Below are 72,089 nucleotides of genomic sequence, written 5' to 3'. Positions count from 1 at the left end.
ACCATTATTGGAAACAAATAATGAATCTTTACACACCATACCTTGATACCTCACAAAAGGTAGTAGCTTAGGTCTCTTGCTTCTAAAACAACTCCACCAACTTCCTCAATCCTACCTAACTAGGGGTTTTTATGGAGCAATTTCAAGTTTGGATGGCTGGATTGCAAGATTGAGGCAAGAATTGAAGACACAAGATGAAGTCTCTCTATCTTTTCTCTCCTTAGATGGTTCAGCCAAGAAGCTTGAAAGAAAGATGATTTTTGGGTCAATTTTGTTATATGGTAAAGGTAAAGTTAAATGGTCAAAGTCCAAGATGGTATCACAAGGTGACACTTGTCACCTTTTTGGTTTATAGCTTTCCCTTTGTCTCTCTAATACTAATCCATCTAGGTGACCTCTAATTATCTCTTAGCACCTAATAAATTACTCCCTGTACACAAAACTTAACCCAATTGGCCGAATTTTATCGAACTTAACGCACTAGTGGGCCCCACATCCGGTATACACTCTTAAAATCTCATGAACTAATTTATACTAGAAAAATACTTTTAAAAACCCTATTTACTCATAAAATTGTTTAAAAAATTTTTCCTAATAAAGAAAATGCATAAAAGGAGTGTAATTAAATAAAATAAAGCCTAGAAAATAAGAAAATTCACGGGTTCTCACAAAATTAATGGCTTAAGATGAAGCTACCAAAATCAAATGCTAAAATTCACAAAAATAAATCAAAATCCTCTCACCAAACCCCAAACAAAAATATTACATAAATCTAAACCATTTTTACAAAAATCCAAATAAAAAACTATAAATCTATCAAAAAATTATTAAACCTCAAATTTAATCCTAAAATTCACAAATAATCTGTCCAAAAATCACATTAAAACATACCAAAGAAAATTAACATTTTGAAGGGAAAAAATTGATTATATTTTCCGAAATTTCGGGCCACAGTAGCATTACTTAGAAAACTAGGGGTTAAAGTGCAATTTTCAGAAAATTTCCATGCAAAGGGTCGAAGAACAGTTTTCTTCTTCATTGGTCTGCAACTTCACATCCGCAAGTTTTCCGCAAACTTTCAGCTACTCATCACACAAGTCTATTGCTCAACAACAAAGGAAAGGAAGAAAACTGCAGCATGCTATTTTGACAAAACAATCCCAACCCTCTAGCTTAATTACCAAGAACATCAATGAAGCTACCCAACTTCGATGAAAGAAACAGGTTCTTAGGACCAGAACATGTCCAGACGGAAAAAAAAAGCAACGAAGGAACGGAATATGAAACAAACATGCATGACCAAAAAAACAAACACATAATCTATTAGCAACACCTCACCCCTTATTTCACAAGATTGTACCAAAGATTCAAGTTAGAGACAGAAAAAGAAAACAAGAATAAGAACAGATGCGGCATTTTTGATAGTATAAGCAAGAATCTAAACACATGTGATGGAAAAGAGTGAATCTAATTAACTGAGAACGTTGGTGAAGCCAAGAAAATGTGAAATGTCAAGAAAATCACGCTGGTTTTTGGAAAATGAGGCCCAGGAAGATTAGTTGCAGGAATTCCAGCAATGGCGAACCCGTGACTTCAAGCTCCAATTTAGTTGCCTTGGAGATGTTTTTAGTCAAATATTTCTGAACAAAAGTTCTTCCCAGATATCCAAATAAGGTGTAGAAAAAGAAATCTCTCCGAAATAAGCACTATCGAGACTAGAAATCAGCCGGTAAGAGGGCTGATTCGTCAGCCTGATTGACGAAAAAAATTTCTGCAGAATCTTCCTTCTTCTTTTGTTCGTTTTTTCTCTTCTTTTCCACTGTGTTTTTCTTTTTAGCCACCTCCCTTCTCTTCCCTCAGACTCTCCCCAGATCCTCTCTTCCTCTCCCTCTCTTCTTTTCTTTCTTCCCTTGCTCTCCGCCGAAACCCTCTTTTCTTGTTTGTTTTTCTTTCTTTCTGTTTAGTTTTTCCTTCTGCTCCAGCCAACCCTCCTTGTCTTTCTTCTGTCCGTAGCTTTTTCCTGTTTTTTTCCTTCCACTCCCCCCGAGCTTGCTTCTTGCTCTCTTTCTTCTGTTTTCCTTGCTCAGCCCTCCCTGTCTTGTTTCTTTTTTTCGTAGTCTTTTTTCTTTTTTCTTCGTCAGCCGATGACTCTCCTCTTCCTTTTCCTCCCTTTTTTCTCTTGTGTTTTTTTCAAATTTTTCCTAAACTTCCACTTGTCCTAGCCACCTAGCCCTTAAATGTTTTGGTGTCAAAAATAAGGACACTTGTCTAACACTTACTTATCCCACTTAACTACTTTGCATGGCTTCCATCTACTTTCTTTTTATATTTATTTTTTATTTTTCAAAACTAATTTATGATAAATAAAGTATTAATTCCTAATTGAGATTGCCTTACAAAAATGTCATTTTATTTGGAAGAAATTGAGTTCGAAAAAGATTAAAAATAGATTTTTTTGTTGAGAATTTTTCTTTTTTAGAAATTTAGTGCAAAAATATTTTTTTTAAAAAAAATTATGAACTTAATTTGCTACAATAAATAGAAAATAAACACTAACTATCATTTTGCACACTTAATCAACTAAAATCAAATCAAATCAAATCAAATAAAGCAAGAATAAATAATAAAGAATAAAGCTAAAATTGAATTAAATAAAAATTAAAATTTTGGTGTCTACAACTTGTCCCTCTTTGTCTGAGTTTCGAAAAACTTTTGAGACAAAAACGTAGACATCAAACACTTACCTGTAGGGGTGGCAATCGGGTCGAATTCGGATTGGCGGGTCGAGTTGAGACTCATGTATAATAGAAAACCCGCTGACCCGAACCTGACCCGCCAACTCGAAACGAGTCAGGATACCCGACACAAATCCGAAAATTTCAGGTTGGCGAGTCGACTCGAAATGGTCCGAAACTTAATTTTAATTTATTAATTTATCACTATAATTTCTAATAAAATTAATTTCTCACAAAACTAATTACATAATCAAGTAATAAAAATTTAAATAAATAATCCCAAACCAAATCTAAAATAAATTAAATACCGTAAAAGTATTTTATCCCAAATCAAATATAAATTAAATTAAATCAGTCTAAAAGTAAAAAAATAATATAATATATTATATTATTTGTCCAAATATAATAATTTCAATTTTACACAAGTTAAATAAATTCATTTAGGATTAAGTAATTAATGCCTTTGAAAAAAAAGAATAACTTAGTTTAGTTAGATAAAATAATTTTATATTTATTAAATTATTTTTAATTCGTAAACGGGTCATATCGGGTCACCCACGGGTTGACTTGAAATCGACCTGTTTTCTTTTTGGGTTCATCGGGTTTGACCCGAACCCTTGAAACCTCAGCCCAAACCCATTAATTTCGTGTTAGGTTCATGTCGTGTTTTCAGATCGTGTCGGAAATTGCTACCCCTACTTACCTGTAGTTATTCTGCCGTGAACTGAAACAAACAAACATAAAAAGGTCAGTGGAAAAAAACTTGAGCCTGTCATAACATTGGTCAGTGGGATAAAGACCCGACCCTGCAGTAAAATTGGTCAATGGATAAAATTCAAACATGCCATAACATCGGTCAGTGGAATGAAAATTCGAGCCTGCCATAAAATTGGTCAGTGGGATAAAATCCAAACCTGCCATGAAATTGGTCAGTGGGATAAAATTTGAGTCTGTCATAATATCGGTTAGTGGGATAAAAACTCGAAACTCCCATAAAATTAATCAGTGGGATAAAACTCGAGTCTGCCATGAAATTGGTCAGTGGGATAAAATTCGAGCCTGCCATAACATCGGCCAGTGGGATAAAAGCCATAAAATCGGTCTATGGGATAAAAATCCGAGCTTGCTGTAAAATCGGTTAGTGGGATAAAATCCGAATCTACCATAATATCGGTCAGTAGGATAAAATCCGAGCCTGCCAAAAAATTATTGCAAAATGCTTTTTGGTAAAACTTCGAAAATTCTGATGGAGGAAGATAACTCTTCTCAAAAAATTTGTCCTAATGTGATGTTTTTTGATATTCGAACCTGCAAAAATAGAAATAATCATAATGACAGATAATACCACCACCATCTGATCAATCCCTCCTTCAAGAAATGTGTAAACATAATTATTTAAACATTCTTCTCCGATATAGCGAAAACTCAACTTTGCTCTGTGAACTGTACCAAGTTTCGTTAACTTTCAATGCTAATGAAGTATGACATTTGGTATTCAAGGACTTTCAATAAATCAGAGAGATTGCCATTTGATAAATCCAAAGAGATAAATGAGAGCATGAAACACAAGAATAATATTTTATTTACACAAAAATGATGAAAATTCAAGTAACATGAAAGCAACAATTTATCTTTATTGATAGAAAATTGATTTTAGAGAAATGAACCTGTACAATCAAAAGTTTATATTTGATGAACCAAAACATTTTGATTCTCGAACAAAATGCCACATTTGACCCTTTGGATATCGTTCTTCCGGAGTTCAATGCTTGGCAACAGAACCACAAAGTGAAAAGAAATTCCAATGAACTGTGTCTCCAACCATTCCATCCCAAGTTCACATTTCCTCATAAAATCCTACCTTAGCGCGTCCTTTCGGGTTTTCACTAAGGTTACCTCCACCTTTTTATTTTTCTTTTCTTTTATCATCATCATTTTCTTCTTTCTCTTTTTTTTTTTGATAATGATCTTTTTTCCTTTTTGAAGGTGTTCTTGTGAATTTTCACCTGATGAGCAGCATCAACCTCAAACTTAATCTATTCAGAAATACATCTAAACATTTTTCTGGCATCAATATATGAACATTATGTGCTAGTTAATTAGAAAATTTCTTGACAGAGTTATTGCAAAGAACAGAAGTTAGGACTTTCGACTTTTGTAATGGAGTCTGGTGGGGTGCTTAGAAAAGTTAAGACTTGAAGTCGGATTTCAAAAGTAGTTTAAATGATCTGGAATCGCATTGTTGCGCTAACCCTATTTTAGAGTTAAATCAAAACTTGCCACAGTTTATTTTCAATTGAGGTTCTCTTTTCTTTCATTTTTCCCTTTTTTTTGGCATTCTGTCATTCCATTCATCTTTTGAAATTTTTAAAATTTGCCCCAATTTATTTTTAATTGAAGTTTTTTTTTGTTCATTTCCTTTTCTTTCGGCCATCCTTCAAAAATTAAATTTGCCATAGTGTGGGATTTTTTCTCTTTTTTTTTTCAAAAATAAATTTGTCCCAATGTGGGGTTTGCAATTCTCAAGAGTTGACAAGCGAAATGATCCATTCTACAAGTTCAAAAGGAACCACTAGGAATAAATGTCTCAATGGGAAAGGAAGAGGGCCTGACTTTTATTATACTCCTTACATTAACTCTGAAAGGAAACTTTCATTAATGCAAAATTTTGCCTATATCTGAAATAATCGACCGAGGAAAACTCTCGTCAATCCATATCTATGAAAATAAGTGTTCCGCCAGGCAATACCATTTTGACAGTAAAAGAACCTTGCCAATTTGGGGGTAAATTCTTCTTTTGGCCTCGTCTTGCACCGACAAAAGTTACCTCAACGTTTTGTCTTCTCGTCTGAATAGTCATGATTTGACCCTTTTATGGTAAGCACGAGCCAATCCTTTTGATAATATTAACCATGACAGACTGCATTAACTGTTTCTTATCAAGTGACCATTGATTTCTATTTTCTTAATCTTGATCCCAATTCGGCTTGAGTTTCTTTTATACCATTCAGCATCTTTGAAACATTTTCGGATGTCTCTTCGCTATTTCTCTTATTTTGAAATTCAAATTCACATTCCTAAGATATCAAGATTGCTACCATCAAATTTCGGAACAGTGATATCCAAAGGGATAGAGGATTTTATTCTTGGCCATCTGAAAAGAATGCGTAAGTAACACAGTATATATAAAACTGTACATTTTATTGAATTTTAAGATAAAGATCAAACTTAATAGCATGTTACTTGTTAAACAAGACATGTCTTCAAAAGCCACTTGATTCAAAACTATTTACAAAAACATAATTAAACAAAAGACATACGCATGAATGATTTTTATGAATTTTAACCAAAGACAACTCCCCAAATTTATCGAAACTCCCTTCAAGAGAGAGAGATCTTATTAGTTCGGGATTTTCAAATTTCCTCATTAGGAATAAATACCTCAAAGGTGTCCTTGTGTTCGAGAAAGAGATTTGTACTTATGCTCGGTCCTTGTTCTCTCATTTTCCTTAACACTATATCTCCTGCTTCGATCATATTCTGAATTTTATGTTTCAATGCCCAACAATTATTGGTGTGATGCTCGGGAATTCCAGAATGCTAAGCGCAGACGGCTTGAGGGTCATAACCAGAGGGAACACCCCTAGGATAGATCTTGGGAGGCATAACACCAATTTTTTCGGCAGATTTGAGTTGTTCATACAATTAATCGATAGATTTGCCCAAGTTGGTGAAGGTTGATATGAGGTTGGATTTCGAATTTCACTGTTTAGAGGATAAGTTTGGTTGTTTGGTTGAACAGGTTTTGGATCATAAGGAGGGCGAGGTCGAATTTGAAAATTGAGTTGAAAAATTGGGACGAGTAGTATAGGTGGGTTTGCATAGTTTGGCCGATGTCGAGGGTAATTGATAGTAGTATGGTAAACAGGTCGTGAGTTTGGGTAATATGGGTAGGGTGATGAATATGTAGGTTGACTAGCAGGTAAGGGATCATGCTGAACACCGCTGCTTCTACCAGCAACCAACTAATCAATCACGCGCCGTTGTGCGGTTATCTCCATGCTTAACTCATTGAATTTGTTCAACACTTCGCTCAGTTGAGCTTCCAGATTTGTAAGGTCGGCTGGTGGCGTCATTGCAGACCTATCGAATGATTCAGGATGTGTACTCATGTTTACACTATTTCTCAAAACTCGGCTACATGATCATGTAATGACAGGGTTTCTTCGTGTAGCTATGGCCCCGTTTGGAACCTGAGTTTTTTGGAAATTTATCTAAAACTTTACTGTAGATCACTGTAGAAGTTGTAGAAAAATTTTTGTAGGAGAAAAAACTTTTTTTCCTTTTCATTTTCTTTCTTCTTTTTCTCTTTCTTTTTTCTTTTCTTTCCTCCCTTCCCGTTTCTTCTCTCTTCCCCTTCCCCCTTCCCTCCCCTGTTCCCTCTCCCGAAGCTGCCAATGAAGCGGCAGATTCAAGGCTTTTTTTTTTTTTGCATTTTTTCTCTCCCCAAGCAACAGATTCAGGGCCACCTCTCTTCTCCCTCTCCCTCTCCCCCTCTCCTCCCCTCTACCATTCCCCCTCGCCCGCCACTGCTTCACCTACCGGCAGGGGAGACAGCAGTAGAAATCCTTTTTTTTTTCCAATTTTCCCTCTCCCCCTCTCCTCCCCTCTGCCCTTCCTCCTCCCCCTTTCCTCGCCGCCGCTGCTTCCCCTGCCGGCAGAGGAGGGAGCAACATAAATCTTTTTTTTTTTTCAATTTTCCCTCTCCCTCTCCTCCCCTCTTCTCTCCTTCTCTTGCTGGACAGGTCAAGTACAGAAATTTTTTATTTTTGTTGCAATTTTCCCTCTCCCCCTCTTCCCCCCTTCCCCCTTCCCCAGCCACCCTCACCCTAAGTTTAAAAAAAAAAAAAGAAAAGTCAAACCTTTCCTCAAGTTTAATAATCCACTCTCTGATGCCGCTGGTGAAGTTGCAGGGAAATTTTTTGTTGGAGAACTTTTCCCTCTGGTGCCAGACTGTGGGAGAAGTTGAAGGGAAAGTTCACCAGAAGAAATAACTCTCTGATGCCGATGAAGAAAAGTTCCCTCTCTCAAGAAAAGTTTTTCGGAAATTTTTTGTGTATTAGAAAAGTTGAAGGGAAAATTTTTTTAAGTGTGTAGGTTAAAAACTTTGATAAATTTTTTTGGATTCCTGTAGTAAAAGTTGTTAAAAAACTAGTAGCATACAAACTTGTAAAATACTTGGGGTTCCAAACAGGCTCTATGTATATAATTACCTGAAAATTTAGGAAAAACTCTATTTAGATTCCCTTCTTGATTAACTATTGACAAAAAGAAGGAAAAAGAAAAAGGCGGGAGTTAGTAAAAAATTAAAGTAATTCGGATGCATATCCTATTGAGGGAGCCTTTTTTTGTGCCAAAGATGGGTCTAACATGAGAATGCAATCCTCTAGGGTAGGCACGTACAATACCTGATGAATCCGATCAACTTATTGATATTCAAGTGAAAAGCAATTTGAAAAAATTTGGCCAATTGGAGTGAGAAGAGACATTTGTCCTAACAAAATGAGGACAAAATCCGAATGAATTGATTGTTTTGATTAACACATAAAGTGATGTGTGAAAGAGCCTACTCTTGAAAAGATTGCAACGTCACGACTAGTTTATTCAGGGAATCTTAGATCGAAACCCTAAAAGAGTATAAACGAGTCAAATGGATCGGATGAAATTGATGAACTTTGTTGGATCGCCCTAAAAATGGATAAACTGGTCAAATGGATTGAATGCAATTGATGATTTATTCAAAATTGATTGGATTACCCTAAAATGAGTAAACTGGTCAAATGAATTGAATGAAATTAATGATTTATTCAAAATTGACCGGATTGTCTGAAAAATAAATAAACTGATCAAATAGGTTGGATGGAATTAATGATTTATTCAAAAAATTGACTAGATCGTTCTAAAAATGAATAAACTAGTAAAATGGATTGGATGGAAATGACGGTTTATTTGAAAATTGAGTAGATTGCCCTAAAAGTGAATAAACTGGTAAAATGGATTATTTGAAAATTGACTAAATTGTCAACCCATTTGTGGTTTTCAAATTGTACGAATTTCGCTACAATGCATTAGTCTATGAGTTTTCTAAAATCAAGATTTGGCCTCGACATTTATCGCCTCAACAATGAGGAATTATTTGTGAATTTCTTCAATTTAATGTCCTTTACGCAAGGAATTTTTACTAATTCTGATAAAATGACCAAAAGATGATTATTAGATACTCATATTCTAATGTGCAAAAATTGCTCTATTATCATGGAAAAGATCAGATCCTACCTTATCTCGTGCACTATTCCTTTGGACGGTGGATCGATTCTAATCCTAATGGGGTGGAGTGGTGTGACAACCACTAAAAGTAAAAAAATGAGGGGTTATAAAGTAAAACGTATGCACGTATGTAGTGCTCCTTTGGAAGGGAGGGATTTAAAATACCATCAAATATGGGTGCATATTCTAGGGTGGCTATTCCCCCCCTCCCCCAAGATGCAAAGCGTGATAAACATAAGTAAATGAAAGAAAACAAAACTCATTATTCATCACATAAACGGATATCGAGACGATTGCACGTATTAGATGCAAGAAATCCTAAAAGGAAAAAATGCAACCTAAAACCTCCAAATGTGATATATAAGAAGGTTAAAAGAAGAAAAGAATTGACTAAATCAAATGCTTGGACTCTCTAAGTCCCTAGTGGAGTCGCCAAACTGTCGCGCCCCATTTTTTGGAAAAATAAAAATTACAGGTTTATAAAAATGAATTTTTGATTTATTTTGAGTAAAAATGAGTTTTTGATATTTTAGAAAATAAATAAAGAAAATGGGCCTAAATGGGACCTAAAAAGTGCGACGATTTTGGCTCAAAATAATAGTTTAAAAAAGATTTTTAATAAAAAAAGATGAGTTACCACTTGGTATTGAGTTGAAGTGTACCAATTTACCAAAAAATATATTCCAAATAAAAAGTAGAGAAAACCCTTTTTAAACGACTCCAAGTTTTCGAAAATCAAGAGAAATAGGCTCAGGAGTCACGATTGAAGAAAGAAAAGGCAAAGATAAAATCCAAGGCACCCTTTCAACCTAACCAAGATTAGTTGCGTGATTTAGTCGATAATTTTCTTAATTTAACGTAAAAACTTATCACATTTGGATGTTACTATATGGATGCAAATCTAGACCAAATGTATATTGGGAGGGTCGAAATATCTTTTCAAAATTTGATTAGTGCAAATCACATTAATTGTGATACCCAAGAGTGACTCTGTGAAGAGGTCACGAATATGCAACAATGAGATTTGAAAAAATAGAAAATTATAATATACAAATATACGTGACCTAAAAAAAGAGAGATGCAACATAACAGGTACGGGGGGCTTAGATTCGTGATTTAATTTTTCTTTTTATAGAGAGAATATGAGCGTGCTAAGATTAAGAAGTCATACTCATCCATATTTCATTTTAAAGGGTACTCCCTAACCTAATCAAGCAAGTGTACTAAGTACTAATTTATTTCTAATTTTTCTTACATGGAATGCAGGTCTAAATGTCATGTTTCACACATAAGGATAAGGGATATACATATAAAGGAAATATCATGCAAAATGATAAAAACCCTAATAAGTAGAAAATATGCATGAAATGTCGTGATTGTCACGCAAGCATGATCTAGCGTGTGGATGGTCCCTAAGGGTCTAGCGTTGGATTAACCCATGTCTATAAGTTATCACTAGCATTGGATTAGTGAAAAATCGAAAAAAGGTCACAACTAGCGTTGGACTAGTGAGAAATCGAAAAAAAAAAGGCCACAACTAGCGTTGGACTAGTGTGGTGACATCATGCATTTATTATAATCCAATAAATCATATAAAACATAATAAAAATAAATAAACACATAAATCACATATAACACATAGCACATAAGCATGATATTTAGATGCAAAGATTCTAAGAAAGCGAGTAAACACATAAGCACACAAGCATGTAAACACATAAACAAATAAAAGCGAATAAAGACATAACCATTACATTCGGGGACTCTAACTACAATCTTAAAGGGGAAAGAATGAAATGAAATAAAATAATAATCTAACTATTACAATTTGACATTTAATCGCCTTTCAAATAATCAAAAATTAAATTAAAATAAATATACTAAATTAAAACAAATAAAGTGACTAAATAAATAAATGAAATAAAAGCATTCAAAAAGCATACAATTACACACATAAAATCACATAGGAGCACCTAGAATTAAATAAAATCAAAATAAAGAGTAGAGTGTACCTTTCTTAAATTGGTGACTTAATGAAATGAAATTTCTCTTATTTACTCTCTAGCACGAAAAAAATGATTAAGGCACCACTTTAATTAACAAATGATCATAAGAGATGGAAATAAACATACAATTGAATTAATTAAAGTGTTTAAATGAAAGTAAACAACATATATTCAAAAAAAAATTAAAACAAGCAAGGAGCTAATTGAAAGAATTAAAGGAGTTTGAGAGGTCAAATCATTATTATTACAAATATTAAGGGTCTCAATTAAAATAAAATAAAATTAATGGCTTAAGATGAAGCTACCAAAACCAAATGCTAAAATTCACAAAAATAAATGAAAACCCTCTCACCAAACTCCAAACAAAAATATTACCTAAATCTAAACCATTTTTATAAAAATCCAAATCAAAAACTATAAATCTATCAAAAAATTATTAAACCTCAAATTTCATCCTAAAATTCACAAATAATCTGTCCAAAAATCACATTAAAATATACCAAAGAAAATTAATATTTTGAAGGGATAAAATTGATCATATTTTCCCAAATTTCGGGCCATTGTAGCATTATTTAGTAACTTAGGGGTTAAAGTGCAATTTTCAGAAAATTTCCATCCAAAGGGTCGAAGAACAGTTTTCTTCTTCATTGTTCTACAACTTCACATCCACAAGTTTTCAGCAAACTTTCAGCTATTCACCATTCAAGTCTATTGCACAACAACAAAGGAAAGGAAGAAAACTGCAGCATGCTATTTTGACAAAACAATCCCAACCCTCTAGCATAATTACCAAGAACATCAATGAAGCTACCCAACTTTGATGAAAGAAACAGGTTCTTAGGACAAGAACATGTCCAGACGGAAAAAAAACAGCAACGATGGAACGGAATATGAAACAAACATGCATGACCAAAAAAACAACACATAATCTATTGCCAACACCTCACCCATTAATTCACAAGATTGTACCAAAGATTCAAGTTAGAGACAGAAAAAGAAAACAAGAATAAGAACAGATGCGGCATTTTTGATAGTATAAGCAAAAATCTAAACACATGTGACGGAAAAGGAGTGAATCTAATTAACTGAGAATGTTGGTGAAGCCAAGAAAATGTGAAATGTCAAGAAAATCACGCTGGTTTCTGGAAAATGAGGCCCAGGAAGATTTGTTGTAGAAATTCCAGCAATGGATAACCCGCGAATTCAAGATCCAATTTAGTTGCCTTGGAAATGTTTTTAGTCAACGATTTCTGAACAAAAGTTGTTCCTAGATATCCAAGTAAGGTGTAGAAAAAGAAATCTCTCCAAAATAAGCATTATCGAGACCAGAAATAAGCTGGGAAGAGGGCTGATTCGTCAGCCTGATTGACGAAAAAAATTCTGCAGAATCTTCCTTCTTCTTTTGCTCGTTTTTCTCTCCTTTTCCTCTGTGTTTTTCTTTTTAGCCGCCTCCCTTCTCTTCCCTCAGACTCTCCCCAGATCCTCTCTTCCTTTGCCTCTCTTCTTTTTTCTTCTTTTCTTTCTTCCCTTGCTCTTTGCTGAAACCCTCTTTTCTTGCTTGTTTTTCTTGCTTTTCTGTTCAGTTTTTCCTCCTGCTCCAGCCAACCCTCCTTGTCTTTCTTCTGCCCGTAGCTTTTTCCTCTTTTTTTCCTTCCACTCACCCGAGCTTCCTTCTTGCTCTCTTCCTTTTGTTTTCCTTGCTCACCCTCCCTTTCTTGTTTCTTTTTCTCGTAGTCTTTTTTCTTTTTTTCTTCCTCAGCTGAAGAGCTCCTCTTCCTCTTCCTTCCTTTTTTCTCTTTTTTTTTTCAGATTTTTCCTAGACTTCCACTTGTCCTAGTCACCTAACCCCTAAATGTTGTGATGTAAAAAATAAGGACACTTGTCTAACACTTATCTATCCCACTTTGCTAGCTACTTTGCATGGTTTTCATCTACTTTCTTTTTATTTTTTTTTGTTTTTCAAAACCAATTTATAATAAATAAAATGTTAATTCCTAATTGAGATTGCCTTACAAAAATGTCATTTTATTTGCAAGAAATTGAGTTCGAAAAAGATTAAAAATAGATTTTTTGTTAAGAATTTTCCTTTTCTAGAAATTTAATGCAAAAATGTTTTTAAAAAAGAAAAATGACGAACCTAATTTGCTACAATAAATAGAGAATAAACACTAACTATCATTTTGCACATTTAATCAACTAAAATCAAATCAAATAAAGCAAGAATAAATAATAAAGAATAAAGATAAAATTGAATTAAATAAAAATTAAAATTTTGGTGTCTACAGTTTTAACTATGCAAAAGAAACTAAATGTTTAAGGGCTAGAGTCACCTCTAAAACCTATATGATTGGCTTTTATTTGTTATACACAGCACCAAAAGAGGAAGTAAGGAAAAGTCTATAGGATTACTTAAAAAATATGAGGTGAGCTGTAAACTTCTCATAGCTACTACTTGGGAATTTTAATTTTACCTTCTCTAGTATAGACATGCTCGAAAAATGAGTTCAAGAAAGTATTAGGGAAAGCAAACTGCAATAAGTGGTGAGCTGCAGCAACCTTATTGATACAGGGTTTCAATGCCAACTTAGAATGGCTTAGTCCATATACTAAAAGAAGAATGCAATCTCACTAGAACAAAATGCAAGTTTGAAGACCCATTTGATAGATTATACCTCAAGCAAGAATTTCTTTCTATAGGCAATCCTATTTGGCAAAATTTGAAACCTAAGAGAATTTTTATGAAAGCCTTTCATTTGCTTCTCTTGGATGGAAGTTTGCTTTTTCAAGAATGCATTCTAATTTTTGGCCTAATTCTTCTTTTGATGATCGATTCGTCCTCAAATAAAAATGATAAACTTTAGTTATATTTCATTTCTTCAACAAATTTAACAATGAGCACAATGGCCCTATTATTCCAATCAAGAGATGAACACATGATTAGCTTTTTGGGAAACTTCTAAGTGACAATTTCAACAAAATTTTCTTCCATTGATCATCAATTTGGATTTTTGAGAAGCATCATGATCATCCAATAAGACGAGAGACTACCTTAAGAAGCTATAAGAGAAAGAAGGAGAATATTCTTATTATATGTCTTGTGCATTCAAATGATCTAAAGGAAACCTCTAGAGAAGTTTAAGACTTCCACTTAAGCCTCTCCTTGAGAATCCCCTTGCTCTTTTATACTTCTTTTAAGACAAGACAAGGAACTTACATCTTGTCCTAATAAAGAAGTCAAACTTAGAACTCAACCTCGAACTCAAGGATCTATTTTCATAGATGATCAGATTAACTATATTGTTATAAAACTTTTTGTTAAAACACTCTCCTTATTGCTTTGGAGAGGCACCTAGCATGGGATCCTTTCTTTGGGTTAGTTGGGCTTTCCTAGTTGAGGACGATTCCCACTTATAGTGGCAGTATAAATGAGATTGGTTAGAGCAACATGTGAACTAAAAGCTTAAATACTGCTCTTTTCGCTATATTATGACACATCAGGATGAAAGAATCAACTCCATACTAATAGAACTAGGGTTTGAGCTCTTTACATCAAGTCTTAAAACAAAGGACTTCTTTAGAATCTCTTTAAACTCATTCCTTAGGCCTCCCAGGCATAAGTTCACTTAAGATTCACTAAGAAGGAGTAATCGAAAACGAGATAGGATAAATAGCTAGGGAGCAAATGGAGTAATTGAAGAAATGGAAGCAAATGTGAAATAAGAAACTCAAGCATGTGATACGACCTACGCTCTATTCCACACGGAACCCATAACACACAAGCCCCAGACCTAGAATTCATTGGTATCAAGATTGGTAAATGAACAGCGGAAACTAAATTCATACAGGGACAACTCAAAAATGAATCTAGTTGGCTAGACAACACCACAACTTAGTACGATTCTAGGTTGATAAGTTGGTGATCACCTTAGTGAATTCTTCCTGAGATGGTCAAGTTTACTTTCAAGAGCAAAGGAATCATTTACTCAAGAAACGATATTGATTTCTCAAAGTTCTAAAATTTGTCTTCTACAATGATGGAACAAAGAATATAAAAGCTACCATGAGCCATACCAACACTAATTAACTTCTTAATCTAGATCAGTCCATAACCAACATAGTTTAACCAATATTATTTTGGACTAACATACTCCTAAACATGACTACTTGAGACCCAACTCTCCAACAAAACATACTAAACTAATGACTAAAGAAACTTCGGACCGAGCCCTAGACATATGTCTCATCTTGGGCCAATGGATAGTCTCGACCATTTTGAACTTGAATCAATATCATGGTCCTTTGTATAACTTCATGGCCGAGTCCCTCAATGGCTGTATAGTCTTGCTCTTGATCTTGTATTGTGCGCACCAAAGCTTAAAGAGACTCTTTGAATCGTTTAGCCCTATCTCTTGTCACTGGACCTGTAGGCACCTTCATTGGATCAACACTTGTAGATGCTATACCTTGACCTTAACCCACATCATTCTCCTCTTCTTGGGAAGGATTTGCCCTCAAATCAAACTCATCACCTACAAGAAACGGACTCAAATCAGCAACATTGAATGTGTGGAAACATTATACTTATTTGGCAGATCCAATTGGTAAGCATTATCATTGATGCACTCCAAGACTTGAAACGAACTGTCACCACATAGAGAAAGTTTGCTTCGCCTTAAAGAGGGAAATCGTTCCTTCCTTAGGTGCAATCACACCCACTCTCCTAGCTCAAAAACAACTTTTCGATGTCTTTTGTTAGCTAGTTGAACATATTGTGTAGTACGTCGTTCAATGTTACTACGTACCTTCTTATGCAAGGAATGAAAAAAATCTGCCTTTTTCTTCCCATCTAAATTAACCTTTTTAGACATAGGTAAAGGCAACAGATCTAGAGAAGTTAATGTATTAAAGTCGTAGACAACCTCAAAAAGACAAAATTGCGTTGTTGAATGTACTAGTCTATTGTAAGTAAACTCAACGTGCAGTAAACATTCTTCCAATACTTGCAACTTCTTTTTAATTACCGCATGTAATAATGTAGACAAGGTCCTATTTACTACCTTTGTTTAGCCATATGTTTCGAGATGATTAGTGTATAAAATAACAACTTAGTACCTAACTTACTCCATAGAAATTTTCAGAAATAACTCAAGAATTTTACATCCTTATCAAAAACGGTACTCCTAAACATACCATGCAATCTAACAATGTTCCTAAAGAACAAATTTGTAATATGCAAAGCATCATCTATCTTATGACATAGTATGAAATGAGCCATTTTGGAGAATCGATCAACAATGACAAATATTGAATCATTCCCTTGTTTGGACCTGGGCAATTCTAGCACAAAATTCATAGATATATCTATCGAAAGGTGACTAGGTATCAACATAGGAGTATATAAACTGTAGGAATTTACCGTAGATTTCACTCGATAACAAAAACCACACATTTTCATGAAGTGCTCGACGTCCCCGTTCATGTATGGCTAAAAAAAAATGCTCCTGCAATATTAACAAAGTTTTGGAGACACTAAAGTGTCCCATTAGTCCTCCCTCATGTGACTTCTTAACAAGTCACGTATTGAACCATGTGGTATACAAAATTTATCAATATAAAATAGAAAATCATCATGGACAAAATACATACCTTGAGCTAATTTGCTACATCGCACGTAGATTTCACCAAAATCATGATCATTAGCATACAAATTTTTAATCATAGAAAATCCAAATATCTTAGCTCCTAAAGTTGTAAGCAAGGAATATCTACGTGACAAAGTATCGACTACAATATTTAGCTTACCAGCTACGATATTTAGTTTACCAGCCTTATATATGATGATATAAGGAAATGTCTTTGTGAAAGCAACTCAACGCGCATGTCTTTTACTCAACTTATGCTGTGACTTAAGGTGCTTGAGCGACCATAGTCCATATTGATAACGAATTCCTTGGCCCTCAGATAGTATTGCCACATCTCAAGTGCACGAACTAACATGTATAACTCCTTATCGTATGTTGAGTAGTTAAGCATAGCTCCGTTGAGTTTCTCGTTGAAGTAAGCCACTAGTCGACCTTATTGGATCAAAACTATTCCAATTTTCACACTTGATGTATCACATTCAATTTCAAAGATTAAATCAAAATTTGGTAAAGTTAATACTGGTGCATGTGTGAGTTTGTATTTGATTAATTGGAAAGCTGACTCTTGTTCATCTCCCCAGTAAAACTTCTCATTCTTCTTGAGTATCGCGGTCAGAGGAGCAACAATGGTGTTGAAATCTTTCATGAATCACCTATAAAAGCTCACCAATCCGTGGAAGCTACGAACCTCTCCAATCGATTTTGGGATTGGCCAATTTCGAATCACCTTAACCTTTTTCTCATCTACATGTATTCCCTGCTCACTGATCACATTTCCTAGGAACACAAGACGGTTAGTGCAAAAAACACACTTCTTTAGGTTAGCAAAAACCCTTTCCCTTTGAAGTGTTTCAAAAACTGCTCTTAAATGATCAAGATGCTCAGTTATACTTCTACTATAAACCAAGATATCATCAAAGTAAATCACTACAATTCCTGAAAAAGGATGTAGTATATGGTTCATTAGACACATGAAAGTACCTAGTGTGTTAGTAAGACTAAATGGCATCACTAACCATTCATACAGACCATGTTTTGTCTTAAAAGTGATTTTCCATTCATCTCCTTCTTTCATTCTAATCTGGTGATAATCACTTTTAAGATCGATTTTTGTAAAAATAATAGCACTATGCAGTTCATCTAACATATCATCTAATTTAGGAATAGGGTGATGATATTTTACCATAATCGCATAAACTATGGCAATTGGTGCTCATCCTTTATTCTCCTCCTTTTTCTAGTACTAGTATAACCAATACCGCACATAGACTAAGGCTATCCCTCACCCATTCTTTCTTCAAAAGATAATGTATTTGACGTTGTAACTTCTTAGTCTCTTTAGGTCCCATTCGATAAGCCAACTTGTTAGGAAGTGGTGCTCCAAGAATCAGGTTGATTTGATGTTCAATACCTCGAATGGGAGGAAGACCATCTGGAATGTCTTTAGGAAAGATATTTTCAAATTCCTATAAGAGCGATGTGACACTTGGGGCAACGTGTCAGTAAGTTCAGGAGAAATAATCTCTACAAAATAAGATAAACAATAGCTGATTGGATTATAAAATGCGTTTAACATCTCAAGCCTTGGCAATCAATGCATGTTTTTGCTCCTTTTTACCACTCACCTCAGCCTCTATTTTGTCCCCTTTAAACTGCCCCTTCTTAACCATTCCTTGATTAGAGTTTTTATCACCCTTAATTCGACCCTTTCTAGGAAGTTCACTCTTGTTCTCGTGTTGTAATCGTATTTGGTCCTCATGTACCTGTCTAGGTGTTAGTGGAACAAGTGTAATCTTTTTATGATTATGCAAGGAAGAATACTTGTTAGAATAACCATCTAATATTACCCTTTTATCGAACTACCATGGGTGGCCAAGTAAGACGTGACTTGCTTGCATTGGGACAACATCATAAGTTACATCATCCTCATAGCATCCTATGCAAAACGGCACCTTTACTTGTTTGTACACACGGACATCTCTTCCCTCGTTCAACCATTGGAATCAATATAGTTTAGGATGCCTAGTGGTCAGCAAACCTAGCTTTTCTATCATAAGTAGACTAGTGACATTAGCACAATTACAACTATCAATAATGAGACTACGTACATTGTCCCTGATATGACATCTAGTGTAGAAGATGTTCTCCCGTTGTGCATCGTCGTCATCCTTTGCATGAGTTGTCAATGCTTTACGAGCTACCAGGCATCCGAATTCCTCATTCATAAGAATTTCTTCTTTCTCATCGTCCTTTTCAATCAACTCTAGCATGTTCTCGTACTCCTTTTCATCGTCGGTTACAACTTTACCATTAGGCAAGAGTACCATCAGTTGATGATTAGGACATTGTGCAATAGTGTGGTTGAACCCTTGATATTTGAAGCACTTTATCTCTTGATTCCGTGGCTTTGAAAACTCTCGGCCAGCTTTGGAGTCACCATTACGAGTTGTCTTCAACTCGGCTTTAGGGTTAGCTTTGGTTTGGTCTCCTTTCGATTTATTGGAGTTAAATGGTGCCGAGACCCTTATTCCCTCTTTGGTGGCTGATTTTTCCAATTTGCAGTTTGGTTGGTGTAGTTGGGACGAGTATTACCCTTCCTCTTAAGACTTCTCTCCATCTTCACTGCTTTGTCCAACATTTCCCTAATATCTAGGTAGCGCTGAAGCTTTACCACTTTGGCTATTTCAGGATGTAGACCATTCAAGAATCGAGCCATCATAGCCTTTTTGTCTTCCTGTATGTTCGCCCTCAACATGGCCATCTCCATGTTTTTGTAGTAGTCCTCAACTGTCAGGTTACCTTGAGCAAGAGTCTGTAACTTTTGATGTAAATCCCTATGATAGTAATCAGGGATAAAGCATTTATGCATAAGACCTTTTAACTCTTCCCACATCTCTACCGGAAGTTGTCGATTTTTCCTCCTACTGGTACGCATTTGATCCCACCAAACCATTGCATAATCCGTGAACTCAATTGCGGCCAACTTCACTTGCTACTCTTCAGTATAATTGTTGCACTCAAAAATCATTTTAACCTTACGCTCCCATTTCAAGTAAGCCTCTGGATCAGACTTGCCTTTGAAGGATGGCATCTTCATCTTGATGCCCTTGATCGGATCATTATTCTTGCACAGATTCCTTCTCTCGAAGGGCGGCTGATCCTCTAGGTCATCTTCATCTTCTTTGGAAGCTTCAGACTCATTCTTCTGGGTTTGTCTCCTAAGAGTTCGACTGTATGCAGTGGAGTTCTTAAGTTGGTCAATTTGTTCATGTATTGGTTCAAGTGAACGAGTTAATATCATTTGAAACTCCCCAATTAAGGCTTCATTATGGAGCTTAGGGCCAAAAGGTGAACATTCTCCTTCTTGAGACATTCTCGTGAACTTGTAAAAATGGTTGTACGAACAAGAGTATAATTCCTCACAAGCACTCCCTCACGTGTATCACTCACCCTCATGTATATCACTCAACAAAATAGTCCACTCTAATGCTCTTACCAACAATTCCGTTGCCTTTTACTTGCTCAACTGGAACGACTTAGAGTAATCCTCTAGGTAACTCAGCTTACCAAGTGATCTTTTAAAATTACAACGTGGTCCCAACTAAAGAATGACACAAGTTGGACACAAGAAAAATGAAACGGGAAAACTCAGGAAATGACCTTTAAGAATGCTGGAAATTTCAAATGGAATATACGTAACACAATTCAAGTAGTTCGCTCAGACATTTTTGATGAATGGAGCCCAACTATTCCTAAATTGCAAGTTGTTGATTTTGGTATTTGGAGTAAGTAAAATTCTGTTCTGCTGCCTTTTTGATGGTGGAACAAGGAGTTATCACTGGTTATTGGTTTGTTTCCAAAGGAAATTTGGATTGCAAGTATCGGGTTGGAAGCTCACACAAGAATCCGAATGGAATTTGGAAACTAGTACGCAGCTCTTTCTTTCTTTTTATTTTAACACTTGCATACTGCCTTTTTTTTTCATTTTCCACATAGATTCGGCTCTTTGGGTGGAAGAAGAAAATTTTGTTTCGGCTTCAAGGCTGAGGTTCAATGCAAGATTCAGTTTTGATGTTCAAGAAGTAGAAAACCGAATTCAAGGTCTTTAGTTTCACCAATCAAGGCTTCAAGATTTACTTTTTTTTTCTTCAACAAACTCAAGAAACCTTCAAATCGAGGTCCAAGAAACTCAAGAGCTTCACGGGTCTAGCTCAAGAATTTCAAGAACTTGCTGGAAAATTCAGGCAGCAGGATTTTCTCAAATTAAACCTCCAAGAACTTCGAGAATCAATGGAAAATAACAACTAAACAATTCAAGAGTTCAAGAAACGCCCATAGAAGAAACGACTTGACTCAACAACGCAAATTCCTCAAGAAACCTAAGGATAATGTTGGATTCCTTCAAGAACTCACAAGAACATGTTTTTGGTGTTGCTTTTTTTTTTTTTTTTTTACTGAAAACTGACCCCACAATCAAGAAACAACAATAACGCAAAATTTAGGAACACAAACGGGATGAAAAAGCATAAGATATAATTCGGACAGCACTTAAAGAAACTAAACACTAATTTTGGTCACAACAGGAACAACCTGGAACAACCTAATGATTGGGGATTTTTTTCTTCGAATTTTGCTGGATTATTTCATGACCAGGTGACACAAGATAATAGCAAGAATTGACAAGATAATCTGGACAAAATGAAGGAAAATAACGGCTGGAAGCTTTAGGCAGACTGCAACAAGCCAAATAGAAAACAATGAACACAATGACTCAAGTGTAAACCCTAGCGGCTAGAGACTTTTCGTTGAATATTTTTTTTGGAAGAAGACATGATTAACCAACAGCAATAGATGCCAAAATTCTGAACTAAAACACAAGGAAACAAGAGAAACAAAGTACGGATAGATTACTCAAGAAACAACACAATGTAACAAAGAAACCCTAAACTAGAACAAGGATATACGATGATACCTTTTTCAACCAACTCTGATACCAGCTGATACGACCTGTGTTCTATTCCACACGCAATTCGTAACACACAAGCTCTGGATCTAGAATTTGTTGGTATTAAGATTGGTAAACGAACAATGGAAACTAAATTCGTGCATGGACAACTCAAAAATGAATCGAGTTGGGTAGACAATGGCACAATCTAGTGCGATTCTAGGTTGATAAATTAGTGATTATCTTAGCGAATCCTCCCTAAGATGGTCATGTTTGCTTTCGAGAGCAAAGGAATGGTTCACTCAAGAAACGATATTGATTTCTCAAAGTTCTAAAATCTTTCTTCTACAACGACGGAACAAAGAATATAAAAGCTACCATGGGCCAGACCAACACTAATTAATTCCATAATCTAGATCAGTCCATAATCAACATGGTTTAATCGATGTTATTTTGGACTAACATACTCCTAAACATGACTACTTGAGTCCCAACTTTCTAACGAAACATACTAAACTAATGACTAAAGAAACTTCAGACCGAGCCCTAGACACATGTCTCATCTTGGGCTAATAGATTGTCTCGACCATCTTGAACTTGAATCAACATCACGGTCCTTTGTAAAACTTCATGGCTGAGCGCCTCAGTGGCTGTATAGTCTTGCTCTTGATCTTTGTATTGTGCACACAAAAGCTTGAAGAGACTCTTTGAATCCTTTAGCTCTAACTCTTGTCACCGAACCTCGCTGGATTAACACTTGTAGACGTTACTCCTTGACCTTGACCCGCATCAACATGTTTTGTGTATTAAAGAATCAAGGTTAAGATCACTGGACACGATAGTCAAACACCTTCAATGAATCCGTTCAATCCAATTTATACATAATATGTGTGTGTGCATATATATATAATTTTAAACTCTGTAAATAAGAGAGGGATGACAACTCTAAATTTTATTAAATGAAAAAAAATTACAATATAGAGATATAAACCAAACCTCTAGTATATGAATGCTAGCTTCCAAAGTAAAAGGCTCCAAAAAAAGACAAAATTTGTCGTGTTATATATCTCTAATCTTTGTTCGTTATAGTCAGTTTTATTTTGAATAATAAAGTATTGTAATTTACACGGTCAGTTTTGAATAAATAATAATTATGCAAATTTTGAATTTAAAAGCTAACTTTTGCAAGTATTATGGATTCAACGGTGACAATGTGTATATTATTAGTGCACATATCAAATTTACTCATTCTTTAAATCAATAATTTTGTCACTAATTATGCTGTGCCCTGAATAATTCAACATCGACCATCACAATAATTTACAATTTGGCTGGGCATAACTGGGCAATGGGCATATATTCACCGTACATGGCGCGGAGTTTCTCTCCTTGTCTCCTTCAAAGCTGCTAAGAGCTTTTAGTTGGACTAAAAGACAGTCGGAGACGACTTCCGGTCCATCGCTCTGCCACCTCCGCCGCCACTGCCACAATTAAGTTGATTTGAATTATCCGAACTGTGTTTTTCTAACTACCATTGACCACACGGTCCGGACTTCTCTCTCATCGAGATCACTCTCCTTCAAATCAGCCTCTTGGCAGCAACCTCAGGTTCGTTCATGTATGTGTGTAATTATGTAACATGACTATCAATATTAGGTTTTTATTTTTTGGAAGGAAATTGGGTTGAAAATTGAGTATGGGACCGCTTTCAATTTTTTAGGTTTTATTGAATTACTGGGTGAGTTGAATTGTTGTCAAGGAGGAAGCTTTTCTGCGCATAATGATTTCTATTGTGTAAAGGTTATGTTTTTTTTTTCTTCGAAAACTTCATTTGTTGATGCTGTATTTGGAAATTTTTAGCTTGATTGGGTTAGGTTAGGGGAACTTTTTTAGGTGAGTTGAGGAGTTAGAAAATGGATATGGATTGTATATTAGTCATTTGGAGTTACCAAATGATATAGTGTAGGGCGAAAAGTTCTACCATTAGTTTGGATTGTGTAAACTTTTTTAAACATTGTTACAAGGGAACGAAAAATATGTCTTGAACATCAGTATATGTACTAATTAACCCGAGGTGATTTAAAAACTCTGGAATTGAAATTTTTGGTGTCAAATGGTATGATAATATTTGCATTGAATAGCTTTCAGGAAATTTTTTATGATGGAATTTTTTCTTTGAAGGAAAACAATAATGAATTGAATTAGATGGCGGACAAATATATGATTGTATTGATAGAGGGGTTGGTTTTAGTTGGCACTTGCTTATAGCACCATTGTTCTGTAGTTTTCTAGACAGGGTAGACCATACTGCCATTTTGTGTCATCACGTTATTTTATACCACCCTAAATATGGAGAGATGCTCAGGAAATATAAGTTAAACTACGTAAATATGAACTTATTCTTTTAAGAGTTCCAGAGGGAGAAGATTAATTCCTTTCCTTGTGGGAGATTACTGTAAAGGATTATGCAAAATGATGCTTGAACTGTAAAGCGTGCTTTACATGGAAACTCACTGAATTTGTAACACTTTGGGAAATTCTAGACAAAAAAAGAAAACAAAATCCTCATCCTGCATAGTAGAGTGCAAACTCAAATTCTGAAATGGTATAAACGCTAGCAGTCTCAATTTACAATAAATGCAATTCACTTACTTGTACTGCTTTCTTCTCCGAAGAAAGTCACTATATTGACATGAAAAAGTAATCCATTTGTTTGATTGGTAATATATTTTCACGTGATTGAAAATAGACGGAAAATCAAAGCACGCTCATCTGCATAAACATTCATGCATATATGGTGTGCCTTGAGGGGAATAGCAAAATCTTTCATACTGTCCTTGATATCTTTTCATTCTTTCCATTATTTTTTATTTATAAATTTGTGCTTCCTTTTTCGCTAGCAAATCCTTACCACACCTACATTTCTGATTTCAGGCTCCCAATCCTGCTTGCCCTCAATACTAGCCAAACTTCTACCCATTTTGGTACTTCCACAGCTCTCTCATTGTTGCTTTCCCGGCTAAAAGCTGTTTTGAGGTGCTTTCAATTGGTTAGAGCTTTTAATTTTAGCTTACTTCAAGTTAAAGAAAAATTGATTCTCATGGTGTTTATTACAGCTTTTAACTTTTTGAAAGATTTAAAAGAATAAAATGTTCTTGCAATTACACAGATAATCAGTAATTTGCTTTAAAAAGAAAAAGCTGTCCGTAACAAAGCATGAAAATGAGGTTGTCACTGTGAAACCTTCTTGTCATGATATTTGATATTAATTTTTGTAATCAATTACACAAACTTGTTAATCTAATAATTGTTGTATTGCCTTGGAGTCCCATTTGACATTCCCTGGTTATACAATTCCTTTTCTCATATTTATTTGTAAAATTTGCAACTGATGTTTCAAGGATGGATCTCACATTGATGAGAATTAAAAATTTTGTGAATACCTGGTGATGCTTAGTTGATTTGTTGCATGTTTTGATGTTTACTGTGAAAACTCTCAATGAAAGACTCGGTTCATTTTGCACTTTAATTTGACACTGCATGGCATTTACAGGTAGAAGTTACCATGGTGGGAGTAATACAAAAATTTGTTATTGCGTCTATGTTTATGTGGGCTGCTCCTGTTGCTATTTTATATGGTTTCAACCATAATTTGTTTCCTGGTAAGTGGTTCTTAGCAGCTTCATGCTTCTTTTATCTTTAGCCATTTTCTATTTGCAGACTTGCTGAAAATAGCTGCTTTTGACTGCTTATAGTGTGAAAACATTGATAAGTGTCGGTCTAGATTTTTCCCACAATCTGTCCTTGAAAGAGGCATTTTATAAAGCTTGATTTCTATGGGCTATGAAGTTTTTGGGCTTTGAAAATGCCAGTTATTCAGAGATATGTCAACTAAAAAACTGAAGACAACCTGCTTTTTTTCATCTAAGTGTAAATTTTATTACTATGGAATTCAGTGGTGCATCTTTGGCAGAAGGAGTACATGTCTGTCACTTGTGACAAGGGCACTTTATCCCTGCTAGAAAAATAGGTGTTTAACAGCCAGAAAGTGTTATCATTGAATTGAAGTGACAAAGGCAGAGCTTTTCTCAATGTGCTAAGATTTAGTACTTGTTTGATCTGGGACCTACAGAATTTTAACTTCATTAGTTTTTCGTGGAGGAAATCAAATCAGTTAGAAAAATGAACTGTTATAAGACAGAAAAAGGTTGTGCCTATTTGTAAAGGAGGGAGGTAGAATGTTATATTTATACCGTTAAGTATTATAGGTAATGATCTGTGCTTTCACGAGTTCACTGGTAATGTAGTATCCTGTGAAGGATTTGGCTGGTCAATTTTTGGTGACTGTCATGTTACTGGAATTGCTATGAAATGTAAGGCCATGGGAAGTGGGGAGAATTGAATGCTTGTCCTTTGGCTATGCTGCACGGTGATAATATTAGTCAAGTCTGTTTTACAGCTTCTATCTAGGAGAGGCTAAATGGTGATGGTTTTAGGTTAGTATTTCTTATTGAGGGCGTCCTTGATCTGTTCTTGCTACATGTAGTTTGACATTGATGTTCGTTACAGGTAGGTAATATTTCAAAATTAAATTTCTTAATTACCGACTGTATGTCCTGCTGTTGAGAAGTGGCATTAGTTTTACTGTGGGGGTGGGCTATGGTATATTTTGATGGAGGCAGTACAGCCTAAATTTTCCCTTTGCCCCTTTGCTTGAGGATTTGTGTTTGTTTTTCCAACCTTTTGGTTTCCCTTTCCTTGAGGGGGATTCATTTAGGGGAAAGAATGTAATGCAACATGGTTCATAAATCATTGCTGCTGTCATAATTCTCTGTCCTTACTTGAAATTCTTTGAAAGATGTTAAATATGACGGAACATATGTGAACATCTGAGGCACTGATTCTACATTGAAGTCTAATATTTTGATCCATATTTGTCTAAGTTTTAGCCTCTGATCCTTCATGGTTGTCCTCTTTTCTTTCGCAGTTTAGGATTATCTGTTCATTGTTGGAGGCCGTTTAGATAGTTTTAAGTAGAGTCTTAGCTGTTATTATATACAAATGTGTGCATTGTGGTTGCATTTATATTTTTGTCTCGCTTGGACCACTATTAAATGATTTGTCATTTAGCTACTTAACCTCCTGAAAACTCAGCATAGATTATGCCCTTTACATTCTGGCCTTCTGGTCACATTCAGTATCATTGTTGCTGTGATTATAAGCCATTTTTAACTAACATGTCCACTTTTTAATAGGTTCTACTCAATTGTCTCCTTATTCTCTTACATTGTTGAGCGGTTTCCTGGCTGTCGTATCTGTCAATGTGATTATTGCATTCTACATTTATATGGCAATGAAGGAACCATCACATAAGCATGAGCCAGATCCTAAATTCCTTGCAGAGGCTAAGGCTAGTATTCGGCACTCTGAATCTACTGAACCTGAGGATTCATCGAATACACGGACGAAACAAGAGTAGCTCTATCTGGTTGCAGCCTCTCAGCTGCTGGATTGCATTAAAAAGAAAATGTGCCAGTACATTGACTTCCTAATTGCGTGCTCATGCGACATTTTATTGTTCCCTAGTCAATGTTTTGCTATAGTGCTGGAGACTGTGTTGGCAAATATTCGCAAGGTGACAACAGTAGAACTGTAGAACTGAACTACACTGTAATTTTTTAGAGGGCTGATAGTCCATTGATTCCATCAGCTTTTTTTATTCACTGTTTTTTACTTTTTGTCACTTCCGTTCTTCAATGTCCAGGGGATCATAGCTTTTGAATCTTCAGAGACAGGAGTATTTGAGTTGTGGGTTGGATTTTGGAGCCTCTTTGTGTTGATATGAAGCTTTCCAAATTCACTGTATCGTATAGTATACTTTAACCGTGAGCATAGTGGATCTTCAAAGAATGAAACGTATGGAGTACAAAGGAATAGCGACAAATTCCTCAACATTTGTAACTACCCAATTTTAACCTGGTACAAAGGAATTTTGGAGGTCCACATGAAATAATTGCTTCCACATTTGATGAATAAGCAATTAGCCAACAGGATTTGAGCGGCATGCAGAAAGTGTAAAGTTTGAAGCAACAAGTATTGCTTTATCAAATTAAGTTTTGGCCGCATGGTTTTCGGTTGTAGAAAATCAAATGGAGGAAAACAAACGAATTTCAGAAAGTTAGAAGGAAATTACTTTTTTATTTATTTATTTCTGTGTTTGTTACAAGAAAAACATTTAAAAAGTGTAAAAGAACCAAAATGATTCTTTACTTTTTACGCTCCTAGCTAGTGCATGAATTTCTTTTGGTATGAAGGAAACTTGTTTTCCCTTTTCTTGAGATACCTCTAGTACATCATTGGGGATGTCATTTTTTGTGTGATACCTGTAAGCTTTGATAAATTTATTGACACCCCAATTGACCTATTGCTAATTTGCCAGAAAACCCACAATTTTCATTCTTTGGAATTAAAATACAAATCCAAATTAGTCAAAAAAAAAAATTGATAACGACGAGTTGCAACCTTTTCGTAACCAATGGGGTTGGTTGAGTGGCCAGATGAAAGTTATTTAAGTTCTTTTTATTGTTAGATTTAGTCCAGTGATCAGACAGAGAGGGTTTTAAGTTCTCTTTGCTGTTAAATTTAGTGTTCGAATTTCGGAACTCGTAATTTAGGGGTGGAAAGTGTACATTTTTTTGTTTTTTGTCAGCAACGATACATTTGTATAATCTATTCTATCCTAATCTAGGGAGAGGGGGAGCCTAAGGAGGCTATTGTAGGGAGTAGTGGGTATACAGATCCAACTAGATCAAGAGAGTGTTATAACACAATTCTTAAATTATTTTCGCTGTTGGTGAGGTTTGAACCGTCACCAGCAGTCCAAAGAGGGACTTAAGTCGGGTGGGCAGTGTACATGCGGGGAAAGCTTTCCCTGGTTCCCCGCAGTGGACTAGAAAATGCTACTCACTCAATAAACTCTTTTAGCCATAAATTGCGTCCAATTCTTTAAACCCAAAACCCGTCAAAGCAAACTAACTATGAAACTGCCCATAGCTTTAAACAGAAGCGCTAACCGACTCTTCACTTCCCAAGCCCCACCTTTTTTCTTCCGTCCTTTGATCTCCTTTCCTCTATTGAGAATATCCCCAATTCGCCCCAACACTGCAAATTCCTCCTTGAAATTCTCTTCCTTCAAATCCACCGGACCGTTTCTTCGATTTTACAATTCAACAATGGCGATAACTACTGCTACTACTACTACTGCATCGTCTCACCCGCCAATTCAGGTCAGAGACCACATCGAATTAACCCCAAAGGAGAAGGAAATTTTTTATCGGCTTCTTCAAGTTATCCGCCATTTTGATCTCGAAACTGAACTCCGTGTTGCCGGTGGCTGGGTTCGTGATAAGGTAAGTTGTTTCTGGCGAAATGCTATTTGTTTTCGCCTTTTTATTGAGGTTGTGGATAGTTAATTTTTTTTTTTCGGTGAATGCTATTGATTTTCCTCCTTTTCATTGCGATTTTTGGTAGTTATCTCTCTCTCTCGTTCAGTTTACCATAATTTCCTAATCTGTTTTCGGTTGGGGGCATATGAGATTTTCTGGAGGAAAATTGGGCGAAATTAGAACTAAAATTATTCACCGAAGATAAGGAGATAGATTTAACTTTTGACGAGAAGCCTGAATATTAATTTATTGGTGTCTTTTAGTATTAGCAAAGGATATCTACATTAGATGCCGCAATAGTTTAAAGTTGACCTCCTTTTTTTCCTGCTTTGTAAATTTTACATTTTCTGTAGATTTTGGGGGTTGGTTTTTTCTCTTTTAAGCTTGCATCATTTGATGGTGGACTGAAATGTGTTGGCTCTCTATTAAACCTTGTTGAACAAATTCATCAGTTGATATAAATTGAATTTATCATATAAAACACATTTATTTTTCTGATGACTTGACACATTTCTGAATATCATTGATGCAGCTTCTTGGTAAAGATAGTGATGATATCGATATTGCTATTGACACTATGTCGGGAAGAGAGTTTTGTGAAAAAATCAATGAGTACTTGTCATATACTGGTGAGGAAACTCCAGGAATTGGTCTTATTCAGTGGTACGTGATTTGATTTGTTTCTCCATCCTTATTGTAATGCATACTTTCTTTGCATGTAAATTTTAGCGAGGAACTTACCAAAATTTGGTAGTCAAGTTTAAAATGAATTAGCTTGTTGACTAAAATTGCAGTAAACGGTGCAAGGGGCAGCAAATTGGGAAGTCTTACGGGCTATGTAAAATGTTCTAGCTATTGTATCTTGTAGTATTATGTGATAGAAACACGTGTCATCACTTGGAGATACTGGATATACAAAGATGCCAGGCCGGACAGATGAATAGACCTGTAAAATTTGAACAAAATCCCTTCAAATGAACACCAGTAGAGCAACTTTAGAGGTCTTCCAAAGAAACTTCAATCACATTACTGCTTCAAAATATAAGTTTATATGGATGCGGAAACAATGAAAATTGGGAGGAGGGGAAAAGAAGCAGAAAAGATGAGGCAAAAATAAGCTGGGAGAAAACTAAGCGAAGGGCTAATAGTCATAATAATTCGAAAGCAACAATGGGGTTGGAGGAAGTAGAGATGGTACAAAGAAGCAAATTTCGACTTTGAAATCTTGGTGAGGAGGAGTGGAGGGCTGTGAAGATGAGGGGAAATGTTTATCTAATTGGATGTAGATCATGTTTACGTATAGGCATGTTATTGAATCTGAATAAGATCAGATGTAAGCTACAATCTTAGCTTGTATAATTAAAAATTATTTACCAAACCAATTATTTTTATACAATTTTAGTTTCAAATGTGATTTCTTCTCTATGAATTCAGGTTTTATTTTTTTTTTTTCAATGCTATGTTAAGTTTCTTTAGCATTCAACATATCCCCTTTTCTGTATCCTGATTTCCTGACAGGTTGCATGCTGGCATTTTATAGCATATGCTAGTACATATTTGACATGTAATGATGCTGCTTTGTTTTTATGAATTTTAGCTAAATTTTGTGACAAGAAAAAGGAGGGATGAAAAAGGCATTTCACTCTTTGACTTGATAAGTAAGATGAGCAATGCTCTTTTTTTTTTTTTTTTCTTTTCTTTTCTTTTTTTCAATCATTGTTGTATTGAGTTTCTTCATTAGAATTTCCACTTTTTAGTACTATTTTGTACCGCCAGATATTTGTGTGTTCATATGTGTTAGGTGTTTATTACTTTGTGTACTTTTACATGTGTATCTTGTTCATGTGGGATTCTTCTTAGAGTTTATAGCTCGTTGCGGTTCTATTTTATTAATGTCTATCGAATATATGAGAAGGTTAGGGAGAACGAACCGAAAAATTCAAATTCGCAAGCACATTGTATTGGTATTTTGTGATTCATAATTATTACTTCTACTGAATTAACATCGACCAGTACCCGAATGACTCAATCTATGGTGAAACTGCAATACATACGTACACACAGATTGGGATGGAGCTTTCAATTGGGACCCTAATCAGAAACCACTTACATGTCAATTCTGGAACACCCTTTTACTTTTGGAGATTGTGCACAACTCAGCCTTAACTTCATAGAGCTATGAGAGATAACTGAGCTGTAAGCAGTTGGTGATCCTTAACAAAATTACTACTTTTATTGGTTTATGTAAAGGTAGAGTGCATTAGATATCTGGGTGGGCTGATTGTACATTTATAAGAATGGATACAAATTCCAAGGGCTGGTCTTCCTTGGTTTTGTCATGTACTCATCTAGAGCCAGATTTACTGGTCTATGTGACCGTGCAAACTTGACTTTACAGTTGTTAGATTGGGGTTTTTTTTTCATAATCTAATTGTCTATGGTACAGTTGTGAGTTTTTTGGGGCTAAAGTCTGTAATTGAGCTTTTATCAGATTAATTTCACATAAGAAATAATTTGCTTTTATAGTTGCTAATCCTTATCTCTAGCTGAAAATTCTTGAAAATGATAATAGCAGATTAGAATGTGTCATTTTGATGGTGAAATTGAAATAGAAATTTTCTGTTGTTGTTGCTGCAGCAATCCTGATCAGTCAAAACACTTGGAAACAGCTAGGATGCGCTTGTTTGATGTATGGATTGATTTTGTTAACTTAAGATCTGAAGACTATAGTGAGAGTAGCCGTATCCCAGTGATGGTAAGAACTGATACAGCAAAAAGGGTTGGCTTTAAGATTATGTTGGAGGCTTTACTCTGTAGATGTTTTGGAGAACTTGTTGAGATGACATCTCATGGACTGGACATGGTTGTCATGTATAGACTTCTTAACATGTATGAATTTGGTAACAATTATGATCCAGAAGTTAGGAATCTTTTATTCATACAATATTTTGGGGTCTTGGCACTAATTTGCAATCAATAGCTTCAATATTGAAAGTTTTCTTTGTCTTCTAAAATTCTGTTTTTCCAATCTTTGTGATCCTAGTTGTATTTTATTTTCTGCATGCAAGTCCTCACTCAGTCGCACATTATTGTACCTCCATGTTATTTATACTATTGTTTGCACCCCTACCAGTATGTTCCTTGTCAAGTCATAAAAGGTAAACCTTGAAATGGCAATTGAAGAAAGTCTGTGATTTGGTCACATTTATTGCAAGATTTTAGTTATTTACCTGTTATGAAGAAAATGAAGTTAAAAAGTGGAATCATTTTAATACTAGTAACTTTAGTGGCTTAAAAGGTCCCATCAAACCTAAGGGAAATCTTTCTTGAGAAATTTGCAGAAACTATACTGTAACAAGATATGAGACTATGGTTGAATCAAATTGTTTATTATGAGTAGTTTGGTAGGGCTAAAATTCTTCTCACTAATGCTTATCCTTAAATGAGTTTTGCTTTGCTAGTTTCATTGTGGTTCTGAGGGCAAAGGCCTACCATTTTGTTTTGGTGGGGTGTGGTTTTGTTTTTTTTTTTTTTTGGGGGGGGGGGGGGGATGGGGGATTTGTTAAGTGTGCCATGCATTTTGAGTTTCTATCTGCAGTATAACTATGAAATCTGCTTTTCCTAGAAACTCTTGTGTCGGGAAAGACTATTCAGTTAAGGATGTTGAAAACCTTTTGTTTCTTTTTCTGACCTCTTTTTATTTTGTTTTATTTTATATTATTTAGAGATTTGGTACTGCAAAGGAGGATGCATATCGTAGGGATTTAACCATTAACAGGTATTTGTCAGTGCGCATTTTTTTTGGTTATCGTTGTCTTCTAAAGTATGTCTATCCGTTAGAGAGGGCAAAATAACAGCTATCTGCTCCCTTTGTGCTGGATTTTTTTAATGCGTTTCTTGATTTTCTCTTCCTGTTCCTTTCTGCAATTTTTTTTGTCATTTTTCAAACTTAAAACTGAGGAAGCGCATTTGTCACTTGGTTTTTTTCTTTCTTTATGCTTCTGTTCTTTTATTAGGAAGGGATAACATTACTTTTTCTTGTAAATAAGTCAGATGAAACAGTGAAATTGACCTGTTTTTTCCCCTTTCATTGCCTTTCACTTACAATTTTGTTGCTACAGTTTGTTCTACAACATTAACAAAGATTCAGTGGAAGATTTGACTGAAAGAGGTAAATTGAATATATTTTACTGTCTTTTGCATTCTTTTTCTGTAAGATTTAGTTTCGTGCATCATTTTTTTGTCTGAAAAAGCTCTACTTTTTTTCAATTCAGGCATATCAGATCTTAAATCTGGAAAAATAGTGACTCCATTGCCTCCAAAGCAAACCTTTTTGGATGATCCACTGCGAGTTCTTCGAGCTATACGTTTTGGTAGCGACAGACTCTTGACTTCATTCTTTATTTACCTTCTTTCTTTTTGTCCCTCTTCTCTTCTTCCTGGTATTGAATGAGTTGGATGGATATATACCAGCGCTGAATAGATACTCATATTAGGCGTTGCACTTCAGAGATTGGAAACCTCTGAATCCCAGAACAGTAGAAGTTGGTTGGATGGGAAGGCGAGGTTTGGAAATTTGAGCATTTTCTGGGGTAATTGATAGGAAATTTGGAAGCCATGTCAGTTTGTAAAACTAGTTTTGGTGGTCAGGATAATCATACATTAGGTGCCATTGCAAGCTTAATCTTGATTTGAATACAATGGAAGAAAAGAAGTAGGTGAATGGATTATGTTTAGGATTGCGACTGTAGAGGAAGTCTAGGTTTATTATTTTGTTTATGTGTAAGGTATTTTAACTATGGGAATTTTTGAAGTATCCCATAGGCACGCTTCTGGAAAAAAGCAGTTATGAAATGCTTATGCAGATAAACATCATTAGTTGCTGTTTTATTAGTACGCCAGAATGTTTTGGTTTGAGGGAGAAAAGGCTGATGGCAGTAGAGTACTAGATTTTGAAGCCAGAAAATGATTCAGGCTTTTTTTCTGTAATTGTTGGAGCTGTTGACTAGAGTTTTTATCATACATGATAGAAATTGCATAAAGGCAGCAAAGTTTATTGCAAACTGTATTTTGATGGTACCAGATACTGAGGTTGCATTTCTTTGTCTGTATTCATCTAAATCTTTTGGAAAAGTTAATTGACTAGAATTCTCCAGACTAAGGAATCATATCCATTTCTGATTCATTGTCTCCTAAAAACAAATATATGCATTTGAAGGATAATAGTTATAGAACTTGCACTTGCTGTCTGCCTAGGTGTTAGGACTCATTGTGACAAAGATTTACCTATTTATAGACACCTAGGACTACCATGATCAGGGGAGTGCTTTTTTCTTCAAGGCTCAGACTGCAAGGCGTTACTCCTGCTTTATTGCAGATCTGTAATTTTCTCTATGTTTTAGGTTTTGTAGTTGGCTTTCTGTTTGACCATTACTTAATTTGAGGGGTGGAACATATCTGTCTTTATTGTCATAAAGTCATTTTCAGGACATCTTCCACCTTTTGATGATAATATAAGGTGATAAGACGTGTCATCTGTCATGGACAAAAGGTACTATTGTGAAAAGGGCATTGAAGTCTTTTTGATGAATTAATGTATTTAGTCATGCTCATATCTAATAGGAAATTTGTGATTTTCTATCTTGGCTGAGAGTTCTGAGAAGCTGTCATGGTAGAGTATGAGGTTTGGAAACCAAACTTCTTTGAGTACTCTTGCTAGTGTAGCTTTTTGCGGAACAGAGTTTAGCTTTATTTGGCATGCATTTAACAAATTGTACATTGAAAAACAGTAAAAAAGACAGGAATTTTGTAATGCTCTTCTTGACTTCCCAAGGTTTCTGATGAGTGTGAATCGTGAATGTCCGTAGAAATCATAAATACAGAATGACAATATAGTGAAAGGAAAAAATGATTTTGGTCATTTGTTGACTTGGGATTGTTAATAGACCAGAATTTGAAGGGTTTGGCTCCATGGAAATTGGTGTAAAAAAAATTTAATAAAAAGGACATGGTTAATTTATAGAGAAGACTAATTTTTGACAATGTTGGGAATGTTGTTGCTGTAGTGAGTTTGTGGAGTTGGATCTTGAGAATTTGGCCTCACAAACATTTGAACTAATATGGATCTGGCTATTTTATTGCACAATATTATTGTTAAGAGGAGATGTAGGTAATGGAATACATTAACTGCAAGTCGTGTCATGTGTAGTACACATGTGACTTGAAATCACCTAACAACTGTCTTATCCTTCTTTTTGTTCTTTGTCTTACTCTTGCTAGTCTTTTGAAGGATGGGTCTTGCTTTTGACAAGTCTGTCTGTACTGGTTTTTCTGATATCTGTGGATAATCCTATCAGAAAAAAGGTTCTTTCATGGTACCTCTAGTACTCTAGGAACTTTATCAAGAAGGAAGTGGATTAAATAGTCTAAATCTTGGTTCATTTACATCCTTCATGTTTGGTTACTGACCTCTAGTCTGGAATATGGTTCAGATGTGACTGGCGCTTTTCTCTTTGGAATGGTTTGTTATGCTTAATGAGAAAATGTTCTGTCTGTTTGTTTTGTTTAACTTGTCTGAAATTATAGTACTGAAAGCTAAGAATGTATGAGATTGTCAATATTTGTCAACTTCTGTTGTGAAGTACTTGTAATTGTTTGATGATTATTGAATAAATTTATGACAGAAGATTTTTTGGTTTAAAAATAGTTTGAGATTTGGATATTTGCTTGAGATTGATTTGTTGCAACTCCCATACTTGTCAGGATTTCTTTGCTTGCAAAAGGTTGAGGCATTATTAGTTAACAGACTGTTACATTGAGATCATGTTTCTTTGACCTAGGGGTTTTTGGAGATGTGTAACAGGGATCTTTTGAATGCTTCAAGTTGTCTTCTTAAATTGGTTTTCCAGATATTTATGGAGGCAACTAAGCCTTTTGGTTTTTGTTGAAGATATGTAAAGATTTGATATTGTAGATATTAGGAAAGATTAGATTTGATTTGTTTTAATTATAGTATCATATATTAATTAGGTAATAGATTGATTTAGATTAGCATGATTTTAGGATCTAAATTAGGTTATACTTGTGTGTATATTTGTACATTGTGTAGTCCAAAGATATGAAGAAGAGTATTTTCTCTCCCTTTCTTCTTAGTTTTTCATGGTATCAGAGCTTTAGGCTCTGTTAATAGTTTGTTTTTTGACGTGACTTTATTGAGTCACTTTTAGTTCTTTCTTGTGTGAATTATAATGGTAGGTATGAAAGGTAGTAATAGAGAGATGAAAACAGTAATTTCTGATGTTACAACATCAAAAATTACTGAACACAAATTGAGCGGAAAAATTTTTTTTGGATTGGAGTAAAATTATTCGGATATATTTGCGCAGCATCGACGGAGATGATCATCTCACTGATGACTCACCTGTTGATGGGGAAGAAAAGAAGGTTTTGGTTAAGGGAAGATGCAAAACTATTTTTGCAGATTCGAAACTCTATTGATAATGAGATAGTTAGTCTCATCAATCATTGTGAGTTTGTTAAAGATCTTATGGATTATTTGGCTTTCTTGTATTCTGGTAAAGGTAATTTAAATCGTATATATGATGTTTGCAAGGAATTTTACCGTCCGGAAAAACAGCAAAGATTCCTTATAGAATATTTTATGGATTTTAAACGTGTATGAGGAATTGAATTCTCTCCTTCCTTTTGCTACTGATGTAAAATCTCAACAATCTAAACGGGAACAAATGGCTGTAATGAGTTTTCTTGCAGGATTGCCAATTGAGTTTGATGCTGCTCGAACACAAATTCTCTCTAGCCCAGAGATTGTTTCCCTCCATGACACATTTACACGAGTGTTGAGAACCGAGGGATCTTTGTTTACTTGCAATGTTACTAGTGTTTTCGTGAGTCGAAATGGAGTTGGTCGAGGAAATAATGGTAGAAACAGTGCAAAAATGGGATTGGTGGGATTGCTGGTCATGGACAATATAACTCAAATCAATGAGTCTGTTGTCACTGTAAGAAATCAGGCCATACCATAGGTACGTGTTGGGACCTTCATAGTAGACCTCAACAACCGCCCCCGTTTGCAAATTTCGCAACCTAGGAAAACAATTATGTGCCTTCTGACAAATCCATACTCATCTCTGCTGATGAGTTTGCCCGCTTTACTGAGTTTCAGGCCTCACAAAAATCTGCTAATTCATCTTCTAGTACCAATCCTCCTCCTATTGATCATTCAGGTAAACCTACTACATGCCTTGTGTCATCTCCTAACAATTGGATCATCGATTCCGGTGCAACAGATCATATGACTGGTAATAAAGGTATTCTCTCCTCTTTTAATCCTAACAAAGATCATTCGAATGTTACTTTGGCTGATGGGTCATGTGCTTCAGTTGTGGGTTCTAGTGTAGCAATTTCTATGTCATCTATCCCCTTATATTCAGTTTTATGCTTACCTAATTTTTCTTTTAATCTACTCTCAGTTAGTTAAATTACAAAAGCCCTCAAGTGCTCTGTCTCATTCTTTCCTGAATATTGTGTTTTTCAGGATCTTATGACGGGGAAAATTATTGGTAAAGGACGTGAGTCTGGCAGCTTGTATACACTTGAAATCCCTTCATTGAAAATGCCGAAACCTGTTGCATGTTCTTCCACCTTGACTCCGCTTGAAATTCACTGCCACTTGGGTTATCCATCTCTAACCACCTTGAACAAGTTGTGTCCAAATTTTCAGAATTTATCCTATTTAGATTGTGAGTTATGTCAATTTGCCAAACATCATCGTTTGCCTTGCCTAGAGTCAATAAACGGGCCTCATCCCCTTTTGAATTAGTGCACTCTGATATATGGAGCTTTTGTCCAGTAGCATCTAAGTCTGATTTTAAGTATTTTGTCACCTTTGTTGATGGCTACTCTTGTGTTACTTGGTTATATTTAATAATAAGTCATTCGGATTTATTTAATATATTTTGTTCCTTTTGTACTGAAATAAAAACACAATTCAATGTGCCTGTCCGCATTTTGCGAAGTGATAATGCAAAAGAGTATTTTTCTAGACCCTTTAATTCGTATATGTTAGAAAATGGAATCCTTCACCAATCTTCATGTCTTGACACCACCACAAAATGGTGTTGCTGAAAGGAAAAATAGGCACTTATTAGAAGTTACTAGAGCCCTTCTATTTCATATGAAAGTTCCCAAGCAATTTTGGGCAGATGCTGTTTCAACAGCCTATTTCTTAATTAATCGCATGCCATCTTCTGTGCTTGTTGGTGAGATTTTTTATTCAATTTTGTTTCCAACCCAATCTTTATTCCCCATTGAGCCACATATATTTGGGTGTACTTGTTTTGTTCGTGATACCCGTCCTCAGGTGTCTAAATTAGATTCTAAATCTCTGAAGTGTGTGTTTTTGGGTTATTCATGTCTTCAAAAAGGGTATAGATGTTATTCTCCAAGTTTAGATCGTTATTTAGTCTCTGCTAATGTTACATTTTATGAGATACATCCATTTTTTCTTGAGTCTAATGTGTATAGTAGTCAGGGGAAGGCAGATGATATTCTAGTCTACACTGTTACCACAACTGTTCCTACAAGACCACCGATCACTTAAGTGTATTCTCGTCATTCTCAACACATAGACTCACATCCTCCACCACTTTCTCTGTCTACAAATTCGAGTCCTGGTCCATCCCTTCCTCAGTCTCTAGATTCTAGTCTTGGATATACCTATTGTTTTAAGAAAAGGTAAAAGACAGTGCATTTACCCAGTTTCATCATTTGCTTCATATGACCATTTGTCTCCCTCCTTGCGTTGTTTTACTGCTTCCTTAAATTCAATATCTCTTCCTCACTGCTTATCTGAGGCTTTGGAACATCCTGGTTGGCGGGCTGCTATGGAGGAAGAAATGATAGCCCTAGACAATAATGGTGCCTGGGACTTTGTTCATCTACCAATAGATAGGTTTGTAAATGAGTGTTTGCTGTTAAAGTCAATCCTAATGGTTCTGTTGCTCGTCTCAAAGCCGGTCTTATTGCAAAAGGGTATGCTCGAACATATGGGGTGGATTACTCAGACACGTTTTTTCCCGTAGCAAAACTCACATCTGTTCGATTATTTTCCTTGCTGCTACTAATAATTGGTTTTTGTACCTGTTAGATGTTAAGAATGTATTTCTTCATGGGGATTTGCAAGAGGAAGTTTATATGGAGCAACCACCTGGATTTGTTGCTTAGGGGAAGTCTGGTAAGGTTTGTAGACTATGAAAGTCATTATATGGTTTAAACAGAGTCCTCGTGCTTGGTTTGGAAGATTCAGTGAGGTGGTTCAAGAGTTTGGCATGAAGAAGTGTAATTTTGGTCATTTTGTCTTTTATCAACAATCTGAAGTTGGTATCATCTTATTAGTGGTTTATGTTGATGATATTGTTATTACTAGTAGTAACAATGCAGCCATTGCAGCTCTTAAAAATTTTCTTCAATCGCGCTTCCAGACAAAAGATTCGGATATGTTGAAATACTTTTTAGGCATTGAGGTTGCAAGATCTAAACAAAGTATCTTTTTATGCCAAAGGAAGTATGTCCTTGATCTTTTGAAAGCAATAGGAAAGCTAGGTGCTAAGCCATGCAGTGCACCAATGATCCCCAACATGCAACTTACAGCAGATGATGGGGAGTTATTCTCATATCCTGAAATGTATCGGAAATTAGTAGGGAAGTTGAATTATCTTACTGTGACTCGTCCAGATATTGCATATCCGGTTAGTATTGTGAGTCAATTTATTTCCTCACAAAGAACCACCCATTAGGCAGTTTTAGAGCAAATCTTATATTATCTTAAAGAAGCTCCAGGACGTGGTATGCTATATGGTAATCATGGCCATTCTCATATTGAATGCTTCTCAGATGCGGATGGGGTAGGTTCTAAAATTGATCAAAGATCTACAACTGGATATTTTGTCTTCGTTGGAGGTAATTTGGTATTGTGGAAAAATAAGAAACAAAATGTAGTATCTCGCTCTAGTGCAGAGTCTGAATACCGGTCTATGGCACAATCCACTTGTGAGTTTATATGGATACATCAATTATTATGTGAGGTGGGAATCAATAATTCACTTCCAATGAAGTTATAGTGTGACAATCAAGCTGCGCTTTATATAGCATCAAATCTAGTTTTTCATGAGCGAACAAAGCATATCGAAGTTGATTACCACTTTGTTCGTGAAAAAGTTCAGCAAAACCTGATCTCAACTAGTCATGTGAGAACTGGAGAGCAATTAGCTGATATTTTCACTTAACCTCTAAATGGTCCGACAATTGATTATATTTGTGGCAAGATGGGCATGATTAAAATCTATGCTCCATCTTGAGAGGGAGTGTTGAAGATATGTAAAGATTTGATATTGTAGATATTAGGAAAGATTAGATTTGATTTGTTTTGATTATAGTATTATATATTAATTAGATAATAGATTGATTTAGATTAGCATGATTTTAGGATTTAAATTAGGTTATACTTGTGTATATATATTTGTATATTGTGTAGTCCAAAGATATATTTTCTCTCCCTTTCTTCTTAGTTTTTCAATTTTCTTTCCAGATAAATAGTTTTACCAGCTTGCATGGGATTGTATCTCTATATAAGTATGATTGGTATTATACCACGTCTGAAGTCTAGCAAACATGGAATAACACTTTTTGATAATTCAATTGGGCACTAAGGATTGATGCAGAGAGTTTTAAACACTTTGTCTGCCCCTTTGGAGCCTCCTGGGGAATTCGTTGCTTTTCAATAGATCTACTATTTGTTTCTTCCTGTATGTCTTACTGCTTTCTGGTGATGTCAGGTGCACGGTTTGGTTTTGCTTTGGATGAAGAGTTGAGAAAAGCTGCTTCTGATGAGGAAGTCAAAGCTGCTATTGCAAATAAAATCAGCAGAGAACGTATTGGTCATGAAGTATGTTCATACTGCTTGTCTTTTAAGTCATTTTTTTTTTCTTTTCTTCAAAAAAAAGTCAACTGTTCTATGACAACAGATTATTTTGATGCATGATCTAACTTAATCTTTTTCTTGTTTCATATTTGATTACGCAGATTGATCTTATGGTATCTGGCAATCAACCGGTGAAAGCAATGACCTATGTTTCTGATTTGCAGCTTTTTGGTGCCGTGTTCAGTCTTCCTTTGGAGTTTGAGCCTGAAATTCCCGATAGATATGATAGGTTTTTCTCTTTTCATGTTACCTTCTGTTGGTGATGATCGTGTTTCATTATAGGAGCATTGAGCATGGGCTTGTTATGCATTTCTTAAGTGAGTACAAACTTATGAAATCAAGTGATTTAATTGGGCTAGACAGATAGGGCCGTAATCATTACTGACCGAGTGTATCTCTGGTATCACAAATTCTTAGTCATCCTACAATTTTTGTTTGATTTTCACCTTAATTAATCAGTTGTCTAGCCTTTTGACTTTTATCACCATTCTTGTCCATTTTATTTCCCTTCCTAATCTAATGTCATGTTTGTTAGATGTTTATTGTATTTGGCGATTCTTTAATTTGTTTGAGGAGGGAGGAGATAATGAATTAAATATCTTTCTGAATGCTCCTTGATGAATGAAATGTAATACAATAAAGAGGTCATTGGAAGTATGGAACTTCTTTTAGTAGAATTTTCCCAGTTATGTAGGTCAAGTGCTCAAGTTCCAGCTGCTATGAAATGTATGACCAGCAAAATATAAAATAAGATATCAATTCAAGCCTGCATTTAAGATCACTAGCATTGAGCACACACAATTGCACACACATATTATATGGAGCATACTTATTGAAATGGTAATCATATATAATTTATGCATTTTTTTGCAGTAGTTTATTTGTAATTTTATGCTTTTATAATCTGGGTTGAATAAATTGCAAATCCAAAAAGTGGAAGGGGTCTTGTGTTCACGTAATAAAAATGGGAGGACTGTTGGGGTCATTACAATTTGGTCTCCTAACTGCCACTTGAAAGTAGGAGGGTGGCTTCCAATTTTAATATTGTTTTGGTTTATATTTTGGCTGAAACAATGTAAGTGCTAGTTAAAAGATGTGGAATAGGTTCTTTGTCTTGGTTTAAAAATTGGGAGGACTTTTGTAGTCACAAAGATTCGGTCTCCTAAGCACCTTGTTCAAGGGTGGCTTTGGTGCATTTGGATTGTCAGTATAGTACACACATTATTTCTGAACATATTTTGTGACCACCTTTTTACCTCACATCACATAAAGATAAAAGAGCTATGGTGCATAATAGGAAAAAAAAAATTGCAAATAATTTTTCAATCCTTATGGACCCTTTCCATTTAATATAGTATTGACAACGATAAATTAGTGACAATTTCTGCCTATAATGTTGTTGAAGAATGGCTCTCCTCTTCCTTAACTCGTTGGTCAGACTTCTTCTTTATATGAAAATTGTTGGTATAAAAGTCAAATATCATCATGTGTGTAGAAACTGTAATGTTTTTTGTTCCTGTGATGATGATGTGTCACTGAACATCTGGAGTGTTATCTTGATACTACTGACATTCTGCAGTTGATTTAGTTGTAAAATGTTGCACTCCATTAACCCTGATTTTCTTAAACTGGTTTAGTTTGGCATTTCAGTTCTTGTTATGAGCTGGTTTTGGTTGGTAAATCTTTGAATGCATTCAAAACTGTTTGTGAATTCCCACAGCACTCCCAATCCTTGCTGAGTGTATTTTTTTTTGGTGGTTGTTGCTGTTGACATCATACTGGTAGTTAATGTTTTGTGCACCTTGAGGACTATTTCTATACAATGTTCGGTGTGTCTTGCTCAAGTTTATAATAGGGCCTACCCTGTAGTCGCAACTTGAGAGTTTTCTCAACAATACTACTTTTTTCATTTATTACCGCGTACTGAGCAGTGTTTTCTTCTTTATTGCTTTTTTGGCATTCTTTTATTTTTTTATGTTGACTTATTTATGTTATTTTCTCATGGTTAGTGTTTATTTTCTTTCAGGGTTTGTGTTGCTGACTTTGATTCTGCTTGGAGACTTTTGGAAGCAATTGGTTGCCCTTTCAGTGTGAGTTACACATATCTCACGTCAAGTTAAATATTATCTACTTTTCGACCTGTTAGTCTCGCCTTTATACCTCACTTGTAAGTTGAATATACATGGTGGCAATTCATCTGTTCTTGATATGGCCTGCCCAAATGTACCATTATACTTTTGTTGGGTGAGAGTGGGAGAGAGTTTATAGAATAGAAAATCCTATGCCAAGATGCAAGAGAGTGCTTCCATTTGTTGATATTGAACAGTTGCAGACCCATATGTTGTGATGGAGGTGTAAAACCGTAAGTAGGGAACACAGTGAATAAGCTATGCATACTTAATTTAGATACAAAACAAGTTCATATGTTCTTTTTCCCGATAAAAGGGGCTGACATTTAAAAGAAAGAATTTAGTTAGAAATTTTGTTTCACTATTGTACTGTACTGCTTTCAATTTCTGTCTGCTGAGTTGGCTCTGGAAACTAATCATTCTTGTATGAATTACTCTGTTTATGTCATTCAGTGTTCGATGGTAGGTATCAGACTAACATTTGTGCTTCTATGTTCAGTCTGCTTTACCTTTCTTTGCTTAAGGTATCATTTTAGGTTTGTAATGTGTATGCTGCTTATTGGATTCAGGCAGATCAACAGCGGCTGTTTCTGTATGCTGCTTTGTTTCTTCCATTTAGAGAGAATGTGTACAAAGAAAAAAAAGCTAAAAAGGTAGAGTAATTTCTTGATATTCTTCTTAATTACTGTCTATCCCTTTTTATGCATTTGTTGGGTACATTAGCACACGTTATGCTGCATTTGTGTTTGTCAAAGATAACCAAATGATTAAGTGAATGTCTAAAGGTATTTTTTTCACTGCACATTGGAATCTTCCTCCTTTTAAACTTTGTTTTTATCACCTTCAAAGCTGTTTGATAAACCGTTTCTCGTTGATGTGAAAAGAGTCTCCATAAACATGAGTTTTTGCCAAACTGCTGTGGTACTGTCGTGGTTTTTCTGAAATTGATCATTTGTGGAAAGACCTCATTGTTCCCTTTACTTTTATTTAGCATCTTAACTGCATGCAAGAAATCCTTTTCTTTTTTTAACCGGTTCATGTCATTTGAAACTGAAGCTCAAATATCTAACAGATTCCAGTTGTCAGTTACATCATTCGCAATTCTCTCAAGCTAAAGGCCAGTGATGCTGAGATGGTAAGTTGTTATTCTTTTAATTAATATATATATATATAGATATATATGAATGTGTATAATGGTGAAATATTAACTTCTTTGCTAATATATTAATACTAGATACAAATCATTATAATTTCTCAAAGAATAGAACTTTCGCGCATATTGGTTGAATTCGTCGTCAAACAATTTATAGAAAATGAAAACTTTGAAAATTTTATGTAAGAATGCTTGAAGGGCGGCAGAACTTTCCTTTCTGCTTCTAACTGCTAAAATAAAAGTGTTTTAACTTGCTATATCTAAATGGCTAATTCTTGTGGTTGAATAAATCTGTTAGCTGATGCTTCTCTAATTCCTTGCTTGTGGACACCATGATGCTTGTAGACTATATTCGATTTATTTATTTTTTGCAGGTCATAAGCTTGCATATCGCAACAAAAAAGTTTGTGTCCTTGATTCCTTTTGTAGTATCCAAGGAGGATATACAGATTCTTGAAGTTGATTGGAAAAGAGAAATAATTGATGTCCCTTTTGCTTCAAAACTTAGAATATTGGCTGGTAAATAACTGTTTCCTGCAACACAATTTTGCATGATTTTCGGCATCTATAATATATGATGATGTTGCTTGTCTTTGAATTGTATATTTTAGTCTGAACTGATGTTACTTGCAAGTTCAATATTTTGATAATGTTTACTCACATTGGTGTTCAACGAAAACAGATTTTAGCTCAACTGACTGTCACATAATCAAGATTTGATAAGTCTCATTCATATTTCAAAATGTACTGGATGACTTTAAACTACTAATCCTAATGATAGTTGAGAAAAATTGAGGATTGCAGTCTAAACTATTAATACTACTTTCTGCAGTCTAAATTTCTGATAGTTGAAAAAAATTGAGGATTGCATTACATAGAAGTTTCTAAGGTAGAGGATGTGAAGTCTGCTGAAAATCTAGAATTCTTGAGTTATGCTTGAATAGAAATGAGTGTGCAAAACTTAGTGTTGATAGAACATTTGATCCTAAAGGAAATGGTTATAAATGGTTCAGAAACTGTGCTGCCATTACAAACCTGCATATTGCCTGGGGTTGCTTATCCATAAATATAGATACACTTGCTGGGTATCCTAATTGACCAATCTAGATCGACCTATTATATTCACTAAGCTATTTCAATTGGTGCTTGCTTCAGAAATGATGCTGGGTTTGTTGCCATCTTTTCATTCCCCAGCCTCTCTTCATGTTTTAGGACTTCTCGGGTGATAATGGTTTATTCGAATGAGCAGTTGAGCTTCTCACACTTTACTGTGATTTCTGCTCTTATTGAAACCTAGGGATTCATTTCCTGTATTTGAAGGTAGTTTGGCCATGCTGCCTCTGCAACAACAGAAATAACACATGAAAAAGATTTTTGGTGTTGATAGGATGTGCTTAAGTATCTAGAAGTATTTAAGTTTATTGTTGGTTCAGTAATATCTGCACAAAACATTTTGAGAATGTGCAATGGTCTTGAAATTATTGTGAGGCTTCTGGATTAATTTTAAAAAGAACTAATACCTTTATTATGAGATGCAACACAGCTTTTTTTTTTTTTTTTTAATAAATATTCGGAGGGTGGAGGATGGGGGAACATGTTAGATGATAGACAATAACTTATTCTAAAAAATTCTCAGGAAGACATTATTTGAGTGGATGAACGATCTACCGGTTCTTCAAGTATAGTGCCCTTGACTTTTGCAGCCAATGCTTGAGACATGTGAGATAACAGATAATAGTTTATTGTAAAAAATTCTCAAGAAGACATTATTGGTGTGGATGAATGATCTACCGGTTCTTCAAGTATAGTGTCCTTGACTTTTGCAACCAATGCTTGACATTTACTTCAACTTGCAGGATTACTCTTACGAGACATTAAAGACTTTTGGCGGGCTGCATTACTGCTTTCTATGCTGTTATACCCTACAGATATTTATTCTGCCACCAGTTCTTTTGAATTTGACAAGAGGAGAGAAGTATATAACATGGTTGAGGAAGCAATTCTGGGAAAAGGTATGGTTGCTCTCTGTTGTTCATGTTCTTATTTATGGATTAGCTTAAATATATAAATTTTGGTGAAGATGAAAATGTGCTTGTTCTTGTGGTTGAGTTCTCTAATTCAGCATCTATGTGTTTGAGATGAGATTTTAAGCTTGGATAGTTCATATGCTCAGATCTCTAGCTATTCTTTTCATTTCATTTGTGAAAGTGGGTATGCGAAGTATTCTAGTTAGAATCTCAAAACTTCTGTGACTGCAATACAACTGTGTACACTGTCCTTGATCTGCTTTCATCTCTGCTCTTGGTTGCTCTCGTCCCCCGTAAGGTCTCATGCAACTACCAGCCAATGAAGTGTTTTTTCTCCCTTACCACTCAAAAGTCTACCTTACCATAGAAGTACAAAAGTGTTCATTGAGTTGATTGTGCGTTTACAACCAAGTAGCTGTGGTTGGTTGGTGCTACCAGTAGTTTCTAGAAGCTTGTAGGACCAGTAGTTCTATCACTTGAGATGATGAGTTGGAATCCGAGGATTGTGTATCTGTCTAGAATTCTGCATTATGTAGCCTGCATTTGCGACTGGCTTGCCGTAGCTGTATATTGTGGTGTTTCCAGAATTCTTGGCCTTGAAAATATATTCCTCATGGTTTGCAGTAGGTGAAGGTTAAGGGGTTCTAAATAGATCTAATTAGGATTTTGGCATGCCAACTTGTTTCTTCTTTAAACTTTATTGGAACAAAGTGAAATTTTCCCAAGCCTGGCAGTTTAGTTGGCAAACTTTGAAAGAATTAGGGTAAACTTTGTACTGCCAATTGGCATTTGGCTTATTATTTGGAAAGTTCTGGGGAAAGTTTCACTGGTGGCTATTGCTGACAAGTCATACTTTGAACTATTTTACTTAGGTTTTGCAAGAGCCAGATAGGACTGACTTTGTTTTACAATGTTGGATAGTTAGACATGTAGGTATATGACTTTTGACATAAAAGTAACTATTATTGGCTGTTGGAAGTCCACGAGTGTTTAAAAAAATTCTGTGTGCAAAAAACAGTGGAATTTATGCTTGGAGCCAGAATGTTTGGAACATTTTGGAGTTTGTATGAGCCTTACCTTTTGGTGTCAAAGCAACTTATGTGGGATTTTAAAATTTCTTCCCTTCCTCTGCTGTTCAATTTTTAGCATAATCTCCTGAAGCTATATCAACTCAAACTTATTATTCAAGTTTTTGGCTGCCAAACCAAAACCAAATTGCTGGAAGAATTTTTTGGAAGGTTTCTAGCCTCATACATGTTTTCTGCATCACAAATATGATTTTCGGGATAATTAATTCTTTCTTTCAGCATTTTCTCATGAAATTATTATATGGGTTGCAGAACCTTGTGAGTTCTATGCTTATTTTGTGAATTAAATTATGAGGCCTCTGCATGTCATTATGAGTAAAATTCTCTTCTTATCGCATTGTCAGATGTGTAGAAGCTGAAACTGTTTGATCATTTCTGCTGAGAAGATGAACATTTGGAGCATCCTTAATTTTTGTCTTTGGATGTTGTAGGGTTTAGGGTTTGACTTTAATGCTTTGAACCATAAAGTATAATCCTCTGCATAGTTTGGATAGTAAGCTTTTGCACTCTTTTTCTAAAAAGCATGCACTTGTCGGATATATTTGCATCTAGATCTCCCCATTTTCTTTTGAGTTTTTTACTCTGAAAGTGAAAAGCAAATTGTGAAGTATTAAATCATACAAAGAGGGTTTCTTGAGAATGCTTTGAATGGTCTATAAGCTTGGGCACTTCTGCTAATAACACTTTACTTAAGCAATGCAATAGATTTTTTAGAAGCCACTTCTATAGTTCTGTTTCTATAGTTCTGTCTTGGCAGAATTACTTGCTTATCTGTAATAATTTTTTACTTGTCCTTCTGAGAATGGCTGCTTCTTCCCTGCCATCTAGCTCATTATCCAACCTTCAAAAATTTACATGACTTGAAAAAGGGTTGGGAGAATGCTTGAATGGCAACCTGACAGTGAACTTGGAGTTTTTTCATTGTCTCATAACTTAATGCTATTCTCTCTTAGGTTTTTGTCTCTTGTGTGGATGCAGGTCTAGATAAAGTTTGGGAAGTAAAACCGTTGGTGGATGGAAAGGAGATTATGAGTATTTTGGATCTTAAGACTGGCGGACCACTTGTCAGAGAATGGGTAAATCATCATAGTTTTGAAGTAAAGCTATAGAATACATTATAGCTGAAATAATTGAGGTTTCTGCCAATTTGTTCTTTGCAGCAACAGAAGCTGATTGAGTGGCAGCTTGCCCATCCCTTTGAATCTAAAGATAAATGTATTCAATGGATGAATGAAGCATCCTCCAAGCGCGCAAGATTGGAGTAACTGTTGCAGTACTCATGGATGCAAATATCTGGCTCCTGTTTGCTCAGCTGTGTGCTTGGTGTCATATTTGAAGATTGAAAACTGTGGTTCTTGCTGCCAATTTTACTTCCCCTGGCAGCCTGCGCATAGTAGGGTCACAATATCTGTAGATCATTGTTAAGTTGTACAGCATTTTCCTTCTGAAGGCATATGATTAACAAAGTATATATCCCCAGTGATACCAGATAATAACCTAACCTCTCCAGTGCGCTATTATAGGAGATTGCTAGAAAGATAGATGAAAATTTCTCCCAAAACCGGATATGGGGTAGGTGCGTCGCTAGCCAGTGGTGCAGAATTTTTGTACAGTTTAGGAATGCATGCTTTTGCTGAAAATCTATGCTTTTCTGGTAAAGAGATGGAAAAATTTATACTTAAGAGTTCAATTCTTCACTCACTCCGAGTAATTTCCTTTTCTGGACTGATTTTGTTCTTTAACGCCAGTTGCGGACTTAACATTCTAACCAGGGGGCCAGCCCACCACCCAAAGTAACATTCTAAAATTATTTGGACTGCAAGAAATTCACCTGCATTCCATTTTAAATTTGGTTGTGGATGAGTTCCTTGATCAGAATTTTAAATTCCTCTTCTCACACCCTTTCTCATTACCAAATTATTAGGCTTAGGATTTGAACTTGAATCAGATAGCGGGGTGAACTGTAAAATTCTTTTCCTGATCACTTGACCAACTCTGATGGTTATTTTTAGTTGACGTTATTTTAAATTATTGGTTTTTGGTAGTTGATCCCCTTTTACTCCCCCTTTCTTATGTGTTCCTCAAAGAGATGAGGATAGCTGCACGTTTTATATGAAGTTAATTTTAAACAGTAGGAATGAAAAATGAAGATAATAAAAAAAAATGAGAACATGATCTTACAGTTCACTTTAAACTCAAAATAATTTTCTTGTTCCCAATTGTACAGCTTCAAGGAACTTCATCATTTACGTCTTCAAATTATATCTATTATGCAAAAAAAAAAAAAAAAAAAAAGGTTCATGACTATTCAAAACATATACTGCAACCAGAGTAACTTAAAACAAAATTAACTGAAGATAGAAAAACAAGTTACAGGCATTAGCAACTACTTTCTTTTAATTGATGTAAAAGCATTTTAACGTTCAGTTTAGAAATTCTTTTTTCGTTGAGAAATTATCGTTCAATTGTATGAATCTTCCAATGGTGGATTAAAAGCTTTATTCCACTCTCAAGCTGCAGAGAAAATTCGAAGAAAGTTGAGAACGAACTATTAGAGTCTTGAACAAGGTTTTTCTTTCTTATTCTTTATATACTTTGTCTACGTGCTATGGTGCTTAGTTAATGAGTTGCATCCACCAACCTTATTCTTCAGGTTATGGCAGTTGGCTGAAGCTATTCTTCTAAGCTCGTTGAAATGCAATTTCTTTTTCACTGTATTTAATGAAAAAGAAACTGCGTCGTCTTGTTTGTTAGAACTTAATAAAACAAAATGAAGAAAATGGCATATCTGCTATTTGTCTACTAGCCTTTTGTTGTGGTTACTGGAGTTGGATAGTTCGTGAGATATCAAGGGTATATTTCTATTTTTGTAGCAAACACATTCTTCAGGTGTGGTTCCTTAATGGATTGAGAGTGATAGGTGATTCCCCCTCAACAAATGCCAGGTTGTGCCTTATCTGACTGGGAGACAAATGGATGCAGGAGTTGCGCTTTGGTTGAAAATACATGAGCATATTCAAACTAACAAGTCAACAGATCCATTGGGATTTGATCCAATGGTCTAGGAGAGCTTTTTGGAACTCACTAAGTCGGGGTTCAAATCGTACATTGTGCATTTCAGGAAGCAGAATCAGAAACCAGATCCGTGGAATGTCAACTTTCATTACATATTACTGGAATTAACCATGCTCCAGATGTTCAGCCTAACCTTCTCATATTCTTCTTCAGAATCAACAAAATTTTTTTTTTGTATCTTTCAGGAAAAAGAATTTTGGACATATGTCCTGATTGATTAATAAATTACTTTAGTTTCTACTGTTAGTTGTCTTTGCCTTACTATCATTACTTTAACATTTGCTACACATTAGTATTTTTATTAGGCGAGACATAAAAACTCCTTTTTTTTTCATTTAACCCTGAAATTCTTAAAGTAATTGTGTTCATTATGTAAATATTTGGATGGTTGGTTGGTTCTGATTAACTGTCCAAGTAACCCTTGAACATTGCTTTTTTCTGCAGTTTTCATGTTCAGCGATGGAAAGTTTTTGAGCTTTATCAACCGTAACCATTGGACATCTTGGTGGTGATTTATTTGATGAGGTATAAGATGTGGCCTAATTAATCTTGTAATGATTATCTTTTTTATTATCTGAGGTATGCTATGCGTGATTTTGTACAGAGAATTGTTGATTGGCTTGCTGAGAACTTCAAGAGAAATGAAGGAATAGAGCTTCTGATAGATAAACAAGCTCTTCAACGTCTCACAGAAACAGCTGAGAGGGCAAAAATTTGAAGAATTATGTTCATATTTACTAGACAGGTACCAATTTTTTAGCTGACTGATGGGGATAGATAGCTGTTCAGGTTTTCATTAATTGATAAATTTGGTATGCTCCTGATGAATGCGGATATCTTCTGTAGTATAAAGACGCCCGTTCATATTTTGTTTGTACGCAGTACTTAGCCTGGTGGTATAAAGTTTTATTAAGCCATTTATTTAATTTGGGAATGGTTTTAGGCTGGGTTCTTAGCAGGGGGTGGTAGTGACGCTGTGATCATGGATGAAGTGGACGGACCGGCCGAGTGATCACCGGAACTTGGATCAGAGACACGAGGATTGGCGGCGGCATGCTTAAAATTGGACAACTTGGACTGAGTCAACTTGGAGACTAAAATAATTTGAATCGCTTACCGTTTTGACTTGGATGGTAATCAAGAAAAAACATATTTCTGCTTGTCTAAAGGAAGAAATTGTGACAAAAATTACTAGAAAACTTATCAAAAACTTTGTGTTTGTTTTTTGGAAGCCATTGAAGAAAGTGAAACGATTTCATGGAATTGGTTTTCTCAGGTGAAATGATTTGATGGAATTGGCTTTCTAATACTTGGTGAAGTGAGAAATAATTGAGAAGGAGAGAGAACCAGCGACAGAGAGGTGAGGCTGGGCATTGCCCTTTTTGGACGAAAAATTCAGATGCTGTAGCTCTTTTACAATTGCTTTAGCTTTCATATAATCTTGTCATTTATGCAAAAAAAATTCATTTAATAGTAACTATTTTTTAGAGTTAAACATCTAGTAGTAACTCTTGCTCATAAGCAAGAGAGAAGAATGATTATGATGTCAACAATATTTTTTAATAGCCATTTAATTCATACTGACGATTAGCAATTAATAATTCAGAATTTTTTTTTTAGTAGAATTGCACTTATAAAAGGTTTTACATTAAAAATTTCAATTATTACATCAAAATATGCATTTGATGTGTTTCCAGCCCTGGATGATTAACGACTCGGCTATTGCATGAAATGACCTATTTGCTAGGATTGCATCCAATTAAACCGAACCCACACCAATGACTCGGCCATCATGTAGCACTTGATTCCTCTATTGACGTGGCGCCTTAGAGCAAAATGCATTTGAATCGGGAACCTAGAAGGAGTTAACAAAGTTGGCTCGGTTGGATAAGAATTGATCACTTCTTTATAAATGGTCACACTGATGTGAGATCTGTATTGGTGAATAATTTATAAAAATCTTTATAAATAATTTATAGTTTCGGAGGCATGCCATAACTCATGGTAGTGATTGGAATCAAATCCACTCAAAATTTTTTTTATAGCAAAAACAAAGAAAAAGAAAAAGAAGAAGGCAGACAAACTTACCACTAGACCACTTTACTCCTTTGGGACATGAGATGATGCTATATTATATTAGAAAAAATTTAGATATGGTAAAAGAAAGAAAGAAAATTCATAAAAAGGGCACGAGTTTCACCAAATTTATAATTGGGGAATGGTGCACTATGCATCTAATATTATACAAATAAAGTTTGTAGCTCAGTCATGAAATTGTCTTGCTTCTACACTACTTCCACTCACTTCTACCCTTAGATTGTTTACCCAGATTAGTTCGTGTAACTTGATAAGTACTTGTTGTGCATAGTTTTATGTAGTTATTTATGTGTATTTACTGTGTTTTCATTTAAATTTGAGTCGAATAATTAGGTTTTAGTTAAGTTTTGCATTTTGTGATTAATGTGAAGAAAATTAGAGTTTTTTGCCAAAATAACTCTCTTTCCTAAATATATACCCAAAATAGCCTAATTTTAAAATTTATTACTTTTATAATTTTTTTGTCACACATGTTGCGTACCACGATTCTCTCTTTGAACCTTCTTGCATTTTTTTCTTCCCATATCTTTCCCTTGTCAAGGGTATGAATTCGGAGGAGCCGATATTTATATTAACAAAATTTAAAACTTTGGTATCATCCTTAAAATTTTTTTAGTGGATGAAAATCTTCTTCTCGAATAGACAATTTCAAGGTAAACAAAGATTATTCTATTGTCTTTTTTATTGTGTAGTTTTTGCAACATTCCTATGGCCTTCAAAAAATTTTGAATAGTGATAGTTTAATAATAATTTCACACATTTCACACACCGTGTGTTTGATAAAATGTCTAGGAGGAAAACTACAAGAAACGATAGATTTATACCCATCATGTTTGATTTCCACCACATATATGAGCATGTTCATTTCTATCGCTTCTCTGTCAAATGATCAAATAATCTCATGTACTTGAAATAGTTTTCCACATATATTCAATATAAATTGGTGGTTTGTGTTATTTTTGAGCAACTTTAGAATTATTTTAATTACTTTAGTAGATTTCATTTGCATTACATGAAGTTTACCGGTCCCCATTTTGCTTTAAACTACTAGTAGTTTTTTTATGTGGTAGTATTATAAATAACATGTAAAAGATGGCCTTACTAATTACGGACAAATGCTGGTAGTTCTTGTATTAAATAGTATGACAATATTTAGTTAATTAATGACCATTTTTAAAAAAATTTTGTGCAAGCGGCCTAGCTGAATTTTGTAGTCAGCTTGACTACTTTTTGTAAAAATTCAGATAGTTCTTGTATTAGATAATGTGACAGCATTTACATAATTAATGAATTTTTTATTTTGTGCAGGCAGTCTAGTTGAATTTTGTAGCTTGATTACTTTTTGTAAGAGTTCTTTTGAGGAAGTTGGAAGGATAACAGAAACAATTACAATAGTCTTGACTTTTTTAAAAACTTTTTCTTGCTATTACACACAATTATCAATGCAATTTTTGTATTTTCCAAATTTATTTTTGAAACAAATATGCACAATAGGTTTGATACGTTTCAAAAAAAAAAAATGCAAAGACCAAATATAGCAAGGTTGATAGTGGTGGAATTTATTTTAAATAATTATAAAGAAATTATCAAAGCTATGCAATCTTCTTGTGCCTCTATAATAAAAAAAAAACTTTTACTTTTCAGTTCATGTTGGAAACTATAGAATTTATATATTTGTTACTAGATTGAAGCTTTCCTTTCTTGTTGTGCTACTTAACAATCAGGAAAGGTAGCAATAATAACATCATTATAGGAATAGAATTGGAAAATAAATCACACTGGGAATATTTTTTAGAAAGAGAGTTATTTTGGCAAAAAACTCCAAATTATGACATAGGCTCGAGTTTTTGGCTAAAATAATCTACTTTTCAAAAAATAATTCCAAAGTAATGCTCTTTCAGTTTTTATTCCCTTATTAATTTAGTTATTGCCATGTCGACTCCCCATCAAAGGAAAAAAATAACTTGTAAATCTTTTGTTTAGATATTACACAGTTTTTCTTTATTTAGTGCCTTAAGGACATTCTGTGAACAAATTAAAAAAGGAAAGCGGATCCATAATTAGTGTTTTAAAATTGTTGATCACCCTCCAAATTGCAATGATTTTGCCGAAGAACCTTTTTTTTTTGTTGTCATTATTCCTCCCTAGCTTTATTCTTGATTATTATATCACAAGTTCCTTTCTTTTTTTCTTGCTACTTGTAATTTTTTATACGGTAGTCTCCTAACTTTGTAAATTTTAAGAAGTTTGCAGAAACTCAAATTGTTTAAAGTATGAGTAAACATTTCAAGATACATAATAATCATAGTTTACGTGAACTATAAAAATTCCACTATAAGGGGAAAGAAAATTTGAAAAAAAATTCTCTTGCATTTTTTGACTTATCAAAAGAGAATATATCCCAAACAACTAGGAGAGAGAAAAGATAACTAGGTCAGTGTTAGTATCAAAATTAACATGCTATATGAGCCAATCTAATGTGAGAAACACTAATTAACTCAATAATAGATAGAGAAATATTTTTATTTATCTTTAAGATTGTACATAAGTAGCAAAATTTGAACTATTGAAGAGTTATTAAAAATCTATTGATGTGGATTGTACCTCTTAATATAAGATGGAAATGTGAATACTTTCCATACTCAAAGTCCACATGGCAACAAGTAGGTTAACAAGGGAATATATTTTGAAAGTGCATTAGTTTGGGAATAGTTTTAAAGAATGAGGTCATTGTGGAAATAAACTCAAGAAAATTATATTTCTATGGGATTAAGTAGTTAAACTTCATCTTTTGTAGGTTTGATCGATTCAATCATCAATTGGAGTGAAGCGAGTAGAAGTTTGAATGATTTTAGATGATTTGAAGTGCACAAACGAAGAAATGCAATGCACGCAAGGAAAGAAGGACAAAGAACTAAGCTGAGGCTATGTACAAAACCGTGGATGGATTCTAGCCTACCAAAATCAGATTCAAGAATGGATTGAAGGCAGAGCACAAAAAGTGCTCCATAGATGGATGTGCAGACCTCAAGTTCATGGATCGCCTTGCAAATCCTCTTTGAATTATTGAATCTTATGCTGATTCTTGGTAAAACAGAGCATCAATCTGGTATTGTTTGAGGACACAATCTGTCCGCAAATTCTATGGCCGGATTTGTGTCAGCTGTAACTTGACAACTTGCGCAACTTGCTTGTTTTTCAGCCTTTTCTCTCTTCCCTAAAGAAAGGGACTTCATGGACGAACTAGAGAGCTTTTTAGGGGAAAAAAAGGAAAGAAAATCCACCAAAAAAATGCAGATTTTAGTTAGATCTTAGTTCTTAGGTTAGATTAGGATAGCGAAGGATTAGATTAGTTTATTTACTCTTGTGTTTAACTAACCTTGGATGAAGATTGAGGCTGGAGGAGGGATAGCTTGGAGGCTCATGAGACAAGGGTTCTTCTCTCTAACTCTTAATTTCTTGTATTTGGATTCTAATGCTTAGCTATAATACAAGATTGGATTTTGTTTTTATTTGTTTTATGTATTTCTAAAGTTTCATACCTTGGATTTTGGTTGAACTATCTATGGATTGTTTGTGATATTTCTTTGATTATTTGATGCTATTATCTTAAGCAAACTATTTAATACATTTGCTTTTATAATCATGATTAACCGACCATTGATTGTCAAAATCTAAAAGTATTAAGTTTTGCAATGAGAATTGGGATTTAACACTAATTTAAAGAAGCACTAAATCTAGAGAGTACACTCACAAGCATCTTTGTGGCTTGTTTTATAGTAGTTCATAGAAGTTTAGGAACTTATAGTTGATTTCATAATAAAAAAAGTAGGTATGGATTAGATATAGATAGGCTTGGTACAACGGCGACACAGCTGGCATCACATGCTTTAGGAAATTATGCCTTAGCTAGTCAAGCTGGTAACAATTAATTAACCTGGGAGATTCACTAGCAAGGGTAGTCAAGAATTCCATAACTCTAGGGACTCTTATTGTACTTTTTACTCATTTTATTACATGTTTGTAGTGTAGTTTACTTTGCTTGCATTGGTGATCATCTGAATAACAAAGAAGTTCGACTAGTATCGGTAATTGGTAAATCTTTCTTGTGGAATCAACATTTGAATACTTGGTACACTTGAGTACGACCTGTGCAGTAGTGGGAATTTGAGCATAATTAAAATTTTTCTTCAAGTTTTTGGCTCCATTGCTAAGGAAGATTCGAATCAATATTGGTGCTAAGAATAATTTTATTTGTTTAGATATTTTACTTGTTTTTCTTGTATTTGTTGCGTTTATTTTTGTGTTTGCATGTTTGTCAATTGTAGTGTCTTGTTTTTGTCATTTATAGTGTTTTGTTTGTTCTGTCTAATGTCCTGTTGAGTCCCTTATTTTTGTATATATTCTCTTTCTTAAGTATCTTTTCAATCTATCATTCTTGACTAATCTTGCCTTTGAGTTGTTTGAAAGTATTTTTAAGACATGAGAAGGATAGATCAATGGGGTAGATTGAGAGAAAGAAGTTAGGGTTATGATCCACAATCCTCTATCTCAATGCACAATGTACAGTAGTGGTAATCAAGGAAAAGTCGCAAATATGTCTTCTAAAAATGGCTTGAGGAGCTTAATTGCTAAATTTGATTATATATCATGTTAAATATTAAGTTGGGCAATGTGATGCACTTGATTGAGTAAAAGAGGAAGACTAATACTAGTCATTCTAATTATATGAATAATGTTTTACCTAGAGGATATAATAGTAACTACCAATGTATGCAAATATGAAATATGGATTATTTTGGTGACTTTCAACATTACAATCCTTTTTTTGATAAATATAACCGTATTGGGGTTAATTCTTATGATTATGGTTGGTATAATCATGATGCTTATGGTGATTCTCCAAACTTTTATGATTTCCAACCTGAATATGACCAACATAAATTTAAGTGACCTTGGAGGCTAGCAATTGAAAGATTAGCTAACGGATCTAAACCATCTTGGGAACAAGTTGTAGAAAGGTTAGCTAATAAATTGGACAAAAATTTAGAAAGGCTAGGTAATGTGACTTCCCACCATTTTGCTAGTATTGAAACTAGATTAGACGGATTGACTTTGCACTTTGGTAGATTACAAGATAAATTGTAAAATTTGTGTTAAGTTATTTCATCTAATGATATATATATATATGGTAGGAATGTCACATATGAAAAGGATTGCATTTTTATGATAATGATGATTCTACTTAGAACTTTAATAAGAAAGTATCCGTTTCACAAGATAATGTCTTTGAAACTAACCTGGAACCTCAAGAAATGAGTTTGAGTGGTCCATCCATTTTTAACCCCTTTTGAGGAGTGTTTAGAAAGTGTAGGTTCCATGAATAAAACTGCCCAAGCAATTCCTGCAGAAAGTCCATTAATGAATCCTAAAGTGTTGCACATTCAAGGTTATATCTATAAAACACTTGGAACCGATAAACCCCCTTCTACTCGCTTATTATTTGGATATGTGGCTTGTTCACTCGAGTCACCACTTGTTGACCTACACTATGGCCTGAGTTGGTGGATTATTCTTTAACAAAGACTCATTGACAATGCGGCAATATAGTCATGCTAATGACTATAAAATAAGTGCTTGTTGGGAGGCAACCCAATGGTTTCTTTTAATGACTTTATGGTGTGTTTTAAGTGTGTTTGTTTTCATTTTGTAGGTTTGAAGAATAAAATCAAAATATGCACTTTCAATGGAGACTTGCAAAGAAAGAGTATTTTTTTTGCTTTTCTTTTTACCTTTTCACATTGAGAACAATATGCGTTTAAGTGTGGGAGTGATGTTGGTTGGAATTGAATGCATCCCTTGATATTCATGTGAAAATTGATGTATTTGTGGAAAATTTGAATACTTGGTGATATTGGTATGCTTGAAATGTTGAATTTTGAGATTGTTGGCTGGGAGTTTGGTCCAAATACAAGAGGAAACTCTATTAAAAATTTTTCAAAACTTTAGTACCAATAATGTCGTGTGGTTGTGTCGTGTATACGCAAGGATTTTGAGATTGTTATTGTGTGAGCCTAGGGTTTTGATATTGGGAAACTTAATTTCTTATAAATTGGAGTTTATCATGCCGAGATTTCTTTGAATTCATGAAGTTTAATGTTTTTAGTTTGTCTATACAAGCTGTTTGATTGGTCTGATCGATGAATGTGAAACTTTTCCTGTGATTTTTCCCTTAATTCTAGTTTTTGCAAAGATCAAGTAATGTTGTTTTTCCTTCACAAAAGAAGAAAAAGAGAGTTACATGATTATTGATCACAAAAGTACCTACTCCAATGATTCAAAGTACTTAGTAACCCGGGGTCTTTATCTCAAAATGTTGACTTTTACATAAAATGATACTAGAATTAAGAGTATACAAATGAATGAGAGTTTGTGATTTGATCGAATAACTGGGAGCATTTATTTACCAATGTTTGCCTTCACGTCGAAAGATAAGTTCACTATCTGAGTAAAGCTTAATAGGAGCAAGAAAAAGAAGAAAATGATAAAGCAAAAATAAGTGTGTGATCAAAGTGTAAAAGTTTTCTTAGTTCTTGCTCTTGTTTGTACAAGTTCTAAGGAATGATTACAAATGAAATCTTTGCATTTGTTGATTATGCTAGTTACATGGCAGGTATAGTTAAATTAGGGAGGATACATGGTATTAGATTTGATTAAATTATGGTATGATAAACTTTCCTTTGTATTATAGAGTACAAGATTTGAGATTCCAATTTCACATGGTGATCATCTCTTTTGTACCTATACATATGAGTCTTTGACTTATTTTTGTTCATTGTTTAAGGACAAGCAACAATTCAAGTGTAGGAGTGTGATAAGTGCTTGTTTTCTCATGTTTTTATGTAGCTATGTGTGTGCATTAATTTTTGTGTGTTGTCATTTAAGTTTGAGTAAAATAACTAGGTTTTTAGTTAAGTTTTACATTTTATGGTTAAAGTGAGGAAAATTGCTTTTTTATGGATTTGAGTGGTTAAACTTTATGTTTTATAGGTTTGATTGATTCAATCATCAATTGAAGTGAAGCAAGTAGAAGTTTGGATGATTCTAGATGATTTGAAAAGCATTTGAAATGATCATGAGGTACACAAATAAAAAAAATGCAATGTGCGTCAGGAAAGAAGGACAAAGAACTAAGCTTAGGCTTAGTATATCAATTCGTGGATGGATTCTAGCCTCCCAAAACCGGATTCAAGAATGGATTAAAGGCAGAGAGCAAAAGACTCGTGATTCGCGAATAACAAAGCACAAAAAGTGATCTGTAGACGGATTTGCAGACCACAAGTCTGCAGATCGCCTTGCAGATCCTCTTTGAAGTTGAATTTCATGCTAATTCTTGGTAAAACAAAGCATCAATCCGGCCTTGTTGAGCACACAATTCGTCCGCGTATTTCATAGCTGGATTCATGTCAGCTGCAACTTGACAGTTGTGCAATTTGCTTATTTTTCAGCCTTTTCTCTCTTCCCTATATAAAGGGCCTCGATGGGTATCAAACCAGTAAAAATAAAAATTCCTACTTCACAAATATAATTTGGAGTGCAATAGTGAGTAGGACTGTATTCACAGGAATTGGAGGATTTATTTGCTTAGAGAAACAATAAATAAAAGGGTGATTGTGGGAAATTAATCTAATTACTTCACTTAAATAAAGATAGTAGTGCAAAATTAAATAAACTAAATCAATAAAAGACAAACTTCTAGTCAAAGGATTAATCTCTATTTTGGTTTATTCAACTCATCATCAATGCAAGGATAAAATCTTCTACTCATAAATAAATTGATTATGGTTGTCAACAAGCTCTTTTAACTTGCCCCTCCTTATTATTTCAATAACCATAATAACCTTTGCGATTACTTCCCTTGTTAATTAGATGATCTTAAACAGGCTCTTAGGATTTAATCTATCAACAGTATTAGATATTAGAGAAGCCACTAATTCTAATAAATAAACTTATAGGATCAGTTCATTTAGATTAGGTTATATATTGTCATGATATACTGGAAAATTTCTTTTACAATCAAATTCTATCACTTGCCACAAACACCAAAACTATCAAACAATTACGAATTTGAGGTTTTCGATGGTGATAGATTATTTCGATAATTAAATAGTGGCTAATTATCTAATCATTCAAAATAACCATCTTGAGAACAAACAGAGAGTATATACATATTTATAAATAGGTGAAACAATAAAGTTAAATTAGATCTCACAGTTGCTGTTGAATCAAAGCTTTGGTTATCCTTCAATTAGAAAAAGAGTTTAGCCACTCTTCATGGTGAAATTGCAGCCAAAAGAAACATTAGGGTTTTCCGGAGAAAAAGAAACTATCAAACTCAAAACTAGAGGTGTCAAAATGGATGACTTGGGCAGGTTTGAGATGGTTAAAATGGGTAATGGATATAAGTGAGTCAACCCATTTATACCCATTTAATTAGATTGACATAAATGGGTGAATCAAAAAATGAATTGGATAACCCAATTACCCATTTATAACCCATTTATTTTAACTTTTTGTAAACTCATTTAAATTTATTTTCACAAACTAAGTTATCAATTTATACCACCTTTTGTACCCATCATTAGTTTTAAATATTTATTTATAATGCTCAATAAGTCTAATTACCAATTTTTTCCATCCGTACTCTATGTCGCAAAATTATATACTATTTAATAATTGAACAATAAAAATATAAAAATTTGAACTAAGTACTATAAAAGTTAACATAAAAACTTAATTCAAAAATTTTGAATCCCTAACATTTTTTTGGTGTGTAAATTTAAAATTTTATTTTGAAAAGGTAGAAAAAGAGGCTAAAAATTGTCATCAATTGGTAATGCTGAAAAATGAGCAACTTAATAAGCTAAGAGAAAATAAATGATAAGATAAAACCAACAAATAATAATAATAATAATAATGAAACAAAAGTAGTTAACATCATGACAAAATGAAAATTTTTAAAAAAAAATGAGTGAAGGAAGAGAGAAGGTTTGGGAGAAAACAATTCTAAATGTGTTAATTTAGTTTGATGGGTTACCCAATAATAACCCGTTTATACCCATATGCAAAAACTTAAAATACTCATATCTATCTATTCATGAGTAGGTATGGGTAAATTTAGTTAAATAAATTTGTTTGCCACATATACTCAAAACCAGAGAAAAGAACCGATGGATTTCTTTCTTGTTCGTTAGTGAATCCCTTCTAAAGAGTCATGGTCCTTTTTGTTTCTAAAGCCGGTGGCTTCTCACAATCCTAAAAGGAAAATACTTCCTTTTTTTATTTAGCTTCTATTTAGAATAATAAAACTAGGAAAACTTAATTAGCTAATTAATTTCCAAATGGAATGCATCAATCCCTGATCAATCGGGAGGTCGAATTGGTGACTAATATTATGACTAAGAAACGGTTGATGCAATCCTCCGTCTCTTGGACTTCAGCTTCCATTTGTTCATGTAAGATGCCCCTAAGCTTTGTGGAGTATAGACTTTTGAAAATTTCGTTTTTGAACTCGTTTTACTCTTAAAAGTCCTAGAAACGATACCAAACACCAAATATGAGCCGATTCTAGCACTTAACACCGCATATTACCAAAATTAAGTGGGAATATTCATAAATAAAATGCACATTAAGATCTCTCTATCAAGGTTCCATGGATGAACTAGATAGCTTTTTGGAGACAAAAGGGAAGAAAAATCACCAAAGAAATGTAGATCTTAGTTCTTACTTTAGATTAGGATAGTGTAGGATTAGATTAGTTTATCTACTATTGTGTTTAGCTTACCTTATGAAAGATTGAGGATGAAGAAGGGAGAAATTAGAGGCTCATGTGATAAGGATTCTTCTCTCTAAATCTTGATTTCTTGTATTTTGATTCTAATGTTTGGCTATAATACAAAATTGGATCTTTTTTTCATTTGTTTTATGTGTTTTTAAAATTTCACGTCTTAGGTTTTGGTTGAATTATCTATTGATTGTTTGTGGTATTTTTTTGGTTATTTTTTATGCTATTATCTTGAACAAGTTATTTAGTACTCTGCTATTATAATTATGATTAATTGGCAATTAATTATGATAAGCTTAAGGTATAAAATTTGCAATAAGAATTGGGATTTAGCACTAGTTCAAGGAAGTGTTAAACCTAAGAAATACACTTACAAAAATAGAGGTAGACTTTTGTGACTTTTTTTTATAGTAATTTCATAGAAGTTCATGAACTTGTAGTTGATTTCACAATCATGAACATAGGTATGAATTAGGTATTGTGAGGACGCAAAAATTTATTTTAAATTTCCCTTGTTTTGAAAAACTAATTTATATTTCCTTTAATTTTACTTTACTTGCTTATTTGCTAGCCTTAATTTGATAGTGATTTTAGAGGTTAGGTTAAGATTTTTATCATTTCCCTTTTTATATTTTGGTACATGTTAAGTTTCGTAGAGTATTATGGTAGTTCGACCGATTTGTGAGATGTGCGTATTATATTTGGTGGACGAGAATGGGTGTGGTATTAGAGGAATTATGCGATTAGAAGTGTTAGGAATGTATTAGAGGAATACAAGATAGATTAGATATAAGAAACACAAGAGAGACAAAGAGATAAGAATAGAACCATTTGCTGCCACTTGTTGAGGATCTAACCAAACTTTGACTAAGACTTGGACCAAGAAAGTCTTGTGTTTATCTTCCAAAATTGAACAAAAAACCTCTCATTTGTTCCTCCTTGTGGCCGAACCTAAGAGGGAGAAAGAAGAGAGAAAACTTCCAACTTTAATCTTGATTTCCTTGCTTGATTTGTGAAGAAACCAAAGATTAACCTTAATCCACTCCATAAAACCTTGAGTTAAGCTTGGAAGGAAGCTTTTGGTTGAGTTACTAGAGGAAGAAAGCTCTTGTCTTGCAATTTACCTTGGAGTTTGAAGGTATGAAGCTGGGGAACTTACTTTTCATTCTATTCTTGCAATTTATTGGGCATATGACTTGAATATGGAAGTTTTATGGATGGTTTCATGGATTTGTGATGTTGTTGGAATTTTTCAGCTTTTATTTATATTTTCCAGCCATGAATTGGGAGTTTCTAGTTTTGATTTGGATATGAAAGTTTAGATATAAAGAACTGTGACGCCCCCACCTCTCCTTAGGGCGAACCCTAGGGTATCAGCGAGGCACCTGCCCAACTCTCGTCAGGACTTACGTACTCATTCTATCTTAAAAGAAATCCACAAGTCAACCATAGATTTAAGATTAAAGGAATACTTCAAATATACAATCCAAATTCTTCTAGGGCTACTATTTACAATTACAATCCAAAACCCAAATATAATAAAGTTTACTCTTCCAATATCTCCAATATCATACAAAATATTCACTAGTTTCAACCAAAACTGCTAGTCTAGAATTTCTCAACTTCCACTTCCACTTCCAAAACCTGTTAATGAAAACAAGCTTAAAGGGATGAACTAACGCTCGATGAGGCCAAGAAAATCAAGCAAACAAGTAGCACAAATTCAATCAAATATCACACTTAAAACTGACTTAACATGAAATTTCATTTAAGTGCACAAATAGGAAGTAAAACACACGTAAAAGGATACAGGAACTCTCAGGAGCTATTTTCACGTCTCGACCGGTTCAAACCATCTTTGGTTGACCCTCCGTCAACTCAAGTAGTAACATGTTCGTAGAGCTCCACTTACTTCCTCCATCCATCATAATACCCTCTCGGATCAGGAACCAAACAAGCACGAGATGGTAATACTACTCGAGTATGCCAAGTAAGATCTCAAAAGATCAAACTTTATAATTTTCCATGGTTCACCAAGCTTCTCGACCAAGCCCTTGTCGGCTCGAGTTACTAGGTTAGCCAATGGGGTTGGGCGTCCCCACAAGCACGAGTGGCCGATGAGACAATGCTCTAATCGACTTAAAATCGATCATAGTACTAAGTCGGTATGAGAAGCACCTCCCACCCGAATAGGGTGTAGTACATGCTACCCCTCAGTATTCACGAGTTACAAGCATGTTCAAGTAAAGTGCAAGTCACGCAAATTCATATACAAGTAGTGAGTATTCAAGAAGAAGAGGACAAGGGTGATAAAGTACACTCTAGCCTCGACAAGTTCACAAATCATAACAATTTCACATAGCACTTGTACAAATATCATTTCAATCATAGCACATGAAACATGCACTTGACACTCACCAAAAGTCAAGGGCAAAGCAAGAGCAAAAGCAAAAGGTCAGACAAGCTCCTTGGCGTCCACGTGACCACCTGAGACATGTACAATCATGACTACGTAGGTATTCGACTAGGGCTAATAAGAGAAAAACAAATCCTCTTGCTACCCACACTCAAAGCCACAAGCTCAGGTCGAGTTAAAAGAGACTTTATCATTAAAATAACACTCAAGAGAAACTCAAAAATCGTTTTCAAGTCAAGTCGTGGCAAGAAATCTTGATTCCAAAAGGGAGTACTATACTTAATTTTGGCATGAGAATCGGGGAAAGGAAAAATGGTTTTCATATCTTAAAACATTTAATCCTATACCCAAGTTTTAGAATATAAAGGAGCATTTGTGAGAACCCGAAAATTTTCACATTTTCTAAGCATTATTGTATTTTTTTTGCCTACATGTTTATACTTGCCTTTAAAATATTAAAGTTTCTATGCATTTTATGCTAATCATTATTATTTTACAATGTGCTAGGAAATAATTAGAGGTTACCTAGAGGGATTAACCATTGGAAGACAACAAGATAAGGATTAACCCTTGTATGCCATTTGTCCTTGAAACATTGGACCTTGACTTTGACTTGGACTTGTCTTAACCTTTACTAAACCAAATTTTGACCCAATTTCTTTCCATTTTCATTGTCTTGGCCGAAATTTATGGAGAGGAAAGAACAAGAGAGAGTTTCTTCAACTTCAACTTCAATTCTTGCTCAAATCTTGAGTTTCAACCGTTGAATTATCAAATTTCTCCATCCAAGTTGCTTACTAAGGAGGATTAAAGCTTCTAGTGGAGGGATTTGTGAAGGACAAATCCTAAGTTATCATCTTTCTTGAGGTGTCAAGGTACTTTGCTTACAAACTTCCTCTTTACTTCAATTAATTGATAAGTAGTGGTTTATAGTTGTTATAGATACTACTTTGTGGAAGATTTCATGGATTAAAATGGAGTTAGCTAAATTTCTGATTTTTTTGAGATTTTTCTATTTTCGTATGATGATTATGGTTGGCCTTGGAGTGATGGCCCTAAATTGTGTTAAATGAATCCCTTGTGCGTCAATTGCGGTTATTTGCGGAAAATTTCAGTGTAAGGGTTCCAATTTGTCCTGTTCTTCCTGGTTCTGTTTGACCATGTTAGAGTCCGAATCAAGCTTAGGTTAAAACATGAAAGTTGTAGAAAATGGTGTTAACTAGTTGCCTACAAAATTTCAGCTCAATCGGAGCACGTAGCTCATGAAATGACCGAAATACCCTTGACTGTCCATGAGCTCTGTTTTGCGACCAGATTTCTGTTTTCGTGGAGATTTCCATTTTTGACCATGAAAATGTATGATTTGGCTTTGGAGGTCTTCATAAGAAATGTAGGGTTATGTTTTTTCTTCGAAACGCCATAAGATTCGTTTCAATCCGATAAGTGTAGCTTCAGTTGTGCTTATTGTGCCAAAAGGTGAATTTTATCGCCTATGACTTGTATGTGAAATTGTGGTTGTATTGGAATGTGAGTTGGTGATTGATTGTAGGATGAAAAATAAGGAATTTAAAGGGAAGTACTGTCCGATCTTTGAACGCATTTGATTGCTTTGAATTTGAGTTGAAGGGCTTGGACTTGATCGCGGAACTGCCTATGATGGATCATGAGCTGTGGTTGGTGAGTGACCCCAAACTATTTCCAAAGCTACTTATGAACTGTTTCTTGCATTGTTTACTCGATTGCATATCATGTGTGCTTGCATGTGAGTTTATGACATGATTTGGCTTCACTGAGTTCTTGGGAAGTCTTGTGATGAACACCAACGTCTCCACCTCTGTTCATTTGGAGCAAATGGCTCCCTCTTAGTGTTTCACTGTTACTGGATCTATTTGAGTGTTGGATGTTTAAGTGCAACGATTTCACTGGCTCACGAGAACAATAAACGTACATTTGATTACTAATTCATGACATCATTGAAATGAACTATTGTGAAACTGATTTGATTACTGATTTTACTGGTTACTCGCTGAGTTTTTAGCTCACCCCAGAACTATTTTATTCCCCTCCACATGGCTCGAGGCGAAGGAAGGGCTTGTAGTACTTATTTATGTGATCGGATGGATTATCTCATGTATAGTTTGAATTTGGAATTCATCTTGTATAATAGTTGGTATCAAGGATTGTATGAATGTTTGGAATCGGTCGGATGTATGTATACATTCCACGCTTGGGAACTAGTTTCCGCTTCGCTTATGATATGTAAATTTGTGGAACATTTGATGTATATTTGAATTTATATTGTAATTTAATTGAGGACTGTAGTGAGTGACTGAGTCCCGCCGAGAGTTGGGCAGGCGGTCCGCCGAACCCTTTGGTTCGCCTTAGGGGAAGGTGGGGCTGTCATAGCATTCACTTTTTCTAAACTTATGGAGTCAAAATCCATCAAAACGCTACTTGTTTTCATAGTAAATGTTGAAGTTAGAAGTTCCAAGTTTCAAATATAAAACTAGTGAAGTTCCTCAAGAATTACTCTAACTAAACGCTCCAATTTATGGTTTATTTTCATGGAGACCAAGGGCATAAAACTAGGGGGTGAAATCCATTTCCCAAGTATGAAATGAGGCGCAAATAACCAAGAAAGTTAGGCATGAAACCTAGAAAATGTTTTCAAGTGTCTTTGGAGTTTTGTCACTTTACAAGGAAAAATTCAGTTTTGGTAACCTTCTTTGAAAAATCATAACTTGAGTTCCATAAGTCAAAAATTTGCAAATCTTATACCGTTGGAAAATAGACTCAATGAATAAAACTCTCTAGAAGACACATTTTCCAGATTCAAATCTGAAATCAGTCAAATCTTAGCTCCAAATCACTGTTTTAGTAAGAACAGAGCAAAACATTCTTGAATTTCAGTAAAATTTGAAAATTGGAAAAATTCAAAGGAATCGAACCGGCCCTTGAAATTTATACCACTGAAATAACTCCAAGTCTAGTTTCAAATGCAACAAACGGAACTCAATTTGGATTTTTCTACACCAAGATACAACAGTTTTATGAAAGTTGGTTCACAAAATTCCAGCATTGTAAATCAGGTCATAATTAAGGTTACACAGGTCCAAAATTAGCGTAGTTTATGGCGTTGAAAAGTAAATTCAAAATGCCAAAAGTCACTAGAAGAAATTGTCTTCAAATTCATTTTGTAAGATGAGTGAAAATGTTTATCTTTGTTCGTACCTTTTGATGATTATAAAACAAGTGGATAAAACTAATGTTTTCCAAGTTTGTTTTTGGTCAGAAAATAGAGCAAAACAGGTTCAAAGGCCAAGCATCTGCTAAAACATCTGTCGGACGCACAAATACATCCTATCGGCCGTCCGATAACCGTTGAATATCTTCGGACGCGCAAAGAACCTATCTTCGGACGTCCGAAGCTGATAAGTCAGCACTACTAAGATCTCTAACCTCGATCGGACGCACAATACCTGAGCACCGGACGTCCGACAATAGTTGCAACACTTCGGACGACAAGCATTAGAAGCACCGGACGTCCGAAAGAATTAATGAAGGATTCCAAGTTTTGCATCATATGGTCGGATGCATATTTTGATGCTGTCGGACGTCCTAAAGATTTCAAGAAAATTTCTTGAACTCACTACCTGCGTTCGAACGCACAAAACCAGCCTACCGGACGTCCGACACTACTAACGGCTAGTTGACTCTTCACCTGCCTTGTGTCCATTAGTGGCATTAATTGAAGATGTTTTTGGTCTATTATAAATAGGATAAAAGTCAACCACCAAAAGAACTGATACACATTAAGTCTACATCAGATCTTGAGTGATTCAAGCATAAGAATACTTCAAAAAGAAGATTTGTACTCTTAGTTGTGTGATCTTCATTTCGCTTTTCAAGTGTGATTCAATTTCTTCAATAGTATAGCTTTGTGAGGGTTATTCGAATGATTGTAAAACTTCCTTGCTTGATCAAGTGTATCTTGAGGCAAGGAGGAAGTGATCCTTCCCGTGTACACAAGAGATTGGTTGTATGTTGAATCAACTTGAAGGAGCTTACAATTTAAAGGGATATTCAAACTCTAGTCGAGTTTGAGATTTGGTTTGCTATTCCATCTTCTTATTCACTGTTTTGCAACATTAACTGTTTATCTCTTCTGCTCTAAATTACTTCCGCTTTATCATAATTTGTTCCTTGGTCTGGTATTTTAGAAAAAGAGGGCTAGTTCAGAAAAAAAAATTGATTTATATTTTGGATAGCTTTTAAACTACCTAATTCACCCCCCTCTTAGGTTGTCTTCGATCCTTACAGAAAATGAGCTATAAACTACAGCTGTGCTTGTTTCTCGGTTAAAACAGTGAGGAAAAACAGCCAATTTTGCCGGTTCACTGCAGCTCATGGATAACAAGCTAGTAGGTGCATTTTTTTCCGTTAGAAAGCTCTCAGAGTCTAGTTTCATATGCCACAAACGGCACTTGATTTTGACTCCTGTACGAAAAAAGTATATGCTGTTGAATGCACACTGGTTGGCCTTACTGATAAAAAATTTCCAGGTTTGATGTCCTCTCTTTAACCTAACTTTAACTCATCCAAATGAAATGTTTTTTGGGAGATAATTTACACACACATAACCCAACATGTAGCAAGCATTTTGGCATCAATATACCCACAAAATTCGAAATTAAATCAAGGAAAATGATCCAGCAAAAATCGGACAGCATGGCTCCGTCCTTCTCTTCGAATTTTCTCTCCAACTTTTCACACCAAAACCAAGTTATAAATCACTAAAACAACAACCAAACAAACAAGAAATCCTCAAGGCCATTACCTAAGAATCTTCCTCAAGACATCTATCTAAAGTCAAGGTTCATGGAACCTATCAACAACCCAAGCTTAACTAGTTAAAAACTAACTAAAACTAACCATAAGATGGAAGAAAAATGAGAGCTTTGAAAGTTATATTTCCTCCAAGAGTAGTAGGCAAAACCACAAGAAATCAAGCTCTAAACCACCAAGAATCTCTCCTCCTCTAAGTCTCCTGCTAATCTTGAGGATGATCCAAGAGAATGGGTTAGGTTGGAGTAAGTTTTTTTGGGAGCAAAATGAAGAAGATGAAGCTGAAATTTTGGCTAAATGGGAGAAGGGAGTGGCCGGCCAAGAGGAGGGAAGAAGAGAGGGCTGTGATGTGATTTGTTGAAAAGGAAGAAGTGACATAAAGCTACTTTTAGTGCAAAAGTCAACAAGTGAATAGTGGCCCATTTGTGCTCCTAGTTGAGCTTAATTTATCTCACTCACTTCTAATCCCTCACTTAGTTCTTCTTAGTCTACAATTGATCATCCTTAATTCTCCAAGACCACTGCACTCTCAGACCAAATATTGTCTCAAAAAACATGTATTCACTAATTTTCACTAATCAAACGATCGAAAAATTAACTTTAAGAGAAAACGTGTTAAAAATATAAAATGAGGCAATGTACCATGTGGATGTAATTAAAATGAATGAAATACATTAATTGGAGCAAATAAATAAATAATTAAATAAATAAGCCAATAAAATAAAATAAAAATAAATAATAAATAGATAAAATTCGGGTCCTCACAAGAACTCTAGCTTTGGTATGAAATTTTAGCTTCAAAATAAGATTTAATTCCAGCTTTAGATGTGAAATTCCAGCCTAGGGTTTAATTATTCCAACTTGAGTTTGTGATAGTTATATGCTATATATATGTTTGATTTAGTGAGTTGGTGGCCTGGTATATATATGGTTGATTTGAGGCTATTTTGTGGTGAGAATGAAGCCTTGAAAATGGCTGAAAATTAGGAAAAATAAAGGGAAAGTGCTGCTGAAAATTTTTCCCACAATAGACTTTAAACAGTTTTGAGAAATCTGTTATATCTTGGTGTAGAAAAATCCAAATTGAGTGTCGTTTATTGCATTTGAAACTAGAATCATACTTGTTTTAACCATGTAAAAATCAGGGGTTGGTTCAACTCCTATAAATACTAGCAAATTTACAAAATTTTCTTGAAAAACCATGACTGTTCTGTTTTACACACGAGATAGCAGTGATTTTGAATTGAAAATTTGACTAACCTATTAGTTGAATTTCATGAAGATGTCTTCTAAAGTCTATTAGTACTTTGAGTCTATTTTCTAATGGTGTAAGTTTATGATTTTTCGACCTATGGAGCTCAATTTATACTTTTTCAAAGAATGTCGCCAAAGCTAAAAAATTTTGTCAAATGAATTGAGTGGAACTTGGAAATCTTAGAGAAAACTTTTCTAGGTCTTAAACTTTAATTGGTGTGATTTTGGATGGTTTTGTGGCCTTAAAAAAGTGTACTTCATAGCCCTAGAATGCACTTGGACATTCTTCGATTGGCTTTCAAGTTTGTCTTTGACTTTTGTGTTTTGAGAGGCCGATTTTAGATAATCGTATGGTTCATGATTAAGGCTAATGTGAGCACCTTATTAACCTAAGTTTTGAATGATCGGACCATGACATCTTGTCTTGGTTACTTTTAGGGTTTAACGGTAGGAGCGAGCACGATCCAGAGTCAAACGTTTAGCTTTGGTCTACTTTAAAAGGTGAGTGTTCCTTGCATGTGTGTGCTTTAAATGACTATGTGAAATATTGTGAATGTTGCCGAAATGTTAAATGCTTTCCAATAATTGATAAATAGATTTTCGATGGACAAGTGTGTACTCTATCGCACTCGACCCAAGTAAAAGTTAATTTTCAATGATTGAATGCTACTTGTGCATGAATGTGAGTCTTTTGACTGAATTGGGCCCTTGCCCTTCGTTGCCAGTCGACTTGAGCTAGAAGCGGACTCGGTCGGGCGGCTGATGACCTTGAGACAATGTTTGGTATACTCGAGTATTACCACAAAGTCTGGTAGAGAACTGGCTAGTGAATTCAATACAATGAAATCAATGAATGAATGACATAAACACTGAAGGAGTTTTCACGTGCAAATGTTTTCTAATGTCGAAGGGATAAGGAAAATGGTTGGCGAATGAATGAATGAATGACTTGAATGAATAGCTCCAAGTGAACACGTATCCTTTCAATGAATGAATGATTGATTCTTTAATGATTGGTTATTACTGTGCCAAGTGTGCAAAGCGCTAAATGTAAATGTTCCCG

At 34.8% G+C, this 72,089-nt stretch overlaps 2 protein-coding genes across 4 annotated transcripts; both read left to right on the top strand.

Moving 5' to 3' along the window:
• Positions 1 to 22,927: 22,927 nt before the first annotated feature.
• On the top strand, positions 22,928 to 27,520 carry LOC113713361 (uncharacterized). The gene is made up of 4 exons (XM_027237079.2): positions 22,928 to 23,273; positions 24,590 to 24,704; positions 25,209 to 25,317; positions 26,911 to 27,520. Coding segments are annotated over exons 1-4 (450 nt in total). The 5' UTR covers positions 22,928 to 23,271; the 3' UTR covers positions 27,135 to 27,520.
• Positions 27,521 to 28,595: 1,075 nt separating this feature from the next.
• LOC113714836 (tRNA nucleotidyltransferase cca2) lies at positions 28,596 to 49,192 on the top strand. Of its 3 annotated transcripts, XM_027238945.2 has the most exons (16): positions 28,602 to 29,064; positions 29,633 to 29,763; positions 31,738 to 31,855; positions 32,826 to 32,878; positions 33,222 to 33,271; positions 33,375 to 33,473; positions 37,344 to 37,427; positions 40,953 to 41,062; positions 41,200 to 41,327; positions 43,125 to 43,188; positions 43,797 to 43,880; positions 44,300 to 44,362; positions 44,755 to 44,899; positions 46,237 to 46,392; positions 48,474 to 48,571; positions 48,656 to 49,192. In XM_027238945.2, exons 1-16 carry the CDS (start codon positions 28,693 to 28,695, stop codon positions 48,758 to 48,760), a joined length of 1,860 nt encoding a protein of 619 aa, XP_027094746.1. In that variant the 5' UTR covers positions 28,602 to 28,692; the 3' UTR covers positions 48,761 to 49,192. The 3 variants fall into 3 exon arrangements, with proteins under 3 accessions (XP_071924444.1, XP_027094746.1, XP_027094747.1); XM_027238946.2 differs by lacking the exon at positions 37,344 to 37,427 and having other exon boundaries at positions 28,605 to 29,064; XM_072068343.1 differs by lacking the exons at positions 44,755 to 44,899; positions 48,656 to 49,192 and having other exon boundaries at positions 28,596 to 29,064; positions 48,474 to 48,516.
• The last annotated feature ends 22,897 nt before the right edge of the window (positions 49,193 to 72,089 follow it).

The sequence above is a fragment of the Coffea arabica genome, chromosome 10c (genome assembly GCF_036785885.1).
Source record: "Coffea arabica cultivar ET-39 chromosome 10c, Coffea Arabica ET-39 HiFi, whole genome shotgun sequence".
NCBI classification, from domain to species: domain Eukaryota; kingdom Viridiplantae; phylum Streptophyta; class Magnoliopsida; order Gentianales; family Rubiaceae; genus Coffea; species Coffea arabica.
Note: the sequence above shows the minus strand (reverse complement) of the source record. Positions and strands in the feature narration are given on the sequence as shown.

Excerpts from the sequence above, each read along its gene's own strand:
- LOC113713361 (XM_027237079.2), top strand. Across the intron at positions 24,705-25,208 it reads TTTTGAGGTGCTTTCAATTG|GTAGAAGTTACCATGGTGGG; the intron begins GTTAGAGCTTTT and ends TGGCATTTACAG. Across the intron at positions 25,318-26,910 it reads CAACCATAATTTGTTTCCTG|GTTCTACTCAATTGTCTCCT; the intron begins GTAAGTGGTTCT and ends ACTTTTTAATAG.
- LOC113714836 (XM_027238945.2), top strand. The coding sequence starts at position 28,693 with ATGAAACTGCCCATAGCTTTAAACAGAAGCGCTAACCGACTCTTCACT. Across the intron at positions 31,856-32,825 it reads GTAGCCGTATCCCAGTGATG|AGATTTGGTACTGCAAAGGA; the intron begins GTAAGAACTGAT and ends TATATTATTTAG. Across the intron at positions 32,879-33,221 it reads AGGGATTTAACCATTAACAG|TTTGTTCTACAACATTAACA; the intron begins GTATTTGTCAGT and ends TTGTTGCTACAG.